This window comes from Pinus tabuliformis, chromosome 4_2 (genome assembly GCF_031772625.1).
Source record: "Pinus tabuliformis cultivar Carrire ecotype Pingquan chromosome 4_2, CPIR1, whole genome shotgun sequence".
In the NCBI taxonomy this organism is placed as follows: domain Eukaryota; kingdom Viridiplantae; phylum Streptophyta; class Pinopsida; order Pinales; family Pinaceae; genus Pinus; species Pinus tabuliformis.
This window is the reverse complement of record NC_142304.1, coordinates 816,963,112-817,035,200: the sequence shown is the minus strand read 5'-3', so window position 1 is coordinate 817,035,200 and position 72,089 is coordinate 816,963,112. Positions and strand designations below refer to the sequence as shown.

Here is a 72,089-nt window from a genome sequence, read left to right as displayed (position 1 = left end):
CAGAGGATGTTTGGAAGCTTAGTTCTATGGAAGTAGTCAATGGATACTTGGTTGGTGCACTTGAGCAAAATGCGACGGAGGACAAGCTTGAAGGGAATCAAGCTGAGCCATGATCAAATTGCTTAGAAGAGCCAAGCAAGGAAGTGAAGTACCTTAGGAGGAATGTCAAGTTGGAGCACAAGCCAATTGACACTTCTGAGGCCAAATTCTTGAAGAAGGTTGCTGATGTGAGACACAAGATAAAGCAGACAGAAGGAGGTGATGCCTTGAAGCTGAGTTTTGTGCAGGTGACCATGAAAGGCAAGAGATTTGCAACTTTGGTGGATACAGGGGCTACTCATAGCTTCTTAAGCAGGAAATCAGCAAAGTCTTTTGGGAAGAAAACAAAGATGGAGAGGGAATGGAGTGCTTTCAAAGCAGTCAACTCTACCATGAAAGTTGTTACTGGTGTGATGGAGAACATTCAGGTGAGAGTGGGCTCGTGGTTTGGAAGTTTGGACTTGAGGATCGTGGACATGGATGATCATTCTATGATGTTGGAGCAATATTTCATGAGGCTTGCACAAGCCATACCAATGGTGGACCGGGACATTCTCTTGATCACAGCTGGAGGAAGAACTATGTTGGTTCCGATGAATAGAAGGAGTTGCTTGGGGTATAGACCAAGGATGAATTCTATGACTTTGTATCCCAAAGAGCCGATGTGAAGCATGAGGATGTGGAGCAAAGAGGACTTGGGAATATGACTCAAACAACGAAGGAAGGGACGTTGTTTGACTTCGTTGCAAGAGCGAGGAAGAAGGAAGGAAGTGAGAGGACAATCTCACGAATCAGGGAGCACTTGACAGAGACATCTTTTATAGATGATCTTCACAATGGAGTTGCAAATGAAGCGAGTCTGAGTACTACTTTAGAAGCAGTGGTTGGAGAAGATTATGCAGGTAGAGATCTGGCTGGCATAGTGGACTTTTGCAGGTATGCTATGGGCATATGACTTTCAGTTGACAAAGGACAAGCTAGGTGATCTTGGGTGTACATGTGAGGAGATTGAAGCTGTGCACAGATACTTGAGGACACAACATCAATCTGATACATGGGTGGATGAGAGTCAGGGAGGAAACTCCCTGGCCCTCCTTTCTCTATAGACAACCTTGGAGAAGGTTTGGTGTAGGGACCTTGTTTGAGAGGGGCTACACCAACTTAACAAGGGGCCTTGGAGGAGGCTTCTTTATGACAGATTTGCAGACTTGAATGCGGATGATCAGATGTTGGGATGGAGTCTACATGGGTTGGACATCATGGACAACTAGAGTCGTGGACATCAGGTTGGAGACATGGAGCATGAGTATGCAAGGACATGATGCAAGAGCATGGATAGAGGTGTCATTCATGGACATTCTATGGAGTGCCAAGGCAGAGATGTTGTGCAGATGCTGATGTGACATGGAGGTGTTTTTTATGATCCGATGGAGAGGTTGTACACTCCTTGTAAAAAAAGACCATGGACCGAACATGTTGCAGATGAAATGGAGATTCCATGGACCTGAGCATGCGACTTAGACAGATTCTTGATGAGTCCGAGATGTAGCAGAAGTCAGGGAAACACTGATGGTGGCATAAGGATGTGCATTCTTGTGGTTTGAGCATATGGTTGGATTAGCTACCCAACTAATTCGAGTCATGAGGGGTACCAGTGTGCAGAGGTATGTTGGCATCAGGATGAGGCAATGTCGGCACATGATGGAAGTGTGTTGGCATCTGACGAAAGACTACAGGATGAAGACAAGACATGATGGAGATGTGGTTCTACATATGTTGCAGGGATGTTTGCAGTATGTGGAGGAGTTGATATCATGGATAAGACAGTTCGGATATGAAAATATTGATCTTTGTGGATGTCTACCAGGATGGCAAGTTCTCGAGGACAACAACGACTTCAGGTGGAGGAGGATGTAAGGACCTGCGATTCTTACCAAGACCACTGTGAGGTGCGAAGGTTGGAGTGCGACTTGGTGTGCGCACGAACTACATGAAACAGCAGAGCGACACTTGAAATAACATGGATAAAGTGTTGAGCGAGCAGTTTATATGATGAACAGCGTGGGCGTTCATGGAGTAAGTCGACGGTGATGAAAGTTGGTTGAGGACGTTGGCGGATGAAGCTGACCGTATGAAGAACCAAGGAGAAGGGCGTCGGTGGAAATATAACGCAAGTCAACCATGGAGTTGGTTAACCATGCATGGAGCGTATATATTATGTGCGTGGATGGATCATTTGAACCATCGATCTTCACACAACAAACTCGGTCATTCATCAAGGATACAAGAAAGGTGCGAAAAGAAAAGTGAAGTCGCAGCAAAGAGTGTTGGAGCTCTATGCGACCAAACTTGGGCGACGCCGCACGAGAACATCGCATAAAAGTGTATCGGGTGGAAGGCGTGGGCAAGGAGTGCCCATCGTTCGGTGAAGGAGGGCGTAGTGAAGGCACCGAGACTTGACACGGGTGTCTCGGGTGGCTCAGGTGAGTGCCCGCTCGTCGTGCGAGGATAAATGGTGGAGACTTGGTGGAGTCGCCCGCCAGTGCGAAGTTGGTGAACGGTCGAACGTTGGTGAAGTCGGTTGTGCAAAGAGGGTGTCTTAGTGACTTGGTGGAGTCACCCATCCGTCGTGCACGAAAACAAGGTTCAGTTTTGAAGTGCGGAAGGCAGCTCGTGTGAAGGCGCACCCGCCTAACTTGGGAAAAGGATCTTGGTTATCACACGGTGGTGTGATGAAGTTGTAATTTTGGCTAAGTATGAAACTTGGTGTTTCCAAGTATACTTGTAAAGCTTTGTAATATTGAAACATTGTATAATATACTATTCGGGCAAACTCATTGTTCAGGGAGTTGCCCCTCCCTTTATACTGTGCAATTGTGTTCTCTTGTATAATCGTTGTTGATAATGAATGTGTATGGGTGTTCATTGGTATAAAGGAAACATTAATAAAACTTGGTTGCGAAACACAAACTAAGTAAAATAAGTGGTTAGGCGTAGTCCACGAACATAAGTATTGGTGAAAAAAAAAGTGTTCGGTGGTGCCACACCTCACCAATAGCAGTTGAAAGACTACCGTCATCTCCGGCTTCGTGACAGTTGGTATCAAAACTAGTTTGAAGACTTGGAGAAGTATTGCAGGAAGCTGGGTGAAGCAGATGTGTAAACACTTGACAGTGGGTGTTTGAGCAGGGTTGCTTGTGACGGGTAATTGCAGGTGAAGGAAGCTCGTTTCACATACAAGTGGAACAAGCGCTGGTTCATGTCTTGCAAGGAACTTGGAGAAGGCTAAAAGGAAAATATGGTGGATGAACCTACGACAGGGGAATCTAGCCATAATGTAAGTGAAGTATTCCGGTACAAAGTGTTGAAACAAATGAGAAGATGGAGTTCTGACTGGGTTTCGATGAAGGCTAAGAATATGAAGATTCGGGAAAGTTGTTTGAAGCCAAGGAAGGAACTTGAAGAACTCAAGTTTCAATGCAGAAGTAAGATATATGATGAACTCAAGGAACTTGATGAGGAGATCTGACAAAGTGGTCTTGGTCTTCAAGAGCTCTTGGATGAAAGACCCCGGTTAAGGAAGAAAAGAGCTATGGAGGAAGCCGAAATCAAGCAAATTGAGGAGAAGATAAAGAAGAAGCTTCTTGGTAAGAAGGTTGTTGTAATTGAGCAGGAAGAGCTCGACTACATTGACAGGCTGGGAACTCACTACCGAGACAATCCAGAGGATGTTCGGAAGCTTAGTTCTATGGAAGTAGTCAATGGATACTTGGTTGGTGCACTTGAGCAGAATGCGATGGAGGACAAGCTTGAAGGGAATCAAGCTGAGCCAGGATCGAATTGCTTAGAAGAGCCAAGCAAGGAAGTGAAGTACCTTAGGAGGAATGTCAAGTTGGAGCACAAGCCAATTGACACTTCTGAGGCCGAATTCTTGAAGAAGGTTGCTGATGTGAGACACAAGATAAAGCAGACAGAAGGAGGTGATGCCTTAAAGCTGAGTTTTATGCAGGTGACTGTGAAGGGCAAGAGATTTGCAGCTTTGGTGGATACGGGGGCTACTCATAGCTTCTTAAGCAGGAAAGCAGCGAAGTCTTTTGGGAAGAAAGCAAAGATGAAGAGGGAATGGAGTGCTTTCAAAGCAATAAACTTTACCATGAAAGCTGTTACTGGTGTGATGGAGAACACTCAGGTGAGAGTGGACTTGTGGTTTGGAAGGTTGGAGTTGAGGATCGTGGACATGGATGATCATTCTATGATGTTGGAGCAAGATTTCATGAGGCCCTCACAAGCCATACCAATGGTGTACCGGGACATTCTCTTGATCACAGTTGGAGGAAGAACTATATTGGTTCTGATGAATAGGAGGAGTTGCTTGGGTGTAGACCAAGGATGAATTCTATGACTTTGTATCCCAAAGAGCCGAATGTGAATCATGAGGATGTGGAGCAAAGAGGACTTGGGAGTATGACTCAAACAACGAAGGAAGGGAAGCTGATTGACTTTGTTGCAAGAGCGAGGAAGAAGGAAGGAAGTGAGAGGACAATCTCACGAATCAGGGAGCACTTGACAAAGACATCTTCTACTGATGATCTTCACAATGGAGTTGCAAATGAAGGGAGTCCGAGTACTACTTTAGAAGCAGTGGTTGGAGAAGATTATGCAAGTAGAGACCCAGCTGGCATAGTGGACTTTTGCAGATATGCTATGGCCATATATGACATTCAGTTGATGAAGGACAAACTAGGTGAGCTTGGGTGTACATGTGAGGAGATTGACGTTGTGCACAGAGACTTTAGGACACAACATCAATCTGATACATGGGTGGATGAGAGTCATGGAGGAAACTCCCTGGCCCTCCTTTCTCTATAGACAACCTTGGAGAAGGGTTGGTGTAGGGACCTTGTTTGGGAGGGGCTACACCAACTTAACAAGGGGCCTTGGAGGACGCTTCTTTATGACAGATTTGCAGACTTGGATGCGGATGATCAGATGTTGAGATGGATTTTACATGGATTGGACATCATGGACAACTGGAGTCATGGACATCAGGTTGGAGACATGGAGCATGAGTATGCAGGGACATGATGCAAGAGCATGGATAAAGGTGTCATTCATGGACATTCTATGGAGTGCCAAGGCAGAGATGTGTTGCAGATGTTGATGTGATATGGAGGTGTTTTGTATGATCCGATTGAGAGGTTGTACATTCCTTGTACAACAAGACCATGGACCGAACATGTTGCAGATGAGATGGAGATTCCATGGACCTGAGCATGGGAATTGGACAGATTCTTGATGAGTCTGAGATGTAGCAGAAGTCAAGGAAAGACTAATGGTGGCATAAGGATGTGCATTCTTGTGGTTTGAGTGTATGGTTGGATTAGCTATGCAACTAATTCGAGTCATGAGGGGTACCAGTGGGCAGAGGTATGTTGGCATCAAGACGAGGCAATGTCGGCATGTGATGGAAGTGTGTTGGCATCTGACGAAAGACTACAGGATGAGGACGAGACATGATGAAGATGTGGTTCTACATATGTTGCAGGGATGTTTGCAATATGTGGAGGAGTTGATATCATGGATAAGACTGTTCGGATATGAAAATCTTGATCTTGGTGGATGGCTACCAGGATGGCAGGTTGTCGAGGACAACAATGACTTCTGGTGGAGGAGGATGTAAGGACCTGCGGTTCTTACCAAGACCACCATGAGGTGTGAAGGTTGGAGTGCAACTTGGTGTGCGCACGAACTACATGAAACAGCAGAGCGACTCTTGAAATCACATGGATAAAGTGTTAGGCGAGCAGTTTATATGATGAACAACGTGGGCGTTCATGGAGTAAGTCGACGGTGACGAAAGTTGGTTGAGGACATTGGCGGATGACGCCGACCGTATGAAGAACCAAGGAGAAGGGCGTCGGTGGAAATATAACGCAGGTCGGCCATGGAGTTGGTTAACCATGCGTGGAGCGTATATATTATGTGCGTGGATGGATCATTTGAACCATCGATCTTCACACAACAAACTCGGTCATTCATCAAGGATACAAGAAAGGTGCGAAAAGAAAAGTGAAGCCGCAGCAAATAGTGGCACAGCTCTATGCGCCCAAACTTGGGCGAGGCCACACGAGAACATCACATAGAAGTGTATCGGGTGGAAGGCGTGAGCAAGGAGTGCCCGTCGTTCGGTGAAGGAGGGCGCAGTGAAGGCGCCGAGACTTGACATGGGTGTCTCAGGGGGGCTCGGGTGAGCGCCCGCTCGTTGTGCAAGGATAAACAATGGAGACTTGGTGGAGTCGCCCGCCGGTGCGAATTTGGTGAACAGTGGAATGTTGGTGAAGCCGGTTGTGCGAAGAGGGTGTCTTGGTGACTTGGGGGAGTCACCCGCCTGTCATGCACGAAAACAAGGTTCAGTTGTGAAGTGGGGAAGGCAGCTCGTGTGAGGGCGCGCCCGCCCGACTTGGGCAAAGGATCTTGGTTATCACACGGTGATGTGATGAAGTTGTAATTTTGGCTCAGTATGAAACTTAGTGTTTCTTAGTATACTTGTAAAGCTTTGTATTATTGAAAGACTGTATAATATATTATTCGCGCAGACTCATTGTTCAGGGAGTTGCCCCTCCCTTTATACTGTGCAATTGTGTTCTTTTGTATAATCGTTGTTGATAATGAATGTGTATGAGTGTTCATTGGTATAAAAAAAACATTAATAATACTTGGTTGCAAAACACAAACTAAGTAGGATAAGTGGTTAGGCGTAGTCCACGAACATAAGTATTGGTGAAAAGAAAGTGTTCGGTGGTGCCACACCTCGCCAAGAGTGGTTGAAAGACTACCATCATCTCTGGCGTCGTGACAGTTGGTATCAGAACTAGTTTGAAGACTTGGAGAAGTCTTGCAGGAAGGAAGCTGGGTGAAGCAGGTGTGTAAACACTTGACAGTTGGTGCTTGAGCAGGGTTGCTCGTGACAAGTACTTGCAGGTGAAGGAAGCTGGTTTCACATACAAGTGGAACAAGCACTGGTTCATGTCTTGCAGGGAACTTGGAGAAGGTTGAAAGGCAAAGATGGTGGATGAACCTACGACAGGTGAATCTAGCCATAATGCAGGTGAAGTCTTCCGGTACAAAGTGTTGGAACAGATGAGTAGATGGAGTTCTGATTGGGTTTCGATGAAGGTTAAGAATATGAAGATTCGGGAACGATGTTCGACGCTGAGAAAGGAACTTGAAGAACTCAAGTTTCAATGCAGAAGTACAATAGATGATGAACTCAAGGAACTTGATGAGGAGATTCGACAAAGTGGTCTTGGTCTTCAAGAGCTCTTGGATGAAAGACCCCGGTTAAGGAAGAAAAGAGCCATGGTGGAAGCCAAAATCAAGCAAATTGAAGAGAAGATAAAGAAGAAGCTTCTTGATAAGAAGCTTGTTGTAATTGAGCAAGAAGAGCTCGACTATATTGACAGGCTGGGAACTCACTACCGAGACAATCCAGAGGATGTTCGAAAACTTAGTTCTATGGAAGTAGTCAATGGAGACTTGGTTGGTGCACTTGAGCAGATTGTGATGGAGGACAAGCTTGAAGGGAATCAAGTTGAGCCAGGATCGAATTGCTTAGAAGAGCCAAGCAAGGAAGTGAAGTACCTTAGGAGGAATGTCAAGTTGGAGCACAAGCCAATTGAAACTTCTGAGGCTAAATTCTTGAAAAAGGTCGCTGATGTGAGACACAAGATAAAGCAGACAGAAGGAGGTGATGCCTTGAAGCTGAGTTTTGTGTAGGTGACCGTGAAGAGCAAGAGATTTGCAGCTTTGGTGGATACGGGGGCTACTCATAGATTCTTAAGCAAGGAAGCAGCAAAGTCTTTTGGGAAGAAAGCAAAGATGGAGAGGGAATGGAGTGCTTTCAAAGCAATCAACTCTACCATGAAAGTTGTTACTGGTGTGATGGAGAACACTCAGGTGAGAGTGGGCTCGTGGTTTGGAAGGTTGGAGTTGAGGATCATGGACATGGATGATCATTCTATGACGCTGGGGCAAGATTTCATGAGGCTTGCACAAGCCATACCAATGGTGGACCGAAACATTCTCTTGATCATAGCTGGAGGAAGAACTATGTTGGTTTCGATGAATAGGAGTTGCTTGGGGTATAGACCAAGGATGAATTCTATGACTTGGTATCCCAAAGATCCGAATGAGGATGTGGAGCAAAGAGGACTTGGGAGTATGACTCAAACAACGAAGGAAGGGAAGTTGATTGACTTCGTTGCAAGAGTGAGTAAGAAGCAAGGAAGTGAGAGTACAATCTCACGAATCAGGGAGCACTTGACAAAGACATCTTCCACTGATGATCTTCACAATGGAGTTGCAAATGAAGGGATTCCAAGTACTACTTTAGAAGCAGTGGTTGGCATAGTAGACTTTTGCAGGTATGTTATGGGCATATATGAATTTTAGTTGATAAAGGACAAGCTAGGTGAGCTTGGGTGTACATGTGAGGAGATTGACGCTGTGCACAGATACTTGAGGACACAACATCAATCTATTACATGGGTGGATGAGAGTCAGAGAGAAAATTTCCTGGCCCTCCTTTCTCTATAGACAACCTTGGAGAAGGGTTGGTGTAGGTACCTTGTTTGGGAGGAGCTACACCAACTTAACAAGGGGCCTTGGAGGAGGCTTCTTTATGACAGATTTGCAGACTTGGATGCGGATGATCAAATGTTGGGATGGAGTCTACATGGGTTGGACATCATGGACAACTAGATTCATGGACATCAGGTTGGAGACATGGAGCATGAGTATGCAGGGACATGATGCAAGAGCATGGATAGACGTGTCATTCATGGACATTCTATGGAGTGCCAAGGCAGAGATGTTGTGCAGATGCTGATGTGACTGGAGGTGTTTTGTATGATCCGATGGAGAGGTTGTACTCTCCTTGTACAACAAGACCATGGATCGAACATGATGCAGATGAGATGGAGATTCCATGGCCCTGAGCATGGGAATTGGACAGATTCTTGATGAGTCCGAGATGTAGCAAAAGTCAGGGAAACACTGATGGTGGCATAAGGATGTGCATTCTTGTGGTTTGAGCATATGGTTGGATTAGCTACCCAACTAGTTCGAGTCATGAGGGGTACCAGTGTGTAGAGGTATGTTGGCATCAGGGCGAGGCAATGTCGGCGCATGATGGAAGTGTGTTGGCATCTGACGAAAAACTACAAGATGAGGACGAGACATGATGGAGATGTGGTTCTACATATGTTGCAAGGATGTTTGTAGTATGTGGAGGAGTTGATATCATGGATAAGATTGTTCGGATATGAAAATCTTGATCTTGGTGGATGGCTACCAGGATGGCAGGTTGTCGAGGACGACAACGACTTCAAGGGGAGGAGGATGTAAGGACCTGCAGTTCTTACCAAGACCACCGTGAGGTGTGAAGGTTGGAGTGCAACTTGGTGTGCGCACGAACTACATGAAACAGCAGAGCGACACTTGAAATAACATGGATAAAGTGTTGAGCGAGCAGTTTATATGATGAACAGCATGGGCGTTCATGGAGTAAGTCGACGGTGATGAAAGTTGGTTGAGGACGTTGGCGGATGAAGCCGACCTTATGAAGAACCAAGGAGAAGGGCGTCAATGGAAATATAACGCAGGTCGGCCATGGAGTTGGTTAACCATGCATGGAGCATATATATTATGTGCATGGATGGATCATTTGAACCATTGATCTTCACACAACAAACTCGGTCATTCATCAAGGATACAAGAAAGGTGTGAAAAGAAAAGTGAAGCCGCAGCAAAGAGTGGCGCAACTCTATGCGCCAAAACTTGGGCGAGGCCACACGAGAACATCGCATAAAAGTGTATCGGGTGGAAGGTGTGGGCAAGGAGTGCTCGTCATTCGGTAAAGGAGGGCGCAGTGAAGGCACCGAGACTTGACACGGGTATCTCAGGGGGCTCGGGTGAGCGCTCGCTCGTCGTGCAAGGACAAATGGTGGAAACTTGGTGGAGTCACCCACTGGTGCGAAGTTGGTGGACAATGGAACGTTGATGAAGCCTGTTGTGCAAAGAGGGTGTCTTGGTGACTTGGTGGAGTCACCCACCCATCGTGCACGAAAACAAGGTTCAGTTGTGAAGTGCGAAAGGCAGCTCCTCTGAAGGCGCGCCCGCCGACCCGACTTGGGCAAAGGATCTTGGTTATCACGCGATGGTGTGATGAAGTTGTAATTTTGGCTAAATATGAAACTTTGTGTTTCCAAGTATACTTGTAAAGCTTTGTAATATTGAAACACTGTATAATATATTATTCGGGCAAACTCATTGTTCAAGGAGTTTCCCCTCCCTTTATACTGTGCAATTGTGTTCTCTTGTATAATTGTTGTTGATAATGAATGTGTATGGGTGTTCATTGGTATAAAGGAAACATTTATAATACTTGGTTGCGTAACACAAACTAAATAGGATAAGTGGTTAGGTGTAGTCCACGAACATAAATATTAGTGAAAAGAAAGTGTTCGGTGGTGCCGCACCTCGCCAAGAGCGGTTGAAAGACTACTGTTGTCTCCGACGTCGTGACAAGTATAGTTGCAAAAAGGGCAAACTCAAGAGTCTAGTGACGTGGGTCACTTGAAGGCACATCGGGAAAATTTTGGGACAACTTGAAAATAGGGGGCTTACAAATTAATGGTACCACTACAACCAATGCGCCGTCTTGAATCTTATGGGCTAGGTCTCTTGCAAGCCTCTCGAGATGGCCCCCAATGGATTTTCACTCCCAGCTGATCAACACTGTGGTGGCCAAATTCTAGAAAGCTTGATATTGTCAAATACCTTGCAAAAATCTAGAAAGCTTGATACTGCGATAACGTGAGACATGGTATCGAGCATACACTAGCCCTGGTCAAATTTTGAGCGAGCTTAAGAATGGTATGGTTGGAAATAAGGCAAACTCGAGAGTCTAGTGACTTGGGTCACTTGAAGCCGCGTCTGGAAAATTTTGGGACTCCTTAAAAATTGGGAGCTTACAAATGAATGGTAGCACTACAACTAGCGCGTTGTCTTGAATCTTATGGGCTAGGGCTCTTGCAAGCATCCCAAAATGCCCCCCAATGGATTTTTACTCCCAGCGAATCAATACTCCAGTGGCCAAATTCTAGAAAGCTTAATACTGCCAAATTCTAGAAAGCTTGTTCGATCTAAGACTTTTGTGATCTATATTGTAAATAAATGTCTTTCAAAATAATCACATCATTAGGATATTGAAAAATGGAGCAAAGGTGTTGTAACTTTTTTTGTCATAGGAATATGGGACTCTTATCTTTTCTTCCAAAAAAAATTGTGTCTAGGGCTTTGACAAAACTCTCTATCAATACTCCTCTATTCTCTACAATATCCATCCTTGTGTCCATAGTTATAACATGCTTAGCAATAACCATAGAATGTGTCTGCATGACTAGGTGTACAAGGTAATGATCTTCTAAAGGTGCCCAGTCATTGAGAATATCCAAAGCTTTGTTGCTCTCCACTTTTGGATGCTCTTCTATGATTTGGCATCTTGAATGCATCATCTTGACTTGTTTAGGTTGGTCTTCCAACTTTCATTGTTGGTTTATTTATGCAAGACTTTGACGTTGGGCTTCTCTTCATTTTTTGCACGAGGCTTCTTTTCTTCTTTGACATGTGACTTATGTTCATCTTTGGCATGAGGCTTCTCTCCATATTCGTCATGTGACTTCTCTTCATCTTTGAATTATTCATCCTTGCAACATGAGGACTCACGAACATATCCAAGCCATGTCATGATAAGTGATGATCTTTGGCAATTGAAAATATCATCAAGGACCTGCGAGCTCCTCAATCTTTGATTCAGTGTGTCCAATTCTACTCTCAAGGTGAAAATTTCTTATTCAAGGGTTTTATAATCCTCTTCCTTCTACTTCATTTTACGTCTTAAGACTTCCTTAGTGCTTTTGGCCTCTAGTTCCCTCTTCAAGGAGGTGATCCAACTTGTTCAATTTATTTGGCTTTTCTTTTTCCATGAGCTGGTTTGTCAAGGTGTTTTCCCTGTTGTTTGCCTCTTGGAGCATGCTTTTGAGGATCAACTTCCTTATTTGCTTCATCAAGTTCACAATCATTTTTTGGCATTTGTTGGTTTTTAATTTGATCCTAAAGTTGGTTGATTTTAACTACGAAACATCTCCAGTGATCGTATATCTTTGTCTTCTCAGCATATAGCTCTCTATGTTCTCGACTAAGAATATTATAATTTCCTTTGATCGTATCCCTGTCCCATCCCAATTTTTGAAGTTTCTCTTTGAGGGAATTAACATCTTCGAGATCAACAACAATCTTATCTTCAACTACAGTGTCCACCAATCAATATTGAATGTCACAAATCTGCCATCAAGTGGTTAAGCTTCAAACAAAGAAATTGCTCTGAAACCAATTGTTGGAAATACTAAGAGGGGTATGTAACTTTTATACAATTAGTTAATTTTTCCTTTTAAACATTCAAAGCATCAAACAAACTTTAAGCATCACCACATCAATACACAGGAGATATTGCTCAACAAGCATTGTTATGTATGGTTTACATACAAATTTACCAGTTGAACAAGAAGTACAAGACTCCCCAAAGGTTTTACCAACAACGCTAGAAGGAAGAAAATGCACCCTGAATTAGTTTGGGCTCCCGTACCAAGGACAATGACCCAACCCCAGCAACACTTTGTTCCACAAGTTGCACTTCACTACTACACTCTCACTGCCACTGTTGCTACTGTCACATATGTTGTCACTGCTACCACTGTACACTATCAATGTTGAAATTGTCACTTCATCTGTCCACTGCCATTAATGTTATTGTCACTTCTACTACCACTATTGTTGTTACTATTATCCACTGCAACTGCTGCCCCAATCCTTTTCTCTATTATCACTGCCTACTTCCCTTATTTCTACTCCTTGTTGTTGCTGCCACTATGACTAGACTTCACTACTACCCTTAAGATACATGGACCCTATTAGAAGAGGGTATCCATACCGTCAAAGCTTATTTACGCTAGCAAAAACATTATCAAGTTATTGCCATATCATATCATTATCAAACAAGTGTCATAGTCGCAAATCAAAAACTTTATGATTCGAATCATCCACAGTATTATGTACATCTTGTCGACGTTTCAAAATCCAAAGGGGATCCATCTTCGTAACAAAAATTGATTGACATATTGATCCTGTCAATCAATTTTTGTTGAAAAAGATGGATCACCTTTGAAATTCGAAATGTCAACAAAATGTACATAATACTGTGAATGATCTGAATCATAATTTTCCAAAAAACCATAGAAACTTAAAATTTAAAGCAAAATAAATGATAACTTGATATAAATATAACACTCGTAACTCTAACAACCTTCAATGATATTCAACAATAAACTAATTTCTTAAACAAGTTGGCCACCTTGTGTTTCACTTATAATTTGTAAAGTCAATTGCATCATTTCATGAGGCGTTTCCAAAGTATATATACCCGAACTATGATGATAACACATCTACCCTTGAACTGCATGAACTTGCTAAAGTAGCTATGAAACAAGGGTTGGCATCAAAACTACGAGGAGTCCTTTAAGCACACCATTGACAATAACACAAGTATTTATGAAATCTCAATCTGTTACTTTCAATACAAAGACAAAAAATGAAAGCAGTTGTTGGAGGATCCGGTATCGACTTCTGCTACATTGACGTCGTCAATACTATGGCTCAAAGTGTGTGGAAGTCCCCATACAAACCCATAACCCATAACAACAACCAATCCTTGCATACTCACTTCAATCAATGGTTTGAAGATCATTAATGGAGATAACATGAACGTCTACGAACTAAAAAGCGTCCTCAACAGTGGTCTGTCGTCTACTTGCAGCAAAAGTCATTCTCTTCTCCGTATGTTCCACAACGAGGGCTATTGAGGCAAAAATCAAAATTGTGTTCCAATTGTAGACGATGAACCGCTCACAACCTCTTACACAAATGAATCAAATTCATGTGACATGTTCCTTCTAGAGCAATGGTCCTTTGTTATTTTCCTTGTGGGGCTTCAAACAAGCAATGCTAATCACTCCACGTGAAACACACCACAAAAAACGATTCTGTCACACCTACTCACATGTATGAACAAACAAACAAAAAATTTCACAAATACACAATCCCTCCCTTATGGGAGTTAACCACAGAGCCACTAGCTTTAATATCAAATTGAAAAACAAATTGCACACCAAAATTACACTGCATTTGGTTAAACATCACATATAAATACAAAAATTGGTTCGAAATAAGAATTTTATCTTGACCATACAATCAACTATTTGAAAAAAATATATATTTACCAAACATTTAAGTAGGAGCTATATTAGTTGGACTAAATCTCTTAAATCTAACTAATTAACAATCACACAACAATTACATTTATAATGATGAATGTTTCTACAACTTCCATCAAGTTTCTTAAATCACTGTAAATGTGTATTTTCGAAATGATGAATTTTCTCTACAACTTCCCTTCCATGTAAGGTCGTCTCTAGGTTCAAAATTATGTGATTCATAATCTATAGAAATAAAAATCTTCCAAATTAATCAAACCAACAACTTTTCGAGTAAACATTTTGAACTAACCAATATTGTTGACCATCAAAAACATATATAAAAAATCTCATATAACCAATAAATTAAATATTGTAGTGTGCACCAAACCAAAATATTAAAAAAAATGATTCATCATCAAAACATGTAAATAAAGAATCCCATATAACCAAGAGATTAAATATTGCAATAGCGCACCCAACCAAAATGTTACAAGAAAATAAAAAACCAAAACAATTAAGCATTTTTACAATGTTTCAAAAAGACCAGATCAAATCTCTTCTTCAATACTTGCAAACATGTGCTTTCAAAATGATGAACTCTCTGCAACTTTCATTCTATGTAGAATTATTATATCTGAGATTAAGCTTCTATGATTAATAATGTTTAAAAATAATAATTTTTTTAGATTATGGATCATCATCAAGATATAAATAAATAAATAAATCTTATTTAAGAAAAAGATTAAAGACAGATCTAATCTAATCGAAGACAGATCTAATCTAGCAATTTTGGAACATCGTAGAGATGCATCAATGGTTCCGAATTTTGACCATCTAACGTGAGATGCACCAATGGTAATTTGTCGTAGATATGCATCAATAGTTCCAAATTTTGACCATCTCCAACGTGAGATATAATGGTTCCGAATTTCCCTATTTCATTCAAATTCTCCATTCATGTCTCGATGATGACATGAATCAATGGTTCCGAATCCCCCCACCCCCTTTTCAAATTCTCCATCCAGGCCTCGATTATGAACAACAACAGAGTCTTTTGACTAACTGAAGCTTTAACAGTATTTTGACTAACTGAAACTTTAACAGAATTTTCTATAAAAGAGACTTCGTAAATCCAGATTTAAATACCAACCTACATCATTTTTTAAGTAAAGATTTGCAAAGTATCTTTTCAGTGCTTAGTAGACTTATATTTAAGCTAAGATTTACCAAGTGTAAATCCAGACTTAGTATATTATTAAGTATACCAACCTGCATTTATTAAGTATATTTACAATCCATCTTTCCAGATTTACAATGTCTTTTCAGTACTTAGTAGATCTAGAACTCAAAATTTACCAAGTGTCTTTTCAATACTTAGTAGATCTAGATTTACCAAGTGTTTTTTCAGTACTTAGTAGATCCAGAGTTAATATGGATCTATAATCTATCTTAATTCAAGATTTACCATGTGTCTTTTCAATACATAGTACATCCAAACTTAGTTAATCCAGAGTTGGTATATTTACAATCTATCTTAACTCAGAGTTGGTATATTTACAATCTATCTTAACACAAAATTTACCGTGTCTTTTCAATACTTACTTATAGCCAGACTAGACTTGATAGATCCAGAGTTAATACTAGACTTGATAGATCCAGAGTTAATATAATTCTAGGCTAGTTTCATCTCCCTTTATCTCACCTTTAAATAAGCTACTCCTTAATAGATCCAGAGTTAATATAATTCTAGGCTAGTTTCATCTCCCTTTACTGACATTTAAATAAGCTACTCCACATAAATACCAGAGTCAATATCATGAATAATACAAAAAATTTCGACATTTTTAAATTTTTCGACATTTTTATTTTTATTTTTATTATTACTTTAATGAAAAGTAAAGTTTTTTTCATTACATTTGAGCTGGGGCGTAAGAGAAGCATTTCTATAAGTTATTTTTATTCATTATATTACAAAACATTTCTAGCATATTGCACTGGGGCGTGAGAGAACCTATGAAACATTTCCAGTATAATGGGACATTTCTAGTATATTGCACTAGGGCGTGAGAGCGTGAGAGAACCTATGAAACATTTCCAATATATTGGGACATTTTCTGGTATATTGCGCTGAGGCAGGAGAGCACCTATGAGCACCGATAAGTAAAAACATGGATCTACCAAACATAGAGAAATAGTAGATTGCGCTGGGTCATAGAGAAATAGTAGATTGCGCTGGGTCGGGAGAGCACCTATGAGCACCGACAGGTAAAAAGGATGGATCTACCAAACATTAAAAAATAAATTTAATAAAGATGGATCTACCAAACATAAAGAAATAAATTTAATAATCAAGGTTCATAACAACGCACAAAAACATTAAAAATTTTTAGCATATTTAGCTGGGGGCTCATAGGTAAAAAGATGGATCTACCAAACATAGAGAAATAAGTTTAATAAACAAGGTTCATAACAACACACAAAAACATTATAAGTTTAATAAACAAGGTTCATAACAACACACAAACATTAAATTACAAAACATTTCTAGTATATTTTGCTGGGGCGGGAGAGCACCAATAGATAAAAACATGGATCTACCAAGGTTCGTAACAACACACAAAAACATTAAATTACATAAAGCATTATATAACCAAGGTTAATAATACAAAGAGGCACAAAAATTCTCTTCAAGGGTTGGGATTGCACTTTGTTCTGCAGCTACATACAGAGCTCTGCAACCTCAATTGCAGTAAGCTTCATACGGAGCTTGCACTGAGCTCTGTAACTTTAATTGCTGTGAGCTTCATACACAGAATGCACGGAGCTCCGCAACTTAAATTGCAGTGAGAATCATATAGAGATTCCACTGTTCTCCGCAAGCCTTGCGACACGTAGTCTGGAAATTTTAAATTCCATCTCTACTTCTGTATATGCGTTACTGAATTAAATTACATCCCACCACCAACAGAAGCATATACATTATCCAGTTAAAATACCATCCATGACTGCAACGTTTAAATTACTGAATTAAATTACATCAGTAAGTTCATTTTAAAATAATTACATCCCATCCCTTAAGGCAGTATTTATATTTTTGAATCAAATCACATCTCTAATTGAAACTTTTAACCTGTGAAGAGACAATTTAGAGATCAAATAGAGATCAAAATTCCTTCCCTAACTGCAGCATATCCAAATATTGAATTGAAGCGAAACATGGAAACACTAAATAGTAAATTTTGCTACTCTAGTAGATTCTTCTAAACTATAACCTCAGCAGCATATCCAATATTGAGTTGAGGCAAAACATGCAAACACTAAAGAAAATTTTGCAAATTTAGTAGATTCTTCTAAAATACAACCTCAGCTTTATCCATATCTACTACTCCCCTACAATAATCTCTTGCAGGGCATATCCATTATTGAATTGAAGCGAAGTATGCAAACACTGAATTTCGTGACTCCAATAGATTCTTCATAAAATATAACCTCTAATAGATCCTTCATAAAATATGACCTCAGCTTATTCGTATCTCCAACTACCCTACAACAATCTCTTGCACGTTATATTCATTATTGAATTGAAGGCTGAAGCGAATATGCAAACACTATTTCTTTACTCTAGCATATGTATTATTGAAGCAAAATATAAAATCACTGTTTTACTAATTGGTTAAAATCTTCATAAATACTTCTCCCCTACGACATTAACTTACAGTAGTTGAAAGAAAATGAATGCAATTAATCAAAATATTCAGTAACTTCCCTCAACAAAGCCAATGAACAACCAAACTATTGACAGGATACGATCGCCAATATAAAAGTTAATTAACCCCTCCCCGAGATACGAAAACCAATACAAATATTGACCATCTCTCAGCAACTCTCATCAGCAATCTCTTGAGGGCATATGAAAGCCATCTCTCAGTAACTCTCATCAGCAATCTCTTGAGGGCATATGAAAGCCAATGAACATCCAAAATATTGACAGGATAAGCAAGCCAATGAATGCATAAACATAGTAACTTTAGAGCCTAACATAAATTTCACCAAAGATTATTGGCATATATAGCCTCCAGAAAAATAGCACAACATTTTCAACTACATTCACTTGACACATAATAGCAGATTGATTTGCATAACAGATAACATAGTCCTTATATTAAATGAAAGAGCATAGCACTACCGACGGATAGTGCTTCGACTGACCAACAAACAAAGTGGAAATAATAACCTGAAACTAAACACACAAACAGCACATAGACATAGAAACATAAACAGTACTTATTCACGACAAGCAGGACGACAACTGAACGTCACCAGACCATCATTGACACATAAGAGCCCATCCACCTAAAAGCCGCCACGGAGACGGAGAACCAGGTGAAGGGTCGACTCCTTCTGAATATTATAATCAGCCAGAGTACGACCATCTTCTAACTGCTTACCGGCAAAGATCAACCTCTGCTGGTCAGGCGGAATTCCCTCCTTGTCCTGGATCTTAGCCTTCACATTATCAATGGTGTCCGAGCTTTCCACTTCCAGGGTAATTGTTTTACCTGTAAGGGTTTTTACAAAGATCTGCATCCCTCCTCTTAGACGAAGCACCAGATGCAGGGTTGACTCCTTCTGAATGTTGTAGTCAGCCAAGGTCCTACCATCCTCCAGCTGCTTACCAGCGAAGATAAGCCTCTGCTGGTCTGGCGGAATGCCTTCCTTGTCCTGGATCTTGGCCTTAACGTTATCGATGGTGTCCGAGCTCTCAACTTCCAAAGTAATCGTCTTACCAGTTAGGGTTTTGACAAAGATCTGCATGCCACCCCTCAGACGGAGGACCAGGTGCAAGGTAGATTCTTTCTGGATGTTGTAATCGGCCAGGGTTCTCCCGTCCTCGAGCTGCTTTCCGGCAAAGATTAAACGCTGCTGGTCAGGGGGAATGCCCTCTTTGTCCTGGATCTTGGCCTTGACATTATCAATGGTATCCGAGCTCTCAACTTCCAAAGTGATCGTCTTTCCAGTGAGGGTTTTAACAAAAATCTGCATACCACCCCTCAAACGGAGGACGAGATGCAGCGTTGATTCCTTCTGAATATTGTAGTCTGCCAGGGTTCGGCCGTCTTCGAGCTGCTTTCCAGCAAATATCAGACGCTGCTGGTCAGGCGGGATTCCTTCCTTGTCCTGGATCTTGGCTTTTACATTGTCAATGGTATCCGAGCTCTCAACTTCCAACGTTATCGTCTTACCGGTCAGGGTTTTGACGAAGATCTGCATGCCACCCCTCAGACGGAGGACAAGATGCAGCGTGGACTCCTTCTGGATATTGTAATCGGCAAGGGTTCGGCCATCTTCCAGCTGCTTTCCAGCAAATATCAGACGCTGTTGGTCAGGGGGAATGCCTTCCTTATCCTGGATTTTTGCCTTTACATTGTCAATGGTGTCAGAGCTCTCGACTTCAAGAGTGATGGTCTTGCCGGTAAGAGTTTTGACAAAGATCTGCATCTTGAAAGCGTAATAACACTACTAAAGACCTGCAAATCAACAATTACAATATTTCAAGTCTTGAACAGATATCAATGAGCCTATTACAGGCTCGAGTTAACAAGAAATACGGAGACGAAAGAATTACAAAAAGCAAATATCAGACATAAAGATAAATTTCAGACATATAAAAAAAATGAAGTGCCTAAATTATCAGAAATTTGGCTAATCGTAAAATTTCTGCAAAAGCAACGGCAATATGTCATTCACAGGGGATTAAAAAAAGAGAAAAACCCCTTTGACAAGCGAGACATGCGCAAAAAGAAAGGGCCCGATAGAAGTGCACACAAACCCTTATAAAGATTTTTTACATCGTAACCTAATCAAAATACAGGGCCGAGACGAAGGCACAGAAACCCTCCCAAATATCGCAATCTCATCAAAATAAAAGGCCAAGACGAGCACAGAAACCCTCACAAAGCCCATATACAGAAAACATATCGCAACCTAACAAAATAAGGCACTGGGGAAAGGGCCATGATTGCAAAACGAAGAGCCTGTTAGTATTCTTTAGAAATAAATACAAAAACTAAAGTTTCCATACCTGTTTCAGAAAAAATAGATGAACTTATCAGAGTTCGCAAACGCCAGAGAAGATATGAGGAATCAAGCAGAGTGGATTGTATTTATAGAAGAGATGGGATTGAAAAACAGTGGGTTGTATTCACAAAAGAAAGGCGGATTTGGAAAACGGTGGGCTGTATTTTTATTATTATTATTTTAAATGGATGGAGTGGCTTCATGTTTGCGATGGGATAATTCGATAGATTTATTTGTGGCTAAGGGTTTTCAATAAAAAACGGTTGGTTGCTATTTTTTATTTTTTAAATTGATGGAGGAGGTGTCATGCTTCGGATCGGATAATTTGATAGATTTATTTGTGGGTAAGGGTTTTCAATCAAAATATTAATGTATTTGGATAAAATATTTATATTACTTTTAAATAATATAGTAGTTATATTTATGTTAAGATGTTAATAAAGTATGAATAAAAGTTTTAATTTTACTTCTTTTAAATATATTTTTTATTAATTTGATTTAAAAATCGTTAAAAATTAATTTGATCACGGGAGACGTTTGAGATTGAGGACCACATATCTTGCACTTCAGCTTATCCTAGACTTTTCTCCTAGCTGCAGGGGTATAATGTTGAAGTTATTGTGACATGGATAAGGTTTTATAGGCATGCTTTTTGTTTTATGCTTGATGGATGGTTGTATTTTTTCAAAATAATGTATTATTTTTATGGTTGTGTTTTTTCAAAATAGTGTATTTTTTAAGTGTAGTTATAAAATGTAATTTTCATAAAAAATAATGAAAATTAATATTTTTTTGAGTTAAGATTTTTGTGATCCATAATAATTTTAATAGTATTTTTTGGAAAAAATCACATAAGAATATTCTCATCATTTCGAACCAGTTAGTATGGTTCATGTTCAGTACAAGATGAAGAACTAAGGGCCGAAATAAGTCAAAACTTTGACTTAAAAAAATTAAAAAGATAAAGGAATATAATTAAATAATTTAAAATATATATATATATATATATAATATGTTGATTTAATAAAATAATTAATTTTTATTAAAACTTATTTTAACACCTTATCACCCAAATATTATTATATATAATAGTCTAAAAATATTAATGTTAATGGTTTAAACCTATTCATATCCCCAAATATTAATTAATATAAAAATAATTATAGAGGTTATAAAGTAAATAAGAGGGGATTAACCAATAATAATATTATAAAAATATAAATAATATTAAAAAATAAAATTAATGTTGTTTAGGGGAATAACTAAAGATTAGTAATAATATTAAATAGTAATAAAATAGAGATACTTAAAAAAAATTAAACTATTAATATAAATATTTTAGAATATTATATATAATAATATTCATTAATTAGGCGTTAAAATAAGTTTTAATAAAAATTAATTATTTTATTAAGTCAACATATTATAATATTATTTTATAAAAAAAATATTTAATTATATTCCCTCAAAGCCCTGATTTATTTCGGCCCTTAGTCAAACTAGTTTTGTCACTTGCTAACAGCGAGTTAGCCGCTCTCTACCTCTATTTATTTCATTACTCGCTAAAGCGAGTTAGTTGCTCTCTACCTCTATTTATTTTATTACCCGGATCTGGTACCTCATCTTGTCCTGAAGATGAACCACAATGGCTGGTCCGAAACGCGTCGACGAGAATATCTCTTATGTGATTTTTTTCCGAAAGATGCTGCTAAAAGAAAATTAAGATGTTTTTGGGAAAAAATTGATAAAAATTTATCATTTCATTAAAAAAATTAAAATAAAATATTTAAACACTCTTATCAAATAATAATTAAAATTCACTTAGCCCGAAGGATTTGCTCAATTGGTGAAGTCTTCATAGTTAAAGCACCTTTGTTATCGAGAGATCGCGGATTCAATTCTATTGACACCCTAAGGGTCGGGTGTCGTAGTTGAGCCAACAGGAAGTGATCCCTTTGGGTAAGGGTCGGGTGTCGTAGTTGAGCCAACAGGAAGTGATCCCTTTGGGTGGATCCGACGGGAAATGATCCCTTCAGGTGGATCTACCTAGTACCATAGCATATCACTAATCTCTTAAATTCATGGAGCACATGAAGAAGAAAAAAAAAAATCACTTAAATTAATATCAAAAATTAATTGTAAAATTGGATTTTGTTTTTATTAATTATTTGCTTTTATGGTAAATTTGTTTGTGGTGATTGTTTAATTGTGAGTAGTAATAATTCAACTGGATTTTATATATGTTAGTTATTAAATATGTAGGTATAGGGGTGTTAAGTGCAAGGTTGTTTTTTTATTTCATCATGGGAAGTGTAGAAAATACTTTCAAATGGTGATGGCGTAAAGTTATAAGCAATTAGGTAAAGGTATTTGTTTTATTTCAAGGGTTTAGGGAAGCGCAGAAAATACTTTCAAATGGTGATCAGGTAAAGTTACAAGCAATTAGGTAAAGGTATGTGTTATATTACAAAGGGTTGAGGGTTATGGATGATAAACATATCAAAAATGTAATTGTTATATTAAACCAATGCTCAAAGCCTCCCTTGCAAGCAATGATACTCTAATAAAAATAACCAAATGAATTAAGAAAGAAGTTGCTTAGTTCAAAAGTGTTGAGTTCTACCACGTCCTCCAAATGCTTAACCATCGCACTCATTGCATTGTCAATATGGCCACCCTTATGGAATGTGGCATTGAGGTTAAAAAGGAGGAGGGTATTTTTCCCTATCCCTTGAGTTCCATTTCAGTCATCATTATGCAGAGCTCTTACATGCCAAGTATTTGGCACAATATCCTCCCTGAGGTGGTCGATTATCAAAGTCTATGACAAAGGTGCATTCACTCTGTAGTCGCCTTTGTTGGAAACTTAACTAAACTAAGAGGGGGGTGAATCAATTTAGTACATTCATAGACATTAAATTTTGATTTCGTTTCAATGATTAACTCAACTATTGAATAAGCAACATACAACTTATGAACAACAAATTTAATATATAACCAACATTTAATAAGTAAACCACAATATAACAACTTTCATGAAAGCATAAAATCAGCACGCATAAACATCACATGTGGACACCAGATATAAGTGGAAACCCATAAAGGGATAAAAACCACGACTTTGATATTGTTGTGATGCAAAGGCAAACTCCAACTCCCTTTATACATCTGATTTATGTAGACTCCAACTTACAGGAGGTTGCTATCTGTAATGTCCTACTTGATCCTATCATGCCAATTTTGATTAGCATTTAATTAACCTAAAAATATTGACGTATAATTATTAAGTAATATTAGTACATACCTACACTTGTGAAGTTGTAATTTTATTTTACTCATATGACTTTTATTATTTGTTATTATTCAATTCCCAAGGTGTGTTCTCAAATTTACTTTTGGATAAGATATGGTCTTCTCCAATTTATTTTTAAATTAAATACACATATTTCAATTCTCAAGGTGTCTTCTCAAATTTATTTTGGGATAAGATATGGAAAGGAAAGTCAATATCATTAAATTAAAAGGATTGGGGTATTCATGGCATTGATGGTAGGTCGTTGAGGTAGATGAAAGGAAAAGACATAAAGGGAAGGAGGATGAGAAGAGAAGGGGGAGATCCTTGTTCTTTATTTTGGCATTGGAAGATTTTATTTTGGGAGGAGGAATGTGGAGAAGGAGAAGGGAGAGAATGGAGAGAAAAATGAGAGAACTCAAACTTGGATCTATTGGAGAGTGTTGGTTTTAACTTGGACACACTATAGCTGGTTGGACTTGGACTCGGAGGGTTTGCGAACTTGTGGAGGTTATCTGAACTAGGAAATCATTCCTAGTTGGGTGGGAGGTAAATTCAGTGGAATAGCCAAGAGGAGCATCCCAACAGAGTCAGGAGCATCTCAACTAAGCCATTGGAATATGTATTATTCCATTTGTTGTTTTATTTATGTAAGTTGTTGTAAAATGGATTTTTTTACATGTTTAATATGTTGTTGATCAATTTTTACTTGTATGATTTTATCAATTAAATGTAGAGTTATAAACATGTTATTTTCTTCTTATTGTAATTAAAATGAATGATAAATTTTGTTTAGTTAGAAGATCTAGGTTAAGTCTTCACATATGGTATCAGAGCCTAGATTGAAATATGGACCCAAAAAAAAACCCACCCACCTGCTCATAAGAAATTCACCTTGCAATCCAAAAAAAATGAATTCATGTGGTTATAAGAAATTCACCCTACATTAAAAAAAATGAATTAACTGTATATTCAAGATATATGATTACGATATCTAGTATATTATGATGCGTGAGGTTCTTTTATTAGATCTGAGAGATTGGGTGTCTTTTAGTCTTGTTTGAGAAACTGTCATAACGAAAGCTTTCAAGTTCTTTTCTTGGACCTCAAAAATGGGGTGCCTTTTAGTGTTGTTTGAGAGACTATCATACAGAAATATGTCCATCTGGTAAATCATTTAGAGTATTCTTTCTATGGACGGAGGAGAACAATAAATTTATAATATATGCTTTGTAAAGTTCAGATTGTCGCCAAATTCATAAAACTAACAGTTGACAACCCAACATATCATTTAGAGTATTCTCTCTATGGAGGGAGGAAAACAATAAATTTATAATATATGGTTTGAAAAGTTTAGATTTTCGCCAAATTCATAAAACTAACAGCTGACAACATGGATAAGTTGGGCCATAGTCACCCAGTGAGCTAGTTTTAGCTTGGCTGGGAATTTTCGAAAAGTGCATGAGTAGGAGAATGATAGTCTAATAATTAGTGCATCAAATTTGTAAATCACCAAGGTGCACAAGGCATGGTGTTTGTTGGACATCAATCCACTAGAATAGCAACTTACAATGATATCAATGTGGCATTGATTTGCCTTTCTTCTTCCTCAATATATTGTGATTCTTTCAGTTTAACAAGGAATTTGTAATCATTGTTGGTTTATTGATTTATTGTTGTCATTTCACCACCATTGTCCAACAGACTAAATGCTGGAATGGAACGATGCAATTTGCTATATGTTTTTCCCTTTAGTTTTTTTGTTTCCTCATTTTAGATTTTTGAGATTACTGCTACTCTTATCTGTTGTTGACATTTAGCCATTCTATTTATCACTATCGAATTCAATTTTATGTTGGCATTCTACTCAGTTAAATCCTCCATTTCCATCTATAATATATAGACAACATTGCATTGCAGACATGCTCCAGCAACATGTACAATTAGAAAAGTTATTGCACCTAATCACCCTATTGTTATGTGTGCCAGACTTTGACAAATAACCATATGTTTATCAAGCAGTGACATACTTTGACAAATAACCCTATGTATATCAGACAGTGACATACCCATATCCTCACTTTTAAGTGTGCCATGTTAACAAAAGTATTAGAAATTATTTACTTAAAAAATAACAACCTATCGTTTTTTTTACTTCTGAACTTCCTTTTCTAGGAACACTATTTATTGCAGCAACACATTTTTCCTTGAATTAATTACCTAAGTGATATGTTGATATTATGAAGTATTCCCTGCTCTATTGTACAAAGGTGAAAATTTACTGGAAGAAAATTACATTTTTCCATGCTTGTTTAGTGGAGGGAAAGTGTATTAATGATCCTACCGGAGTAGATATTTAAAAAAAAAATGTTGGGAAAGAAAGGAGTGAGTGCATAATTACTTGAGACAACTACAAAAAATTGACCAATTTTATAGATAGTTCAATGTTAAAATTACAAGCCAACATGCTCTTGGTGAATCTTTTCATGACAAATTTTATGCAGTCAATTTATCATAAATGCAAGTGCTCCTTTGTTTTTATTGAAAATTTGATTGATGCATATTTGCATATTTTCAACACTTTAAGGATTGATAAGCATTCCTCATCATCCTGTATTTATTACCCATCTAAGCCAAATCCAAATAGCTCTTATTACATACCACATACATATTTATTTTTATATCTTTCTTTCTTTTTTTTCGTGAGATACACATTCACGTTTTGGGAAATTTACGAGGACTACCATCGAGGGTAAATAGGATTATGCATAAGCTTGAGGCTTTGTCAATACAGGCCTCAAGGTTGTTGCAATAGTATACTTATTAAAAGCATTACTCAACACTTTAATTTACAATAAAATTTATATATACAAGTGTAGAAGCTACCTCCAACACTAGCAAATAGTAAATATTAAAAACAAAAAAATGAAGAGCTTATATTTATATAAAAAAAATGCTATCCTCATTTTACCTTTTATTCAATATAGACCCTAATGTTTCCTCGCTCAAGAAAATAGAATACATTTTTAAGTAAAATTCATCCCAAAGGGATAGACAAATGTAAAACCAACCCATAAAAATAAATAAATAATTAAAAGGAACAAGAGAGTCAAGTAATATTCACATATTTTCACAAACATTTCTCATCTTATTGAAAATTTTGTGCAAACTAAACCAAATTTTGCTTATGAAACAAACTAGAATAAAAAAAAAATGAATTTCACATATTTGCCTAAACATTTTTCATCTTAGTGAAAAATTTGTAAGAACTACACCAAATTCTGTGTGTGAAACAAACTAGAATAAAAAAAAAATGAATGTTCACATACTTGCCCAAACATTTATCATCTCGATGAAAATTTGTAAGAACTACACCAAATTTTACTTATGAAACAAACTAGAATAAAAAAATTGAATTTCAGATATTTGCCCAAACATTTCTCATCTTATTGAAAAAATTGTAAGAACTACATCAAATTCTGCTTGAAACAAACTAGAATAAAAAAAATTGAATGTTCACATATTTGCCTAGACATTTATCATCTTGTTGAAAAAATTGTAAGAACTACACCAAATTCTACTTGTGAAGCAAACTAGGACAAACGTATAAAAGTTCACCCTGAATAGGAATGAATCTGTCTGCCATAAATGCAATATTGGATTACTTAATCCAATTATTAGAATAAAGAAATTGCACCTTTGGCAGAAGTTTAATATTATATTATTGCACTAGATGAAATCTATAGTTTCGGTCTGTTTCTCAAAATTTCACACACTGTGTTCTTCCCCATAATCCACTAAGTAGAAAAGCTCTCAAACCCTGCAAAAACACAGGCAAAGAAAGTTAGTGTTAAAGAATTGCATAGAATTGTATCACACTATAAATCGTAATCGAGCTTAGATGTCACATGAAAAATTGAAAGGTGAACCTTCAATTTGGTGCTTTCGCTAGGATTGTTTTGCATGCATCTCCTCCTTCCTTTGGTGCTCAGGTGGAGCTTCTCATTTCGAGTGTTAATGCTTTGAATGTTGATGGCTTGGCAACTTGTATCTCTTTCATTCTCCCTCTGCCAAAATTTACCCTGCATATCCACCATTTTTTTAACCGAAGTAGAAATTTCTGAGCTATAAACGCCCAAAATAAGGCACCAAAACTGAGTAGAAATTTCAAAGTTGTAAATGCGCAAAATAAGGCACTAGAACTAGGTGTTAGAGTCTTATATTGTTAGGATTCATAATTTTGAATTGGCTAAGGTTAAGTCTTGTAATATTGTACATACCTTTGTTTTCTGCAAATGTTTTCCATATTAAAATTAAAAAATGTAAGGAGGGTGTGTCCTAAAAGAAATATCAAAGGACAAGAAAAATAAGAAAAGATCAAAAAATACAAAAAATGAAAAAAACATGAACCCCAAACAAAAGACAGATCATGAAAGTGTGCAAGTCCAAGTGCCACTACGTTTTACGTTACTGTCTTAAATAATGGTTGTGTGCAGCTTATTATACATGCCACAACCCATGATAGTCAAACTGCTTAATCTTGACTATTTCATGCTTTGAATGTCATGTTTATAGTTAGAGAATAAAAATCTGACCAAATAGTTTAATCTTGGCAGATCATTAGATAGGTAGAGAAATAAAAGGAGCTCATCAGTTTAATCTAAGCCCTTGGAAGATATAAGGTTAGAAGTAGATAGTTTGTTTCATAAAAGAATAAAGGAAAGAAAAGGGTTTGCTAGCTTAAGTGCACCCACCAAAGTGAAGAAAAAATGTTAGGGTAGATAAAAGGGTAAGTAACGAAAGGATGCAGAAATACAAGTCATTTGGAGCATAACCACTACTATCATGCTTAATTATGTGTTTCAAGTGTGCAGGAGCAGTTATCAATGAAAAAAGCATGCTCATAAGCTGATTTTCCTGACTCCCCCTTCATTGCATTTCACCCCCTCTATATACTCACTAATTTCCCTTTTACCTCTTCATGGCTTATGAAAACCCCTTCGCCCTCATTTTTACTCATACCCCTTAGTTTCACACATTTCCCTAGTCAAATACTCCTAAAGCCCATTCCCCTAAGTGTGAAACCAATTTCCCCCTTTTAAAATCATGTTTTCCTTTAAATAATTACCCAAAACCCCTCTAAACTCTTTATCCTAACTCTAAAAACCCCACACTTCACTAACTCCGCCACTTAACCATTTCCCCTACTAAACTCGAGTTTAACCCGCTACCCCCAAAACTCCACAGTTTAATTAAATCTGCGATTAAGCATGGGTTAATTACTCTAAACAGTGATTAAAACCCATGGGTCCCGCTAACCTCCACCCAATCACTCGACCGCGCAACTTTCCCACGTGATGGTCCTCTAATCATCCACCCCTAGATCTAACAGCCATTGCCCATATTGCGCTCGCGCGATGTCCAACCTTTAACGACCCGAGAGCATGCGATATGGGCGGTTTTTCTTGGGGCCCATTTGCCTACGTGTTAGCCTTTGGCATAGATTGTGTTCCCCCGGCAAGATACCGCCCGACCCCCATAAGCAGTGCGATGGCCTCCAAAACCACCTCCTCGCCAAAATGAAAACCAACACTGTTCATAAAACATTCATTCCCCACCATTTTTCCAACCAGTCGCGGTTAAAAGCCTTCCGACCCCCATTTTCACCTTTTTTCGCTCAAATCGCATTGTTGAACCTCTGAGTCACCTGCGCATTACGAACTCTTGCGACCATCTGTCAACCATCAGAGCCTTCCGACGCCACCACTACACACCATCCTAGCTACCAAAGCCCTCTGCAAACCCCAATTCAAAACCAGTCGCAGCCCCGACTGTAAATACCAGGTATTTAAGCATAAAACCAAAATTGTCCTCTCTCTAATGAAAGAGCATTAAATTCTTAAAATAACTGAAAGAGTTTGATTAATTTCAATTTAAATTGAGAGTCTCCCATTCCCAAAGTACCGAAACCCTAACCTGCAACAAGCTCGTACCCTACCCTAGTTATTCAGTTACTCAAATTTCACTCCCAAAGCCAAATAAAGCCCAATTTCCACATTTTATCACAAAAATGGCTGCCCCAACCTCTCTAGATGTCAGACCAGTGACAACCCCTCACTTAGACATTGACCACCTAGCCCTGGCAGACAGGGATTTTCAAATCAAAGACACAGTCACCCAAGACAACCTTCTGAGAATCCATTGTTGGGCCAAGGATAGATTCTTGAACAAAGAAGATGATATCCACCTTTGGGACTCAAATCTACCCAATTATACATTCCCAAAAGCCCATCCATTCCCAGACATTGTACATTTCTACCATGCATGTTACATACCTAGCCAAAGGGCTATAATTGCCCCAAACCAGGACTTCTTGTTTTCAATTACCGCTGAGTGTATTAACCAGATGCTTCAAAACCAGCCCAGCCAAAATTTGACTTGTTTGTCCATTGCACAACTGTTGGACCTATACACCACATTGGACCCAGCTAAGATCAAACAAATTTTTCAAAATTTCATCATTAAGGAGCGCAGACTCCTAAAGACATTCCACCCTATGTTTTTTTTATTTTCTCAAAGAGTGGCAAGAGAATAATCACCATGATCTCAAGCATCCTAGGACTCACATCAAATGAGTTTGTGGATGAAATAATCATGGCCTTCTTGTCCATATTCACTCCAGGCCAGCCTCTTGCCATTTTGTATGATTATGCCCAGTTCATTGCAGACAAAATGCATGAACAATTCACTAGATTTTCCACTGAAAGAGTCTTCAAATACTCTTTAGTGTTGTTTCATATGTTCCTGTATTATCAAACAGACAAGTTTAGAGTCAAGATTCAGAAAACAGATATCAGGGGAAAGGAAAGATCAGTTATCTACTGGACACCCTTGGTCCAGAGGTATAACACCACATTCACATGCAAAGACTTCATAGATTGTTTTGTGCACCCTGTCATGAACATGCTGACTTCTAGCACTCAACCTAGAATCAGTACTGAGATCAAGAGAGTATTGCAACTGGAAAAGAATAGCAGAGTAGGAGACTGGTACCTCTACCAGAATCATACTGAAATTAGGATCTATGGCTGTGAGTTTCCCCCTTACAAATTGCCTAAGTAACTCCAAATGAGAATATTTTCCCTAGAATACTTCAGGCAAATTATAGGTGCAGATGAGTCCAACTTCCTAGCTGCTAGGAAGAAGACACAATTTAAGATCAATAACAAAATAGGCCCTTTCATCTGCAACACCAGAGAGGTTGGGCCTGAAGCTGATAAGATACTCCAACAATTCAAATTCAAGAATAGTTTCATTTGGCATTATGAACCTCATGGGGTTATAAACAAACTTAAGCAAAAGGTCAAGCTGGGACCTTACATCCACTACCCAAGACCTGACATAGAACAGTATGCTAATCAGTCAAAATGGGTAGAGAACACATTGATAGATATGGATAGCACAATGGTGGATGTGGAGAACACCATGATTGACTTTGAGAAACAATTTAACCAACGCTATTTCTTGTCGGTCCCAGAGTTGGAAGAGCCGATGAATATCCCTCCCATCATTCAGACTCCTGTCAATGAGGAGAAGAATCCCAAAAGAAATAGGGAGGAAGCATCAACCTCTACTATGGACACCACTAATCAGCAGTGCCAACTAAGAAAAAGGCCCAAAATGACCCCTGTGTTTGAACAGGAAGAAAACATTGCATCAGCAGAAATGATTGATACTAATGTAATGGGGCAAAGGAGTAGACAAACAATTGAGACTGTTGCATCAACAAAAGCACAACAATCCTCTTCTTTAAACACCCAAATTATACAGAGACAAAAGAGTGTGGAGGTGTCTTCCTTTGTCAGGTCAGCTGACAAGGAAGCAAATATCAAGGAAAGATTCAAGGAGATTAAAATGATGAATGAAAAGCTCAAGGCAGACACTTATGCCAAGTACATGCAGATGACACCACCGAATCAAAGTAGATTGATGTCAGCGTTTGACATCAAAGAAGGTAAAATGCAGGTATCTTTCCTACAGCCTACTGTACAGCGGCCTAAAACCACAACAAATTACAAGAAGACCAACTTTGAGGTCTTAGCCAAGGATGTGCATCCCATAGATCAAATAGAATTTCACACGCAGGCTAGAGAGATGATCTACTCCACCCTCATAGCAAAAGCAATGGTAGCATTCAAGCTCAAGGACTCATTAGACAATGTGACAACCCAGTACAAACTAGAAAAAGCATCTTCCAGTGCCAAAGACACAAGGATCAAATCCTTAGAAGACTTGATCATTGTGCTGGGCCATGACCCAAAGGACATCAAGGCTATTGAACACTTAATTAAAAATAAAAATGAAGACATCGCAGCCCTTAAGAAATAGCTTAAGTTGCCTCAGCCACAATACCCTCAAACAAAATAAGTCCTAAAAATCCAAACAAATCATGAAGAAATGATGGACTTGGTGCTGCAACTCAATGACCAGTTGAAGGAAATGGAAAAGGAACTAGATAGCTTGATCCAGCGCAAACAAGTTGGTCTAGACAGTGTTCCTCCAACTGTCATTCCTACAATGACCACAGTTGTGCCTGTCCAATGGCCACTGCACTACCAGCAGCAATAGCAACTACATCAGCAATGACATCAACAGCAACAGGTACCACAGGTGATGAAGCAAACAGGTTGGTCAAGGCAATGGAGGAAATGTCCATTCAGACCAATGAAATGAACAAGTTAAAAGAGAAACTTACCAGCCTGGAGACAGATGGCAAGTTAGCCCAGATTATGCATAAGGAAGAACAACAAAAGGCTACCAGAATGAATGAGAGAGGGAAAAGCCTGGAGAAAGAGTTGACACTGAGTGAGCCTTTGGGAAAGGCCAAACAATTATTATGGGCCAATATCATTGACTCTGTCAATGATATTTGGCCATCTATCTAGGTCATTTTTTAGCAGATAGACTTAATCAAACAAGCTAAGAAATCCATCCAGAATGTCAAAGAAGAACTTGGAGAAATGCCAGAGGAAGCAATAAGAATTATCCAATTCCTCAACTCCAAGAACAAATATGAGCTACAAGAACTTGACATACCTGATATGACAAGTACCATTTTGGAAGTCAAGACGGTCTTAACTAAGAGAAATTTAATGTTAAATTTAGAAGATAAGTGTCAAACCATGCAACTAGCCATTGACAGGTTTATGACCAAGTTTGAAATTTTGAGAGAAAAGGGACTACCTAGTCCCTTAGTCATAAATGATAAATTGATGACACAAGAAGACTACAACAAGAAAATTAGGGAAGTGGCCAAAGAATAGGAAAATACCTCATCAATGACCGGTATACCAACTGGCAGAGTATTATACCAGACTTTTGAAAATATGTTTTACCTTCAGCATGAGGTGAAACACTTATTTATCAATAAGCCTACTTTTGCAAAATATACAAAGGCTGATGAAATATATAGGAAAATACTCAACATCCAGTTACTAAATAAAGAAACATGGAAAAAACTGAATGATTTACTGTAGTAAAAACACAGTAAATTATAGGTGTACAGTAAAAAGTAAATGAGCATGGTAAAAGGATGAAGACAGGTCAGCACAGTCAAAGTGTATCAAGTGAAAGAGTATCAGAAGGATGAAGACAGGTCAGCACAGTCAAAGTGTATCAAGTGAAAGAGTATCAGATGAAAGATGAAAGTCAAACAGACTATCCAACATGAAAGCCAAATAGCCTGTCAGCATAAAGGGCTAAAAATCAAAGCATAACAGCGAGCAAAACCAAAATAAAAGGGATAGTATCAAACAATTCAATAGTTGTCTCTAACTTCTTGCAAGAAGATATTTTCCTTTCCTAGATTAATTCTCAAATTAGTTTGAGATATTTTGTAATAAACTTTTTGTATAAATACTTCAAAATTCTAAGTATTATGGTGCATTATTTTACATTTGTAGAGTTATTGTGATTTTGAACCTAAGGGTGATTGTACTATTTTTCAAGTCGACAGACTGGAGAAAGTAATAAAACCATTTCGCTATAGGATTCAGGAGATGAGCCATTTGTAGTGAAGTACTTTCTTTGTGTTATTGTGTCACCTTTCTTTTGTGTTTTCATAATCTTAAATGTGTTCTAAAATCTAAATGAATTACCTGGAAATATCATACAGAATTTGTTTAATTACACTTTGTTTTGCACAGTAATTTATTTACATGTTTTCTTCTGATACCCGGATTTGAGAACCCTTAATTGCTCTCCCATCCCAGTTGACTTCTTCTATTCCTTCCAAATCTAGCCTAGGTAACCCTTAATTGCTCCCTGGATCCGATTTAAAGCCATTCACCATTAGCCTCTGAGATCTACAGTAACTCATCTATCTTGCCCTGTAGACCCTGTTTTTAGAACCCAATCTAGTCTTGTTTGTCCTCAACACGTGCTCTCAAAATCATCTTGCTCATCCTACAACCCCAACAAGGATTCATCTTCCTGCTCATCATCGAGGCGCTCAAGGTCATCCGCATCTTGGTTGGTTGACTAGCGGGACCTTTCTTCTTCTCTCTTCTCTTGAAGAACAATGGCTAAGGTATTGGTTACATGATTTTGGTAGTATGCTTCTAGGAGGAGAGCATTATTGGGGTTCTCTTTATATTCACATTTCATCTTATGAAGCTTCACTTTTTAGTCATATAAGCAGGAGAAAAATTCATTAGCATTATATTCCCTCACTACCTCCCTGCATGACTTAGTATATTCATCCATTCTTTCTTGCGTAACTTGGAGGCTTGCGGGATCCAATTATTCATCATCAGAGGAGGAGGTATTCCCTTTCACATTGTTATTGACAAGGTTATCCAAAATCTTCACCGCACAAGTTAGGTGAGCAAGGTCAAGGAGACGACTAGGATTCTCTTCATAAGAACACCTTACTATGTCGAGCTGTACTTCTTGTGACCTATAAAACATGATCACGAGTTCCATACCCATGCTCTCCAACATATTTTGAAAAGTTTTTGCATATTCCACCGCTTTATTTTGGAGTTCTTGAATTTCTTGGTTATTGAGTTTTTCAATTATAGGACCAAAAGATATCCATTTTCTATGATTTTGCATGTTAAGATTATAATGGAATCGTCAGGGTGAATTAAATTGCCTTGATAGATGTTTGCTTCACCCTACAAGCATTAACTTTAAAGTTCAATGAAGAACTAGAGCTTCGTTCTTCCAATGGAGTCGCCAATAATGATATGTCGATATGTCGTATGGGGAACAAAACAAATATCTCATGTCCCCAAAGAATTAGGGCTTCGTTCTTCCAGTGGAGTCACCAATAATGATATGTTGATATGTCGTATGAAGAACAAAACACACATTTTGTGTCCCCGGCCATGATGCCAAAATGTTACCACTCAAACTAGCAAGGGACCTAAGGAGAAACCCTAAAGGAAAAATGTTAGGCCAAGGGCAACAAAAGGAGTCTTAAGCCCATTTTCACCTCAGTTAAGGCTCCCTTCTATGTACAGACTTTCATCAATGGGAGGAGACCCGATATGTATGGAGTCACCAATGTGTAATAAGCCAATGGATATAAGTGACCCAGGCCCTTTCCGAGAAGGTTTTGAAGAATGGGACTTGCTTTCTTTCTAAGCAAGGTACTATTTGCTTCTAGGGAAAGTAGGAGGATTTTGCGGGTTAAGTGTATGAGGATAGACTTTGAAAGGAGTTTCCCACACCCTAAATCCTTGTTTAGGTTGGTATCCCATATGATTCTTAAATAGTATTCCCTTGAAGAAATGGAACCACACGGGACCAAGTGGACCCAGTCTAGGGTATGAGGAAAGTATGGGATAATCAATGAATTTTTTACCCTAGACAAGGTGGGAAAGATCAAAGAAAGTATTTGACTCAATGATGTCGTTTGACCCTGGGAGGTGTTAGCCTTGGGGATCGTAGGGCAAGTTTTGGTCCTAGAGCTAGGGCTTAGCTTTTCTCCCAACTCCACCATCGAAATGTCTTCAAATCTGGAGGAGGCCTAGAAGAGAGGCCAACGCACGAGACCCTACGAGATCGAACTTTTTAAATGTCTGACTTGTCGGGAAATTGATGCCCTAGACACCCCAATGTAGCTAGACTTGGGAAAGGTGAAGAATATAGGAGTTTTGGTTACCACTCCTGGTAGATCAGTGCCTTAATACTTGAGATAATGGAGTCTATGTTGAGTATGTGTAATATTTCTTGGTTTCTAGTCAAGGAGGCCTCAAAAGTACTTCACAAACCCTCTAGGTCAAGTGAAAGAAATCTTGTAGCTTTTATACTTCAAATGCATAAGAAGAACGGCTTGTCAAGGTCAAAATTTACCTCTAGGAAATTTCTCTCAGACTATAAGGATCAATGCATGGAGATAACATTATGATAGAGACAATCCAACAATATTAAGCAACGATTTGCATGCAACAAGCAGCCTTAAAACAACAAAAAGCCCATCTAGCATATATGACAAAAGTAATAAAGAATAGCATCAAAATTTTGTACTTACAATGCAGTAGATTATATCCAACCATTCACAAATGACAATAACGAAGCGCCAACAAAAGATAAACCAATAACCATACATCAAAATTCATCCATAAATGCTCTAATTCATCCTCCAACAAAAAGTGTGAAATTCTCTAAAGAAGAGAGAGATCCAATCAAAAGTGATGATGAGAAATGATCTCAGCTCTCTTGTATGTATACACATCTAAGGAGTTCGAATTAGCGTCCTTGGCCTACATAAGCCCCAAAAATAAAATAATGTGTTAATAATATAACTTTTGGTGACAAGCCCACCAATCTAGCTCATGAATAAAAAAATAAGCCTCTCAAAAGATCAAATAATAATATATGCATGTCGCAGGTCCCTCTAAGAGGCCTAATGAGGTCCATGGATGCCACAATGAAGAATATGGACCTCAAAAGCAGTGGACAAGGGATTGGCCCCTAGTAATAACTTGTGGTGCTCCAAATGATTGTGGGGTCACACAAGAATCATCATGGGTCTTCAAACAAATCGAAGATGCTTGTAGGTTGCCCTCAAGGGCTAGGATGATAAAGTAGGAGATGCCCCATCATCGTATAAGTCCCAGATCATCTGCCAAATGTATGGTGTAGATATGGAGCCAGCTAAGCATGACAAATCAGGTGCATCCTCCTCGTCCAATAAGTGAACCACAAGCAATCTCTGAATAGTTGTAGGGATCCATGGAGTGTACTCTACTGTTGTGGAGGCCCATGGCTCTCAACGCTCACCCTACATGTGCCAATTCAGCCCTCTAGAGGGTTAGGACCCCGTATAGGAAAATCAAACCCCAAATGTAAACCATCTGCAATCTTGCATATAAGATCCAATGCGTCCCCTATGCTTTCAGTACAACAAGTCATTAGAGAAATCGAGCAAATGAGCCTAACTAATCATGGACACAGGTAGGGACTTCATAATGGCCCACCCTTCCATAACGGGCTTCGGGATGTGCCAATGTCTCCTAAACTCCCAACGGGGTTAACCAAGTATCCTATTAGATGGTTTCTTCTTCTAAAGGGGATAATATAGTCAAGGTACATCTGTCAAAAGGTAGTGGCATGTGGTAGATAGGTGAATGAGCTAGTGAATGACAAGGGGCAACCTTGGGTCACAAGCTGGGGCACAAGGGTAGCTAATAAGATGGAAGCCCACACTTGAGTTTATAAGGGGTAGGAGGGAGAAATCGTGGTACATGAGGTGCCCTGGTCTTGATTTTTCCACCCTTCTTTATATGTCATTTTGTTTTTTTATGATTTTCTTTTATTAACTGCTCGGGGCTCAAGGGATTAGAGCATGATGTATAAGATATAGAAGTGAATTCCCCCCTTCAAGGTGGGGCAGTTCATCACCTACCAGGGGTTGGGACAATCATGGATTCCTATATGATGACGAAGGCTCATAGAACCTGTTGGAACCAAGGTGATGGCCATGATGATGGGGTAGAGATCATGTATTAGCTTTTGCCCACGTGTTAAATGCTTTTTCCCTGCCATCTTTTGTAATTTGTCGTACTTTTCCTATTGAATGTAGCCATATATGCTTTTAACTTTTTTTTTAGCTGCATCAACCTCCAGGCTTCATTCTAGGCCATGACCCAAGGCGTGGGCAAGGGAAAGGAGAGAGCTGACCCTATGTGGACTCGATGGAGGAATGTAGACACAAGTGAGAGAAATGATGGATGGGGTAATAATGAGTGGAAAGAGGGTAATATAAGCAAATAAGGGAGCGGGACCACCCAACCAAAATTAGGGTTGCTGTGAAATGCCATCCATGAAACTAAATGGTCAGTAAAAGAGATCCCACGGGACTAGAATGCAAAGTTAACTCCTAAAGGGGTCTAGGGGACAGAAGCACAGACTTAGCCCATTCTTTTCGCCAAATCCCCCCATTAATCCATGCCCAGAAGTGTCCATGATAAACAAACTACAAAACTCAATTTCAAAATGGCAAGGCATACCTTTATATTTGGGAGGCCCGCCTTCAAACATACGATCATGGAAGATGGGCAAGGGACCACATGGCTGGCTCAGGTGGTGAAGAAATGGCACACTAAACAACATTTTCAAGGAAAACAGAGAGACCGGAAAAGTGCAAGATCAGTTTACCAATCTATTTTTGGCTCCTCGTGGAGATATTTGAAACAAAGTATTATGATAGTCAAACGAAGATTATATGCCAAAGTTATGACCCCGAGAAGTTGGAGGTTTAAATTACTCATTTATACAAACACTTTGTGTACATAATACTTGTAGGTTATAAATACCTATATGTTCATTAACTCAATAATCTCACCATAGAATCATCGAGAAGGTCATATGCCCTCTCCACATAGTTGCAATACCACTTATTAGTCCATACATGCATTCACTGATCAATCACTAAACAGTTCATGACAAGAGCCATAGAAGATACACATCATATGAACAACATATAATCAGAAAATAATCAGCGTATAGACCATGGAAACCCAATGAGAATATCACCAACATAATGCCAACAATTATACATGAATAATCATAGAAGAATAGCTCTTATTAACATATGAGAATGTCAATCAAGTTAGGGACTTCCACGTACCACCCTACCATAGATTCCGCTGAACCTAATATATCTTTCAGCCAATCACCTGTGCGCCATATTCCAAGCGTGAATGTGGGATCTCATGAAATAAACCAAACAAAACCAAACCAAGGTTTCTAGAGGCCAAACCACCTCAACCTCCAACTAGTGAATCCACTTCATGACCGGACATCACTAATATCAACAGATCGGTCTCTACCCAAGTTGTTCAAGGCTCCAGAGCATTTGTTCCAACCTGGCTCCAAGACTAGTAACTCAACCCATAGTTGTCACGGGGCTCCAAAGTGTTTTGTCCAACCAAGGCTCCAAGACTAATAGCTCAACCCAACAAAGGCTCTATAGCGTTTATCCAACTAAGGCTTCCAAGAATAGTAACTCAACCCAAGTTGTTCCAAGACTTCCAGAACGTTTCTCCAACCAAGGCTCCAAGAACTAATAGCTCAACCCACAGCCATAAGGAACATGAACACCAATCAGAAACAAAAAAAGAAAATCCACAACACCAAGGCTATCCAGGAAATAGCAAAGCTAGGCAAAACCATTGTCAATCTAGCCAATCCTCCATGCCAATGATAGATCATAACCAAATAACCACATGCATGCCAAAACTAGCAAGTAAATCATACATGCAACTCGATCCCTACAAAGAAATCCAACTGTAGTTGTTGATCCCACTGTCCCCTTGCGCTGTCTTGCTTTCCTTTGCCTTCCAATGTGCTCCAAGAAACTTGTGCAATAATGTGAGAGAGAGAGCTCTAAGCTAAAACTGACAAAAAACTATGAATTGATTCTCAGAAGCCTTTTTATCATCAAGACATCTGTTTTCTTCATTTTTCCTTAATTTTCCTTCAATTTCTTCCTAATGCAATTTTGTGACCTTTCACCTTCTTTTTCTCCTATTTTTCATTATTTCATAAATAAAACGCGAACAAATGTCTCTTTGCCTTTGCCATTGTCTTTGTCAATTTCAATAGTCATTAATTAGTCACAAGAGATCCCCATCACTATGGTTTTGCCCAACATTCAGCTTAGATTACGTGTCCCATGACCTTGGTCTTTTTTTTGCCTTTATTAAATTTATTACATGGATTGTTAACCGAGGTTGTTACGCTTTCCGGTAGCAGCCGGTAAACTTAATAGAGAGTAGTAGCTTCCTTCCAATCAAAGTTGGAGAATTTGTGGATGTTGTAGCCTCTTGCGAGTAGGAGTCTGTGTACTGGTACGAATTTACGTCAGTACAAGATGTAATAGACTTTCTTCATAATAAGAAAAAAGATAGAGACGACAGTAATGGTGGCTTTCTCCCACATTGAGTTTTCACCTAAAATCTCAATGTCCCCATGTGTCTTATGTGGATATGTTGATAGTAGCGGTGGCTTTCATCCCACATTGAGTTTTCACCTAAAATCTCAATGTCCACATCAGTGGCTGGGCCAAAGAGACAGGTTAGAGAGAGTAAACCACCTGAGCGGTTTTGAAGTTACATGGCATTGATAACAAGCATTGTTGACTCTGAGCCTTCTAGTTATGAGGAGGCAGCTAGCCAGCAGGTCTAGAGAGAGGCCATGATGGAGGAGTATTCTTCTATTATGAAGAACAATGTTTGGGAGGTAGTGCCAACGCTGAACGTAAATCAATTGTTACTTCCAGATGGATCTACAAGATAAAGCATGCTACAGATGGCAGCATCGACAAGTTCAAAGCTCTATTTGTGTCAAGAGGGTTCTCACAGGTAGAGAGAGTTGACTATGAGGAGACCTTCGCTCCCATAGCTCGGTATGCATCTATTCGCTCCATTATATTAATTGCAGCAGAGATGGGTTGGAGATCCACCAGATGGATGTGAAGGCCGCATTTCTCAATGGCTTCATTTACGAGGAGGTTTATATTGAGCAGCGGCAGGGCTTTGAGGTGCATGGGAAGGAGTCCCATGTATGCAAATTGAAAAAGGCACTCTATGGCCTGAAGCAAGCTCCTAGAGCTTGGCACTCGAAGATTGATACATACTTGCAGCAGTTGGGTTTCACAAAGAGTGACGTTGATCCAAACCTATACTTCATTGTGGTGCGTGAGAAGCGTCTCATTCTGGTGTTGTATGTTGATGACTTGATCATCATTGGTGCAGAGAGACTCATTGAGGGTTGCAAGAGAGATCTTGCTTTAGAGTTTAAGATGAAGGATATCGGCTTGATGCATTATTTTCTGAGATTGGAGGTATGGCAGGAGGAGGGGTATTTCTTCCTGGGACAAGGGAAGTACATTGTGGATATTCTTAGCAAATTTCACATGGAGGACTGCAAACCCATGTCTACACCTATGATCACTAACTGGAAGAAGCTTCACGCTTCTGATTCCAAGTTGGTGGATCCTACTCTATACAGACAATTGATTGGTTGTTTTATGTATTTGGTCAACACTCGACCAAATATATTTTTGCAGTTAACATTGTGAGTCAGTTCATGTGTGAGCCCAGGAGAGTGCACTGGGTAGCTGCAAAACACATTCTTCATTACTTGCAAGGGACAATGGATTTTGGTCTGGATTATAGACAAGGTGGTGGAGTGACACTGGCAGGGTACACGGATTCAGATTGGGCAGGTTGTGCTTCAGATAGGAAGAGTACTTCCGAGTGTTGTTTTGGGTTGGTTTCGTCAGTTGTGTCGTGGATCAGCCGGAAACAACAGTCAGTTGCATTGAATTCAACTGAGACAGAGTATATGGTTGCCAGTTTGGCTAGTTGCGAGGCCATATGGTTTCGTAAGATGTTGTTTGGTCTATTTGGTCAAGCATTGAGACCTTCACTAATTCACTGTCATAATCAGAGTTGCATAAAACTCACAGAGAATCCAGTTTTTCATGACAGGTTAAAGCATATTGAGATCAAGTATCACTTCATTACAAACTATGTCCAAAAGGGAGATGTGAAGTTTTGAGTACATTTCTACAAATCAGCAGGTAGCGGACATTTTCACCAAAGCCTTACCACCGGGCAAGCATGTATACTTCTGAGACAAGATAGGAGTGGTGAGGAACACTTTCCTCGATAGAGGGAGTGTTAAAATTTGGGTACAAGAGGACAAGTGGTTCTCTAAAGCTTTGATCTTTGCCTAGGGAAACGTGTCCAAATTTATTTTTTTACTTTTCTCCTAAAGTGACTTTATTAGTGGTAAAGTCAATTTAATTTAAAAGTGACTTTATAAGTGGTAAAATTACATTTTAATTTAAAAGTGACTTTATAAGTGGTAAAGTTATAATCTACTTTAAATGTGACTTTATTAAAGTGAATGAAGAATTAGAAAGTGAAAATGTAACTATGGAAATAAAAGGCTAAGTGAGTCTTTATTTAAGTAGGTGAGTTAAAAAATAAAAATGAGAATTAAATGCACATTTATTCTCATCCCTAGATCTAAATGAATCTCAGTGATTAGATCTTAGGGTAACCCAAAAGGTCATTTAGAGAATAAAAGGAGAAAGATGAAGAAAATATCAATTCATTCTTTCATGAGCATTTGAGAGAAAGAGAAGAGAGAGCAAGGATAAAGAGAGAGTCTGGGCAGCAGCGTTTATTGACACGCATCCCAAAAAAACTGTACAGCAGGAAAAAAAGGCATAGAAATCGAGGAAGAGAGAGCAAGTTTTGGGAACATTTTTCGAGGCTGGCCGTACAACATTTAATGTTGTTTTATTGCTGTAAAAAATTTTGTTTTGGTTGTTTGCTGATTGGCACGATTTTCGAGGTGCAGTTCAAGCACGGAAATCGAGATAAGTTGTAATGTGTGGTTGCTAGAATTTTTACTGTGTATTTCAATTTCTCTGTAAAATCATTTTTAGAAATAAAGAAGAGCTCTCAAACTGCTTTTCCCCAAGAGTTGTAGGGGGTTTTTCCAAGGTCACATTGACCAAAAATCACTGTGTTATTTTCTATGTGTGGCTATCATAATTTTGCTGTGTTTTATTTCTGCGATTTCAACAGTTGTGAAATCTCTAAATTTGTGTTTTCAGAAAAATATTATCATTTCTAGATTTTAGAATTTTTATAATGCTTGAATTTAAAACTAAATACATGGAGTGCTAAGGAAAACTAATAACCGGAGTGGAGGTTGAAATTTCTTCACATAGATCCATCTTAAACACATCTAACATGAGCCGAGAGGGATCAATTTTTTTCAAGTGCAAACTTATTTTAGAGTGCAAAAAACAATGTGTAATTTTTCATTATTTAAATTGTATTTTTGAATTCTATAGAGATTACATAACTTCAAATTGTAAGTCCAAAAAATCTATATATATATAAAATGTTAAAAGCTTCTACTAATATGCCAATGTCTGAATTAAACTTTGGTAACCATTTTTCAGGATGGGCTAGTAATTGACTCAAAGGTGCAGGCATTGCGACAGCTCCTGGATTGGTCCATGGCATTGGTTGAGGTTGTGCCATTATTGCGCTAACGGTGGAAGACGGTGAGGAGACAATTGAAAGTGATTGGGTAGAGGATGTTGGAGCACCTGTACCCTTTTGGACTATGATTTGGAGTTGTGAAATAGATGGATGACTTTGCAATGGTTTAGATGGAATGGATGATGATGAGTAAAGAATCTCACTGTCATACTCTAAAGGTGTCTTCCTAGCTCTTTTTCGACTTGGCAAAGGAAATTCAATTAGTGAAATACCAAGCTTTTCACTTTGTGCTCTAGTAAGAGGCTGGAATGGAATATATTGCGAAGTCACACTGCCTTGTAATAACTCAGACTGTTCTTGGGATATATCAAAAACCCTTGGAGTTTATGAATCAAGGACTGTACTTTAGGGGGTTCAAGAGAAGAATTGTCAGGCATGTTTAAGTTTTCAGCAGTGGGTGTTGTATTTTCCTTTCCAACTTCTCTCTTAAAAATAGGAGATTTATAATGCGAAGGAGAAATTGGAGGAGATGGTGAGGGAGTTTTACTCTTAAAATAGCCTATGGATTTGGATTCGCTCGCCATAGAGTTGGAAACTACTAACGTTTTAGATGATGATGGAGGATTAGAGGATGATGGTTGATTTTGGGTAAGCACAACTGGAGTTTTCTTCATGGGAGCTTTGCCTTTAGTAATAGAGATTGAATTTTTCTTCTTTGGATTTGTTTGAACAGGGTCTACTGCATTTTTACTTTTGGTATTTACGGGAGAGCTTCTTGTTCACTTTCATTATCAGAGTTGCGCAAGATAAAGTCCCATATTCCATGACATTCAACTGTTTCATCTTCTTCCGTTTCCTTCGATGTGAGTACGAATAAAATATGAATTAATAGACACATACTAAAATATATATATTAATAACAAAAACTCATTTTAATGATCTAGCCGACATTACTTTTCTATTTAAAGAATATTTTATGAGGGACATATCAACTCTAAATTGAGCATAGAAATACTTGCACATCATCTTAATGAGCCTATTACTATTGTCATTATAGCCCTTATTGTTATTATAGACCTAACATGCCCCTCCCCTTCAAAAAAGTGTTGTCCTCAACGCTTGAGTAGTTCTAGATGCTTCTGTATAAAATTCTCATCCTTTCCTCTGGAATCTTCAGCAAGTAAGTTTTTCCACTTAACAAGATACTCCGAAATTGATCAATTTCGCAAATGTCAAGTTCTTGTTTCTATGACTACTTCAGGTTTCAATATGATTTTTTCTTCCTTGTCAAGTTCTGGCAATATTGTTTGAACTGAGAGCTTGTCACCAATAACCTTCTTTAAACATGAAACATGGAAAACTAGGTGCACTCGGGAAGCTGTAGGAAGCTCCAATTTGTATGCCATAGTACCAATCTTTTGCAACACCTTGTACGGACCATAATACTTTGGTGATAATTTATTATCCTTTTTAGCTCGCTTAAGGGATATTTGTTTATATAATTGTAGCTGTAGAACTACCCACTCACCTATATCAAAACTTCTTTCGCTGCGATGTTGATCTCCTTGTTGTTCGTTCTATTATGTGCCAAAGTTAGGTTATCCTTTAAGAGTTGGAGAACTTGTTGATGCTCGATGTGATCTTCCACTACTTAAACCTTAAAAAAATTTCTTAGATATGATGTAATGGACGATGGGTGATATCCATAAAGTGCCATAAATGGGGTCATTTTTGATGCAGTATGGAAGTGTTATACCACCATTTAGTGAAAGGCAACCATTTGACCCATTGTGTCTGTTTATCAGATACAAAGCAACAAAGATATCATTCCAAACATTTGTTTACTATCTCAGTTTGCCCATCAGATTGAGGATGATAAGATGAGCTATGAGCTAACTGAATACCAAGACAAAAAAATAATTATGTTCAAAAATTTCTAGTGAAAATGGGATATCTGTCGCTTATAATAATCTTTGGATTTTCATGTAGTTTTTGAATTGTTTCCATAAATGCAGTGGACACTGGATTAGCTTTGAATGGATGAGATAATGCATAAAAGTGTGCATACTTGGTAAGTCTATCAACTACCACCATGATGACACTCTTTTCTTTGAACTTGGGTAAACCTATGATAAAATCCATTAAAACCTCCTCCCAACGTTGACTTGGAATGAATAAAGGTTGCAATAGACCCAGGGTCTTAATTGTTTCAACTTTATTTTGTTGGAAAACCAAACATTGCGCCACAAACTTTTGAATATCAGATTTAAGGCCATCCAAAAAAAAAACATTCTTAAACTTGTGGTAAATTTTTAAAAATACTGAGTGCAGACATGCAATTCCATAAGAATCTTTTGATTGAGTTGGGAATTCTGACATGGGTATAAGCGATCTTTGTACCATAACAAGACATTTTTCCAGCTAAATGTATCAGATGTACTGGGATCTTGTTGTAACTTTTGAATGAGTGCCCACACTTCTTCGTCATTCTTCCATTCATCCCTTGCTTCGTTTATTCAATCTGGTTGAATAATAGAAATGGCACAAAGTAATGCATCCACATCCTCATCATTTCTTGAGAGTGCATCTGCCACAACATTTTGCTTCCTTTTTTTGTATATGATTTCAAAGTCATAACCCAACATCTCTATGACCCATATTTGTTGCTCTTCTGAAGATAATCTTTGTTCTAAAAAATATTTAACACTGTCATAATCTGTTTTTACCTTGAAGTGTCTTCCCATTAGGTAGGGTCGTCATTTCTTAAGTGCATGTAGTATTGTCAACATTTCCTTCTCATAAATAACTTTGTGTAAATACTTTCCTTTGATTGGACGACTTCCAAAAACAATGGGTCTTTCTTCTTACATTAAAATAAAACCAATTCTATTTCTCGAGGCATCACGTTCCGCAATAAAGGTTTTTGTGAAGTCCGACGTAGCTAAGACCGATGCTTGGCACATTGCCTTTTTAAGATGTTCAAAGGCCTTTGTTGCTTCTAGAGCCCATACAAATGCATTTTTCTTCAATAATGTTGTTAGAGGTGCTATTATTCTCCCATAATTCTTAACAAACTTGCGATAATACCCTGTCAACCCGAGAAATCCTCGCAAATGCTTTATGGATGTGGGGATTTCCATTTCTTAATGGCTTTAATTTTGCTAAGGTTTACCTTAACACCTTCAAGAGATACAATATGGTCCAGATATTCCACCTTTTGTATTCCAAAGAAACATTTGGAGCTTTTTGCATATAATTGTTTCTCCCCCAATAGTTTAAACACCCTATCAGCATGTTGAACATGATCCTTCCAAAACTTGTTATAGATTAGTATATCATCAAAAATACTAACACAAATTTTCTAAGGAAGGGTTTGAAAATGGGATTCATCAAACCTTGAAATGTAGAAGGTGCATTGGTAAGGCCAAAAGACATGACCAAAAATTCATAATGACCTTCATGAATTCTAAATGTTGTTTTCGAAATGTCTTTAGTCTAATTTGATGATACCCTGAACAAAGATCCAACTTGGTGAAGTAAATTGATCCATGCAATTCATCCAATAGTTCATCAATGACAAGAATGGGAAATTTGTTTTAATAGTGAACTTGTTGAGCTCCCTATAATCCGGAAACATGCACCATGATCCATTCTTCTTGTGCACCAATACTACTAGAACAGAAAAATAAATTTGACTACGTTGAATTATACCAACCTCTAACATTTCTGCAACCATACGTTCAATTTCACTCTTTTGGGCATAGGGATATCAATATGGCCTGATGTTTGGAGGAACACTCCCTGGAACCAAATGAATACCATGATCATGATTACAAATAGGTGTAAGACCTTTGGGAGTCTCAAATACCTTGGAATGATTGTCCAAGACTTTTTGAAGATCTAGAGAAATAGATGATTTCAATGCAGAAACCTCTAGTGAACATAATTGTGCAATTATGTCTCGTTGATCTTTTTTTAGAAGCTGTCATTCCATTAGCGTTGATTATCTTTCCTGGTTTTCCTACAATACCTCTTAATTCGACTTTCTTTCTTTCCGAAGAAAATTTCACGAAAAGTTCTTGAAAATTAAAAGTTATTGTATCCAAGAATTGTAGCCATTGGACTCCTAGTACAACATCAACACCACCCATTGGAATGGAAAGCATTGGGCTATTCAATACATATTCTCCTATGGATAGCTTGATATTATGCCACTTTCCAAAGCAATTTATGGTCCCTCCACTTGCAACCATCACTTGACACTCTGATGCTGGATATAAGAAACAATTCAATTCCTTGGCTATCTTACAAAGAATAAAATTATGGGTATTACCCGAATCAATTACAACTATGACCTTTTTCTTCTTGATATGTCCTTCTATTTTGATAACTTGAGGAATGATAATTCTTGCCAATGCATTAGAAGATATGGTAGAATTTATTTCTTCTTTCTTTAAGGTTTGTTCATGGTGTGTATCCTCTTCTTTTGATGTTTTTTTATTCATTTTATTCTTCCTCTTCACAATCTATGTAAAATAATTTATTCTGAGCGCACTTATGACCTTTAGTGTATTTGTTATCACAACTGTAACAAGACATTTTTGCTCTTATTTCTTCCAATTGTTGGGGTGTCAACCTTGTAAGTTGTGTAAGGCTAGGAGAAACAACACTTCCATCCTTATAGTTGTGAGTGGTAAGCTTCCTTGTTGCCATAATTTTTTTATTTTCCATTTTTCTTGCCAACCTGAATGCGTTTTACAATGAATCAAGTTCTCAAAGGCGAACCTCATGTTGGATGTTATTCTTTAAAGTCCCTATGAACACATCAATCATATGCTCCTCTATAATATCTTTTACCCTTATATTCAATTTTTGGAAGTCATTAATGTGCTCCATTATTGAGCCTTTTTGTTTGAGGTTTATCAATTGGCTAAAAAAAAGTGTTGTTTTTTGTATTCTCATAATGTGTTATCATTTCTTCCGTAAAAATTGTCCAAGTGACAATTTGTTTACAAAAGCAAAGTCCTTGATACCATACAAACTGATTTGATTCCAATATAAAGTTGCAATGCGTACCTTTTGTGTGTTTTGCACATTATGGAGATCGAAAAATTGCTCCATCTGTAGTATCCATGTTGCGGGATCTTTGCCATCAAACTTTCTCATATCGATCTTTGGAACATGGTGGGTCTTCAATCCAACGTTAAAGTCTATGAAATCATGATTACTTCAAATCTTCCATGTTGTCTTTCAGTTTTACTTCTATACCATCCCTCTTAAGCATCCATGCCATTCATTTTATTAGTTTCCATGTCATCCCTCTTAACTTGCACGCCATTCATATTAGCTTCCATGCTATCTATCTTAAGCTTCCACGTCTTTCTTTAAACCATCAATCTTAGCTTTTGTTACCTTTTGTGAGAGTAAAATTTGTTGCACTTACTTTTATAATTTTGATATATCACGTTACATTTTTTCCTATTCTTCATGAGTCATGCTAGAGCTTTCAGATTGCTTACTAGGTGCTTCAATTTTCTTTCTCCAGGGCATCAATTAATGATAATTATTCTTCACTATGCCATTTGAACTTCAAACTAATTTTTCAACCCAAACTTATGCAAAATTTAAAAAAAACTGCACACATTTTTTCACTTTGTAAAAGTTTGATATTGAATCTGTGATATCTTTGTAATTGTGGATCTCCAACGTCTGAAATTTCTTTCTACAGTAGCCCTTTGAATCCTCTTTCCCAAAATTGGATTTTCCAAAAAATAGTTATGTCCAATCCCCAACGTCTAAAATTTCTTTCTACAGTAGCCCTTTGAATCCTCTTTCCCAAAATTGGATTTTCCAAAAAATAGTTATGTCTAATCCCCTAAGATGATCTGATTATATAATTTTTCAGTAGAGAGAATTTGTACAACGTGCCACATGTCACTGTTTCAAACTTCGGATCTAAAAAATATACACAAAAAACTACAGTTTGTCCTCTTTCTGTAACTTCTTACGAAATTTCAATTTGATGCTCAAAGAGAAAGTTATGCTAATTTTCCCAAGGTCACATGTTTGAAATGTAATTCGGGACTCTACAAAAACCTTAACTTGCTCAGATCATATCTCCGAAAATATAGCAAAACAATATTTGAAATTTGGACCCAAGGTTCAAAACAATTTGGGCTTAAATGGTTTTTTTTAGCTTCTGAGAACAAAAACAAAACATAAACAACACCAAAAAAAAAAAAATCACGATGCCCCGTTTGGAACAATGAAACCCTAGAATCCAAAGATCTGATATTAAATGTTATGAAACCAACTCACAAAAAAATAAAAAATAAAAATCAACGCTTTAGAAATCAGTCTTTTCAATGGAGCAACCTCCTTTACATTACACAAACGAACACTTCTTGGATGATACAAATGATCAAAACCTCATTTCTATATATAGGAGTTTAAAGAGTCACAATATAATCAAAAGCCAACATAACAATAATAATACGAAGCACAACAATAACAATAGTGGACTTCTATGGGGCACAATAATAACAATATGAAGATAATAGGGCACAACATAACAATACAAGGACAATAAGACACAACAATAACAATAAAAGCTACAATGACAATAGCAATGGGTGAATCACTAGTATTGTAGAATCAGCGTCTCCCTCTCGGCTCATACAAACTCTCCTCATAAATTTGCACCGTTACCTTCCTTGAGGCCAAATGACCTTTAAGAATGAATGGCATTGTAATGAACAAGGCCTTTAAGAATACCAAATGACCTTTAAGAATGAAAGGCAATGTAATGAACAAGGGTAAGAGATTTGCACCCAAAGCAAGAATGAAAGGCAATGTAATGAACAAGGGTAAGAGATTTGCACCCTCGCTTCTTTGGGCTAAATATCCTTTAAGAATGCCTCGCTTCTTTGGGCTAAATATCCTTTAAGAATGCCATATCCTTAAGAATGAATGGCATTGTGAAATTGTGTACGAGGGGTAGAATGAATAATGAATAAGGGTAAGAAATTTGCACCCTCAACTTCTTTAGGCCAAATGATCTTTAAGAATGAATGGCATTAGGGTAGAATGAACAATGAATAAGGATAAGAGATTTGCACCCTTAACTTCTGAATAGGTGTAATGTTGTCATTAGCAAAACTAAAACCAAACAAAAAGGAGGACACCATGCTCTATTTGAAAGGAAGATAAGGTGCCTCTCTTTTTCATTTTCTTTTGACCATTAAAGGTTCACACGCTTCCCGTAAATAAAAAGTTCATACACTTCCCACCAAACTAAAACCAAACCAAACCAAAGGAAGAAACCATGCTCTATTTGAAAGGAAGATAAAGTGCCTCTCTTTTTCCTCTTCTTTTCACCATTGAAGGTTCACACGCTTCCCACCATTGTGTCAAATATCATAAAAACTAAACTCACCTCTTGCATTGATCATTATTTTAAAAACTAAACTCACCTCTTTGCATTGATCATTAAATCATTATTTTAAAAACTAAACTCACCTCTTTGCATTGATCATTATTTGAAACAACTTGATCTACTTGGAGAATTCTTCAATTCTTCACGGGCCAATCTCCTACCCTTCTATAGACTACTTAGAAACAGTAAGACCAATGTCTCAAGGGCTATGGAATCTTAAGTACACATTCCTACTGAGAATTGAAGATGTGGATGTCATCTTGTTGTATGTGGAGAGGTTTCTCTATTATCATCTTCATCTTGATGTATGTGGAGAGGGGAGCTATAGCGTGGATAGGATTCTATCATCTTGATGTGTGTGTAGAGGAAATCCTATCCAATCTTGATGTATGTGCAGAGGGGGTTCTCCACGGACCAATCTCCCACCATTTCTGTAACTGACTTTTCCGTAAATGACAAAACAATGCCACCATTCCTATAAATGAAATCACTAAAAATAAAATCAATGAAAATAGATCAACGCCTAACAGAAATAGATCAATACCATTTCTGTAAGTGACTTCAATGCCACTATTTCTGTAAATGAAATAGATCAATGCCACCATTTCTGTAAATAAACAGATCAATGCCACGCTACACCTGTAAATGGCTTGAATCAATGCTTTTAAGAGCTGTCTGTAAATGACTTGGATCAATGCATTAAGAACTAAGAGCTGTCTGTAAATGACTTGAATCAATGCATTAAGAGCTATGTCCGTAAAAGACTTTGAACAATGGCTATGAATTCTCTATCAATCAAAAATCTAAGTGAGATATAAATGACACCGAAAAAAAATCTCAGTAATACACTACTTCTGTAAATAATTTTTCAATAATACACCATTTCTGTCGATGACATATGGCTTATAGATCAATGCTTTTAAGAGTTAACTGATTATCTAATCAGAAATCTCAGTGAGATGTAAATGACAACGTAAAAACTCAGTAATATCTAGGGTGACTAGGCCTGGTTAAGGATTGGTCCACAATAAATACACAGAATACAACGATGATTTAGATAAAGATCTAAAATCAAAAAATGGTACTGAGCTATAGAACCTTTATTGGAGTGATTTCTCTTCAATTACAGAGATTGCTCTGCAAGCTTCATTGATGTCAGGGCATCAATTTCAAAACCACACGTTTCAAATTTGGACAACTTAGCTAACTCCCTCAACCAACTGCATTACATGTCTTCAGAATCTTCACTTTCTCAAAAATTAGTATATATATAATTGGTAATATGAAAACGATGAATTTACTTAATCCATTATGTAAATTAAGGAAACACTGGTTTACTCTGCCCACTTGGTAGATGTGTCGTGCAGATTATTGACAAAGGAAGTTTCAAATTACAATAATAATTTCTAGGAATTTCATCCACATTTCACCACATAACTTGGAATTACATAACGGATAACAGAGTCTTTATATTAAACGAAATGGTCTTGCAGTGCCGGCCAGGACACCAGTATTGGCTTCAACTGACCGACGAAAAGAAAAATACAACATAAGAGAGTCTAAAACAGACAAACAACACTAACACATACCTACATAAACACAATTTATTCGTGAGAAATACGACAAACACTGAACATCACCCGAATTTATTATCCACAAATAACACCCAAACCTAAAAGCCACCACGGAGACGGAGCACCAGGTGAAGGGTCGATTCCTTCTGAATATTGTAATCGGCCAGAGTACGACCATCTTCCAGCTGCTTACCGGCAAAGATCAACCTCTGCTGGTCAGGTGGAATTCCCTCCTTGTCCTGGATCTTAGCCTTCACATTGTCAATGGTGTCCGAGCTTTCCACTTCCAGAGTAATGGTTTTACCTGTAAGGGTTTTCACAAAGATTTGCATGCCTCCTCTTAGACGAAGCACCAAATGCAGGGTCGATTCCTTTTGAATATTGTAATCAGCCAAGGTCCTGCCATCCTCCAGCTGCTTACCAGCGAAGATAAGCCTCTGCTGGTCAGGGGGAATTCCTTCCTTATCCTGGATCTTGGCCTTGACGTTGTCAATGGTGTCCGAGCTCTCAACTTCCAATGTAATTGTCTTTCCAGTTAGTGTTTTTACAAAGATTTGCATGCCACCCCTCAAACGGAGAACAAGGTGGAGGGTAGATTCTTTCTGGATGTTTTAATCGGCAAGGGTTCGGCCGTCCTCAAGCTGCTTTCCTGCGAAGATCAAACGTTGCTGATCGGGGGAATCCCTTCCTTGTCCTAGATCTTAGCTTTTACATTGTCAATGGTATCAGAGCTCTTGACCTTGAGAGTGATGGTCTTACCGTGAGAGTCTTGACAAAGATCTGCATCTTGAAATTGAAATATGACTAACGAATATACCTGCACATCATCACAAGCTAATTAAGCAGATACTTCAAGGAATAAATAATTCATGACCCAAATACAGACCAACGGACAGATTCTGCGAAAGAAGCACAAAAGAAGAGCGCAGCAGACACCCTAGCAGCCCATAGTTAACAAACTGAACACAAATATTAACAAGAAATCAAAAAGAAAGAGACACCCTAAAATACAATTGCAATAGAAATAAAATATGGCACCAGCAGTCCACGAATTAGAAGAAGAACCGTCAGTTCGAAGAATAAGAGGAAGAAAATAGGTGACATGTGACATGTCAATAGTAACGCACAAACCCTAACAGGTTACACATAGAGGACCTTATAATACGGAAAGCACATCACTGTGAATAATCACCTACCCTCAGAGCACGGTCCCAAAATTAAAATATTACTAAAGAACGCCACAAGAAAATGCTCAAAGAAGAAAGGGTTCCTGTGAGAACGAAAGAGGGAAACTATAACAAGGTTGGAGACAAAATATTAAAGGACAACGCAATAATCCGCAAAGGCCTGCTGAAACACATGACGCAATAAAACGCAAACACCTGCTGAAACCTTGACAGACAAGAGACTATTACAAACAGCGACTACCTACACATACGAAAATTAAAGATTCCAGAGAGACAGACCTATCAAGGGAAGAAAACACAGAAAAAAGCACGAAAGCCCTCGTAATGTCAGCCATAGTCAAGAGAAAAATAACCCAAATAAACATGCAAAACCCAAAAAGACCTGGCAAAAGATTCTTCCCCCACAGAAACCACCATTAACAATTTACAAAGAAAAAAAATGATAAAGTAAAGCCCTTCAAAACACCATACCTTTGAATGAGAAGCTCTCTGAAAATATCGCACTGATTATACAACGCAAGAGAAAAGATGTGAAGGAAGGCGTTCAAGGCGAGTATTTAATGGCGTTGGATGAGACCCTTCTCCCGCTACGCGACACGCAGACAGACGACCTGTCACCATCGGTGGTTGCGTACCAGCGGGGATAACAACGACATTTTCCAATAGAGAAACGACACGTGTATACTGTGCGCTGGCTGTGTCGGTGGGTTCTACAGGGTCATTCGGTCGCACATCCGTCACGCTTCTCGAGACGGAAGTAAAGCGCGTCTGTAGGATTCCAACTCCGCGTGGACCCCACAATATATTACTTTTTAATACAAAACCAGGGAGATAAAAGATTCTCATTCGAGGCATCTGCGATATGTAATTATGTCATTTAGGTAAAATAAATAAACTTTTTGTTTTTTAGTGTAAATAAAAGAAATAAATTGTTAGTTTGTGAATATTTTCATTCACTAGTTTAGTTTATGAGGTTTTGGATTGATGGTAAATGGGTGCACGCATATTTTGCGATAAGTTACTAGTTCAAATCTCGTAGGAGTTTACCTACCAAAAAATTTATTTTTATTTACATTATTTCTTTCTCTACACTTAAAGAATGTGATCGAGGGTAAAATTGGAAATGTTTTAACTTCTAAAACTTTTTAATCACTATTTGTTCACTTTGGTTTTCTTTTTGACTTAAAGAATGTAATCGAAAGTAAAGTTGGAAATGTTTTATCTTCAAAAACTTGTCAATCAATATTTGTTCACTTTGGTTTTCTTTTTGACTTTATAATACATAGATTTTTTACCTTATAATCCTGGGATTTTCTTGAAAATAAGTTTGGTAGATGGATTTCTCCATTGATAAATCTTATCAATCTTGTTGACTTGGTGAACATCTTTCCAACTATGGGCAATTTGTTCAAGTGGATCTTCTAGACTCCTTTGAGTGGATATATTTATACAATTTTGATATGATTTAGGGAGTAATGTAGTTATTTGATATCAATGTAGTTAGATTTTTTTCAATATTTAGGATTATAACGGTGGGTGGGAAGGTTGGTGGGAAAGGTAGTGGAGAGTTTGATAATTAAATAAAGAATTTTTTATGTATTTGATTTGGTGACATCTGATAAGGGGTTTTAAATATATATATAAGTGAATTTATTTTGATTCAATGGTTTTGTTTTTTTTAATAAAGGTGTTGTGATTTTGTTATTATGATAATTATATTAATTGGTATTGAATTATAAAGTTTTTAGAGATTGACTTACACTTATTACTAGTTTTATTGTTTGGTAATTTAAATTTTTATTATTTTTAAATTTATATTTATATTTATCATGAGTTTTATTTTTTAATAGATTATTGTTTTTATAATTATTAAGATGCTAAAAATATGTTTCACTTCTAGAGTTTGATTTAATTTTTGGAGTAAGATTTAAAAAAATAAGAAAATAATTTCTAATTTAAGGTATTAAGAGGCCAATCTCTATGATAACTAAGGAATTTATTACATCGAGTACTCACTTATGGCATATTTTAGTAATTTAATTCTCAATATATCTACTACATGATGTCCATCAAGGATAAACCAACCTCTCACTTTAGTTTAGAAGCTTATTCACCACAACTCCTCTAAATCGTGATTCTTGCATTGTAGATACTAATACAAGCCCTAACCTATTGAAGGGGCCCTTATTGGACACTCCAAAATCTCTATGTTGAGAGCCCAATATTAGCTTGCCTAAGTATTCTGACAACATAGATGGTCAACATATTGATGCTTGGAATTAGCCCATCGAGCTTGCTCAGACAGTGAATGCCCTGAACTAGAAAGTGTTTGCCAACCAATATAGGGACCCTGCCTAGGTTCGAAACTTGATTTACCTCTCTAGCGAGGCTTGTGGGTAGTCTCACTAGGCTCAGGTTTATGTGGTAGTGCCACTGACTCGATCTCAGGTCTCCTTAATGACAAGCAATAGGTTTACCGATTCTCCTAGCCAAGGTATTATATTTTTTATGAGCACACTAGCTTTTTTGTCACTAGTTCTCAAGTCAATGAATTCAAGCTTATATTGATCAATTCACTAAGATACAAGTACAATTATATCCAAGGCATGTTGTTTGTATAGAGTTTATTACTAATAAGTTTCCTTCTTTATGCTGTGAGGTTGAAATGTTTCATTATGCTAATCACAATCAAGGCTTTGATTAAACACTTACAACACAGAGCAGTTGGAGAAGTCCCTCATATTATCTCCTCGTTCTTCCTCCTCCTCTCCGTTCACATAGCTCATCTGATCCATCTCCTTCACCTACAATAAACTCTCGTTGTACTTAGTAGAGTGAGTAGGTGCATTGCTCTCCAAAATATTTATTGTATTACTTTATAGGAATACATGTAATTTTATCATGTTGTCTATTTATATTATCATGTATTGTATTGCTATAAGATAGATTTTGTTGGGCTTTGACTTGAGCTCAATGAGTAAAATTGCCCTCTTGTGATCCTTAAGATTTAGGGTGGTCATGGGTTCAATTCACCCAATGCACTTGTGAGTAACATTCATGCCATTGTTAGTGGCTTTCTACATTGTATAGTGTCATAGTGAAGGATCTCATGTGTGAAATGCACAAATGTAATGGACTCCCAAGTGGCTATTGAAAATTCATCTATGAAAATCCTTGATGAAGTAGATAAAACTTTAGAGAGGTCAAACTTCCAACATTATGAAAATCCTTGAGGAAGTAGATGAAACTTTAGAGAGGTCAAACTTCCAACATAAGAAAGAACAAGAAAAGGAAGAAAAGTAGAAGGATGTTAGTTTGTATTACCTATATTACAAAGGTTTGAGACATGTGGTATGCTTTCTCTATTTTTCTTTTTCCAACTAGATTGAAATTTGATCTATGTGAAAGCATATCTCACAAGAAAACATTGGATCATGAGCATTAAGGGATTAAATGTTTAAGAAGAGGTTAAGTGGGTTTTAGTCGCTGAGATTTGGGTTATATAATGTTATAATAAGTTGGAACAAATCAAGACGAATGACTTTAAGGAGGCCAAAGGCACTCCTTATTTGATTCATAGATAGCTTAAAGGATATGAATACTTCAATTGAAAACGTACTTGTCAGTGTTCATTTTTTAATTAATGAGGTTCTCGTTCTTTCATACTAATATTGGGTCTCTTTTCACCTCAACCTTCTTATGGTGCAAATGGTGATACTCATTTATTTGTTAGCAAATTCTCTATTTAATGAAGGCAAGAGGAAGATGCTTTAGAGCATGAAGCATTTAAATAAACTGCCTACCGAGTATATCGCACCCCTAGTGGATCAATTAACCATAAAGGGTCAATTTTGTGATATTGTCTATAATAGCCATAAAACCTAAATAACAATGTCATAAGATAAGTGTCTTTGAATGTTGTCGCACACATACACACCTACATAATATGTCTAATGGAGGAGGAGGGGAAGCTCAAGCAAGCTCACTCACCACATAACTAATCATTATATTGAGCTAACCTAATTAGTCTCGTTGCACCACATGTTCCACATGTTTTCACATTGGATGGTTCTTGCAAACAAGATAACCCAAAAGCTATGATTTCTATGGTTGTGTTTCTCAACATGTTTCATTATCTCAATTCCATGGGATGGAGATCAATCCATCTTGAGAAGTAGTAGTTGTGTCTAGATATGCAATACATCTTCAAGAAGTAAAACATGAGCTTGATTTCTCCTATTTTTCATGCTAATTGACCATAAAACCATTAATGATAATTAATTCATATATATCTTATTACTTCCTAAGATTGAAATTTAAATTTAAACCTTCAATATAGTAATCAATGGATAAATTCTATAGCACAACAATAACCACCTTAACCTTGATGTAAATACCTTACTAAATATAAATTATATTAATTTCCAAATCTACCTCACAAACTCTCCCAAATTTATACCACTCATACTATTTTTAAAATAAATACAAAATCGAATTTTAAATAAAGTTGTATTATAGATTTTTTCTCAATATAACTGTCTTATCCTTTCAACTTGCTATCTTTCACCCATAACATTTATATTAACATTTTTCTAAACAATTTGGATCTAAAACCACCACAAAATTGAAGATAAATATCTTTAACAAGTGTACTACTATTTTGATGATAACATACTACTTCAATCATGGCTCAACTACAAAGATAAACTCCCTTTCATAATATTTTTATTAAAAAAATTAATTAATTGGAACAATGACAGAATTAATTATAATAAATTTATTGTCAAAAATCTTCCATGATATTTTCAAAATAGACACAACTCTTGGTGTATATGCTTTGTTTGCACTCATATATCAATGTTAGGGTCTCAATCAAGTTGGCTTATTATAATAAAAAACCTCCACCTTAGCTCCTCTAATATCATGCCTCAAAATGTGAAAGTCTATGGAAAATAATTGATATTTAGGGATTTTAACAAATCTTTATTGGTTGTTTGTATTGGACTCTCCGATTTTGATTAGTTGTTGACCAGCACGTTGGTGCAACCACCAAGGAAAATGGAGTAGGTGGTTTGAGGAGCGGGTGGTTGAAACCATTTATATATACAAACGGGAAGAGTTGCCCCATTGAAAAAGGTTGCTTATTTCAATTGAAATTGTAAAGGGTATGAAAGATTCTTTACCACATGTTCTAATGTTTTTATTCGTTGAATATATAAACTTTATATATTCAATTTTGCACGATAACTTTATTATTATTTTTAATTGAATAATATATCCCTAACGTGAGAGAAGGGGATGTTGAAAGCAACATGGTTAGGTGGAAAGTGGGGTTAAAATTTTAAAATGTAATATTTAATTTATAAAATTTAATGGTTTTGGAAATTTAATTATCAAAGATGGTTATCAATATTTTTAAATTGTAATGGAAAAATAATTTATGATTAGTAATTTGTTTATTGAATTTTATTTTTAATGAAAATATTGTATTCCGATAGGAAGAGGTTTTTGTGAATGATTTAGAAATGTTTAATAATTTTTATTTGTGTGTAAATATTTATGTGTTTAGTCTTAATTAAAAGAAATTTTCATTAAGTTTGTGGGTTTTGGATAGACAGTGATTGGGTGCTCAGTTAAGGTACTCTTTAATGTGAAGTCACTGATTCAATTCTATGCCCCGATCAGGGTGATATATTGGACATATTGAAGATGTAGTCTTGCCAAGCTTACAAAACAAAACAAAAAATTATTAATGATTTTTCAAAAATTAAAAGTGATAAATAAAGTTAGGGGTAGTAGGAGGGAGAGGGATTCTTCTTAATCTTGAAGGAAACCTGGAAGTTAAGTATGCTTAGGGGCTTGGCTAGAGATCAAACAACCTTGCGGAGATGTATGCATTGTATTACGACCTCTAGATAGCTAAGAACCTGAAGGTTTCCTCAATAGTAATTATTGGTGACTCTCTCATTACTATCCAACACCTCCTCAAAGGCTCTAATTCGGAGAACAATCAAATCTCCCTCCTTCTTTGCAGAATCTAAGCCTTGTTGAAAGACTCCTCTTCTAAATCTTATTTCCATATTCTGAGAGGACAAAATAAGGGGCAGACTCGCAAGCCAATAGGGCTTGCCAGTCAGATGCAACGCAATGGGAGATTAATGGCTTAATTGGATGGTGTGTTATCCCATGAAGAGCATAAGAATGCACTTTGGATCCCTTTCTCCTAAAGGGACATATGGAATCAAGAGTATTGGACAAGGGATTCGTTCATTATGTCCTAACTGGTCTCATGTGTTTGTTGTGCTGGCATCCCTTTTAAATTCTTTCGATGATTACGATGCTTGTACAGTTTGTCACCAGTTACAAGAAAATGGTTTGTCACATTTGACCTACGAGGAAGTTGGTTCGATTAATCAGAGCATTCGCAGAGCTATTCAAATTGATTTATCTTCGTTAACTACTAAATGGGATAGTGATGCTTTAATCAGTGCATCTGATCATTGTTAGTTTATGTCAGTCCTGTCAGTCACTAGTGATCAAATGTCCTCTTTCAAAGTTTTTTGATAGGGTCCTAGGTCGAATTTTTATGGTTTCAAAAGAATTTCAAATAAAAATTGGATCATTGGTTAGTATGTCTAGGTATGTTACTACGCCCTCCATTTCATGGTCGAATGCCATTTTAGTCGTGTCATCACTCATTGTGATGAGTCATCAGTAAATGTCTTGATCACCATCTCGGTTTCATCTCATGGTCGGTTTCTTATTCCATTAGATGTCATCAATAGGTCAAGCCATCAAAATGGTCAAAAGAGTCATAACATCACTTATGGTTAATCATTATGGGAATAGTAATTAAGGGAAATAATGTGTTCAAGGAGATTTCAGCTTGTTTCAACATCCTCATTCATACTCCATATACCCCCTCAAACTTTCCTCATAAATCCCCTCATTCCATCTAAAACCCCTTTTTCCTTGAGAAAATCCTTAAATCCTAAGTCAAAACCCATTTTTCCCTTGGAAACACTCATATATCATATTAATTCTCAAACTCTAGCCAAAATTCCATTTGTATTAACTCTAGCCGAAAGTCCATTTGTTTTAACTCTAACCGCACCCATTTAACTATATTGAAATCTCTTTAAAGGTCTAGCTCGCAATCAGAGCATATTACATAAACAATGAAATAACGCTCCTCATCCATTCCCAATTGCGATTGCGATATCCCGTAATCGGTCCCATCCCGCAATAACTCCTGCTCGTCGATTAACCCCACAGCGATTAAGTCCCAGCCCCCGGCAATCACATCAACTTTGAGTTCCTCCCCCACAAGGTCTTCCTCCCAGTTGCGATTGCGATGTGGAAAGCCCCAGACGAATGCGATTTTTTATATATTGCGGGTCTCGAATTTTCAAGTCTGTCCCAACGGTAAAACATGAAAAATCATTGTAAAAGTCCCTCCTCCGCATTGCGATTGCGATGTGGAAAGCCCCAGACAAATGCAATTTTTTATATATTGCGGCTCTCAAATTTTCAAGTCTGTCCCATCGGTAAAACATGAAAAATCAATGCAAAATTCCCTCCTTCACATTGCGATTGTGATGTGGAAAGTCCTGGCCATATGCGATATATTATAAAATGGTTCTTGATAAAGTATCGGGTCCGACCCATCAGCAAAACACTATGGAACATGGTTTAGAGCCCCTCTCCCTATTGCGATTGCAATATATAATCGGCCTGGATCAACAACCCAGATCTCATCAGCCTGGATCAGACAATTCAGATCAACGGCTCATATTTCTTCCCGATAGTCAATATCAGTTCAGTTTTTCACACCCTCAGCCGCGATTTTTCGCTGTCTTTTATGTAATTTCTCAACTGAAAGACCACAGCCTCCATTCACAGAGCACCAGATCACTCATTTCACCATCGCTCGAAGGACAATGAAGACCTTTTCAGCACGATTTAAGCAGCAAAAGGAGCCAGCATTGCACATTCATTACAACAGCTTTCAGAATAGAATGCAGAAAAAATGGAACAACAACACGGTTCATCAGTCAGTAGGATTAACAGAAGTGTTTATTCGAGGCCTCAGTTACACCAGAATGCCCATAACAGCACCAAAGCTCAGCCAAATGATATTTTTAGTAGTTTTGATCCATTTTTATGAATTTTTGTAACAAATCTTGAAATCTGTTTCAAGATATTTTTCTGTAAACCATTGTATAAATACTTCAGATTTCAAAGTATTAGGGGTTGGACATCAGTGAGTGAAAGGCTTGGAGCTTGTATTCATCATCTTTCTAGGAAATCAAAGGCCAGTTGCAGCTATTATCTAGGAATTATTGTGGTATGAATTTGTGATAATGTTTTTCTTCTGTTAACAGCTTATATGAATGATAATTTCATCTCCTTTCCATATCTATGCTCTTCAGTGATTTTCCTAAGAGGTTTTAAACAGAATTCTTAAATTTAAGCTTTGTTTTGTTAGGAATTTCATGTTTATGTTACCTATCTTCTGATAAATGAATTCATGCTTGTCATGCTCATTTTGAACCTTAACTTTTCCACCCTACACAAAACCCCAAAGTATCACAAAAGCATACCCAACCTGCTCCTCTTTATCTCTTGCAATTGAAACTATTGAGACCTGACCTAGTTCCCTGATTTTGACTCCTAATCCAACAAAACCCTAAATTTAAAAACCCTAGAGCTGAACATACCTAGCCTAATATATTTTTTCCCTTTCCAATCATGTTTGGTGAGCTTTATAGAGAAACCCCTCTTTGGTTTAGCGGGGCTAGCTGTTGAACCCTAAGTGGTATGAGGTTACCTCCTTCGATCTCCTTTCTCAGCCTTGGGATATTGTGGAGGATAACAATCATAATATTAACTATCATTCGTTTTATCATTTTCCCACCAGCATATTTGATGATAATTGTTTCACATCGATTAATCATTATGGTTTATCTCACCATTCATATACTTGTCAAGCAACTGAGGCATTTCATCCTTCGTTGATGCTTATGTTAGGTCCTCACTACCTTGACAAGTCTTCTGAATGTGATCAAATCTATTTTCCCTCACAATATTCTCATCATGATCCTGTGCTTTTAATTGAAGATTCATTATTTCAAAATTTTCAAGATTTTCAAGAGGATTGTTTTGAATTTCATGATTCAATCAACGAATGGTTGGAGCAATATTACTTGGAAAGATATGTTGCAAACAAAAGGTTTCATCCTTTTCTCATGTTTGTTAAGCAAGATGACATAGAACAAGATGCATTTGCAATAAGTCTTCGAGGTTTGTCTGATTATGGTTTCCATCAAAAAGGTAAGAATGCAAACTGGTTAGAAGTAGTGGGTGTGACACATATTTCTGCTCATAACGAAGACCTTTTTGTTTTGCAAGTTCTTCAAGCTTTTATCTTCTCTCTTGTACATTAATTTGTATCAATTTTAATCGATCATATATTTTTTATTGTATGTTGGGAACAACTATGGTGGCTTCATTGGAAATTCCATTATACGTGACTCCAACCTTCTAACTATTAGGATAGGAGTAGGATAGTTGCATTCTAGTTTCCCCTCTCTTGCACTCATTCTATTCTTGTTCCATTTAGTCTTTCTTGTCTTTTCTTACTTTTGTCTTGCATCATGTTCAATTTAGTATCCTTTTGTTTGTGCTTTTGTTTTGCTTTCTCAGTGTGTCGTTTCTTTTCCTTTTGTTATGTCGGTAAGACTTTACATGAAGAGTGTCCTATTTCGGCTTGAAAGACAGTTTGGAAAAATAAAGAAGGACTTTGTGACACTGCAACATTTGGCTAACACTCTGTCCTTCTTCCTTGTCTTAGTTACACCTTTTGGTCAATGATGTTCCAACAGAAAATGTGATCCATGTGTAAATAAAGCCTTGTGTTGAACCATGATCCCCATGTTTATTCTAGAAACCTCAAGCCTACACTTAGGTCCTTATGTTTCGCTGTTTTCAGGCTGATCAAATCAAGTAGAGAAGGACAAGAGGAAAATCTCATTTCAAAGGTCTTATATGTGCTTCTCTGAAGGGACAACCTCTTCCGCTCTTAATAAGTCGAGATCCCTCTTGCACCCATAAAATGAATAATTGCCTATGCACAGTCCTATTTAAATATATAAATAAAGGCGAAAGAAGAGAAAGACTTCTTGTGCAGAGAGGTGAAGCAAGCAAATCCATCGGGGTACTATCTAGGATCGTTGGCAGCGAAGCAATGTTTGTGTTCCTATAGTGACTATGTTGGGGTATTGTTGAGGCCTATTGGAAGCAGAACAACACTAGACATGAAAAAATATGCTCTGAAAATCTAAAGCTCATGAACTTTATTACCCTATCTTGATTTGAAACATTGTGTGATTGCTTATCTTATGCTTGTGTTTAACCAAGTAAAGGAATGAAGGGGATTATGTTTATGCACAGGGTAAGTGGGGAAGCCATGGTAATTTGAACCATGAATCAATACTCCCTGAAGAACTAGACCCTGCATGAAAGAATTAACCAAGGCAGAGAAGCTGGAATTCAATTAGTGTGTCGTCAAGTCACAACGAACACCCTCCAAAATTTTACCTACACTTGAATTTTGGAGCCTACTTGGATCTTGTGATCGATTGTTCCATGGTCACTTCTTGATCAATCAAAGTCACTTTCTCAGACATGCTCAGTTTGAAACGAGTTCATGAACATATTCTTTTACACAAGCATAACACAGTCCATCAAGACAATGTTTATCCAATGTTCAATCGATGTCGACAGTCAATTCGCACTGTTATTGGCGGTCCCTCACTTTTGACTACATTTGTACTTCCATTTTGGTGAGTTTTCCAAACTGTCACTTTTGCGCACCTTCTCTTTCGTAAGTGTCATTTTCATGTTTTCGATTGTCTCTTTTTCTTGCTTTCACTTTAATTACTATCGTTTTCATGTTATATTCACAATGACATGTGTTGCTTTCACTGTTGTTCGTGTATCACAAGTGTCGTTCCCCCTTTTCTCTTCATATAGTAAATGTTGTATTTTCGCATGTTAGTTGTCACACAATGTGTATAAGCTTGTTTTGGTGGTTTCAAGGGGTCATATTTGTGTAAATGAGTTGATATAACCATGTAAACATATGGCATTCCCATTGCTTTAAGCAATGTCGCACAAGTGTCGTCACGGTCGTTGCAAGGTATATCTTTAGTGTCACACTTATTGTAAGTCATCGCAAAGTTGTCGCACTGAGGGAAGTATGTTGTTCATGTGTCCTGGATGATCTATGTTATTGTGTCATCAAGTGTTCTAAGTGTGTGATCACAGTCAAGTCATATCACTGTTCACATCGGTTTCATTGATCCCATACTTAGCCAAATTCCAAAATTTTCCCAACAACTTAGCCTCATTCGGCTCTCCTCAACTGCGCATTGCATAGTTCCAACTCTCAAGCTGCAACCCTGCCCCTTAAAATTGCGCAATGAGTAGTTTTTTCCTCCCAGGACTATGCACTGGGCGATTCTAGTGCTAAATCTAGAACCTTGGCCTCCAAAATTGCACAATTCAGCCCTCCATCCTAGCCCCAACTGCGCATTGCACAATCTCTAAGCTCAAGCCCATCCCTTGAGCTCCTGAACTGTGTAATTGTACAATCACCAGGTCTGCTCTACCTCTCAGAACTACGCAATTGGTTGAAACAGTGCAAAACCCCTTAGCGCGGCTCACTGAGTTCCAAAACTGCGCAATCTCCCTGCCTAGTCCAGCCTGAACTGCACATTATGCAATCTCAAGGCTCAAGCTTCACCCCTAACTACCTGAGTTGTGCAATTGTGTAGTCACTGAGCTTGTCCGTCATCCTACGACTCGGTTTCGGCTCAGTCAGTGGATCATCATGCAACATCTTAGACTAGGGATTTATTAGACTAATGTCATATTTTCATGAGTGGATTTCAGATGCAGGTACTCTATTATGCTATGGCAATATGGTGGAGAAGGAGATGGAGAAGGAGGACATGCTAGAAGACACCCAAGGAGTTGAGAAGATAAGATGATCATCAACAAGAAGACGAAGGAACACTGGACTATAATAGAAGATGAAAGATCAAGACCACATGGAAGACTCCTTATCTTCAAGTTGTAAGAAGGAGGAAGAATAAGAACATGCACCATATTTTCAAGAATACACAAATAAAGCAGCAACAAAGAATGGTTTGACATTACCATGTCATCATGCAGTCCATGTCATTAGTGTCATGTCATGTCATGTCATGAGTCACCATGTGCCACATTATTTTGTGGAATATGTAACTCAATATTGGAGAAATATAATGTAAAGTGGAAGTCCAAGATTCATTCATGTAATGTGAAAAGTCATGTAGGAAGTCAAAAGGTCAAAAGAAGTTGAATAATCATGAGGGTAGCCCAAGAGTCACAAGGGAAGTGAAAGATCACCCCATTTGTTATATATACACCTTCATGGTACAAGCAAAAGAAATTTTCACCTTGGATTCTCCCAGAAGGCATACGAGAGACAAATTTTGTACTTTTGGGGAGTAAGTCATGGCTCCAACGCTCCACTATTGGAGCTAGTGATGTTGGTAGTATTCATGTATCTTGGGACTTTTACTTAATACTTGAAGCCTAATGGCCAACACATTTTCATGTATGGGTAGTGAATATTTGTAAGAATATTATGTGAATGTTTATGATTCATGCTTGCTTTCACCTATACTAAAGTAATTGAACTATTTCGGTTATTTTAGTGCTTATCTTGTTGAAAATGTGTTGTAATGGTTGTAACAATCGTCACATCTATGTTGACTATTCTTATTTATGTTAGGCGGTTATGTTTTTCTTGTGTGTGCCTCTACTAGTTTGGTATTATTACCTCTCTCTTAGAGGCTCACCTTTCCTCCCTCTATAATAAAAGAAGCTTGATACACCTTGTAATACCCTCCTCCCACATTTACCCAAGTTAACCAGTCCATCGGGGTAAACATGTGACGAAGAGTTACTATGATATGATTCAACCTCCTAGATCACCTTAAGGAAGTGGAATCGACACAAGAAAACCTTATTGACCTTCCTCAGGAGCTACAAGACCCACAAAAGCTAAACCACCCCTCCAGGTGCCCAAGCCCTGAGTCAAATTGCCTTTTCACTAAAAAAACCCCCTAGTCGCTCCCATGAAATGGGCATGCATGCGACTGGGACCCTCCATTTGCTCCCACAATGCATGCAAGGGAGAGACTACAATGTTTTTCAGCTAGTTCTATGCCAGAGACTGTGAGATTTAAGCCACTTTTTCAGGGTTAGTCTCCAACCATTACCTGAAACTTGATGAGACTTTCTAAGACAATAAATGACACCAAGACAAAGCCTCTAACAAAAAAAATGATTAAGGACTTGACCTAACCAAGCCCAACCATAACAGTAATTTCGTCAAACATGTCACAAATATGCATTTTATAGGTCATAACAACATATCTGAGCATAGGGGTCTCATACTTATTTGAGAATCACTAAGAAAGATTGATGCCTTATCACATTAGTTGCATTGTCATCTATTAGGTCCCATATTCGTTGTTCGTTCATTTACAAATCAAAACATGATGAGAGCCATACATCATCGTTTTCATAAAGCATGCTTATAACCGGCAAATAACCAGAGATATATCAATGAGGAAATAACCATTAAAGACACATAACATCAAGTACATTTACTCATGAATATGCCAAGGGAAGAAGCTCTTATTAACATATGCAAAATTCAACCAGGTTTGGGACTTCCACATACTACCTGACCATAGACTAAGTTGAACCGAATCTCTCTTTCATCCAGTCACCCATGTGCCATATTCCAAGCATGAATGTGGGATTTCATGGAATAAACCAACATAAACCAAACCAAGGCTTCCAGAGGCCAAACCACCTCAACCTTCAACTGATGATTCCACATCACGGTTGGACATCACTAACCATCACCAGATCGGTCTCTACCCAAGTTGTCCAGGGCTCCAGAATTTTTTCTTCTAACACAGCTTCCAAGACTAGTAACTCAACCCATGGTTGTTGTCAGGCTCTAGAGCGTTTGTCCAACCAAGGCTCCAGGACTAGTAACTCAAACCACAACTGTTGTCGAGCTCCAGAGCGTTTGTCCAACCAAGGCTCTAGGACTAGTAACTCAACCCACCAAGGGATTTAGAGCGTTTGTCTAACTAAGGCTTCTGAGACTAGTAACTCAACCCAAGCTGTTATAGGGCTTCCAGAGTGTTTTTCCAACCAAGGGTTCCAGGACTAGTAACTCAACCCAAGCCATTACAGGGCTTCCAAAGCGTTTGTCCAACCAAGTCTCCAGGAACTAATAACTCATCCCACAACCAAAGGAATATGAGAACCAACCAGAAAGAAAAAGTAAAACCCACAACACCATGGCTATCTAGGAAATGGAAAGACAAGGAAAAACCACTGTCAATCCAGGTAATCTTCCATGCCAATGACAACTCATAATCAAGAAACCACATGCATGTACCATGCATGCCAAAACTAGCAAGGAAACCATACATGTAATTCTATACCCGCAAAGAAATCCAGTTGCAGTTGTTGATCCCCCTGTCCTCTTGCGCTTTCCTACTTTCATTTGCCTTCTTGCTCCAAATCCCAAGTATGCCACACTCCTCCAAGAGTGTTCCAAGAAACTCTAAGTGTCCAAGAGTATAAGAGAGAGAGAGAATAGAAGAGAGCTCCACCAAAACCTATCAAAAAGCTACCAACCGATCATCATAAGCCTTTTTTATCAAGAAGGCCTCTACTTTCTTCATTTTCCATTATTTTCCTTCAATTTCCTCCTCACATGCAACCTCTGACCTTTCACCTTCCTTTTCTTCCATTTTCCATTATTTTCATAAATAAATGCCAAATCATGTCTCTTTGGCATTCCAAAGCCCTTGCCATTGCCTTTGCCGATTTCCTTAGCCATAATAAACCAAATGAACACCCACTAGGATGTTTTTCCCACCATTCAACTTGGAATATATGTCCCATGTCCATAGTCTTATATTTTTTACATGAATTTTTAACCAGGTTTGTTACAAAACCCTCCCCCTTGGGGGAACACGGTTCTTGATGTTCAATGATACCTATAAACAGAAAGGCCGCTGAAAACAAAACATACTACCCATGGAACTTTATAACACAGGTCATTGCAGTATTTACAATGACCAATGCTAAAACATGACAAACATACCATTTACTTGAGCTTTATAACATAGCTCAGTATGTTATTTACAATAACAACCACATATATATTCATACACAATTGCTTCAACAAGCAAATAACCATACTGTCTATGGAGCTTTATAAACACAAATCGATATAGTATTTATAATAATATAAACATATACACATATGCACATTTGTTGCCTGCATCCGCAACAAGGGAATCCAAAGGCTCACACCTCCACCTTCAAAGAAATACCTGGATTCACCTCATTCTGGAATCCATTGCCAAAGTCAAAGTTGCATCCAATGTCCAGTGCTTTAATCATGTGCCACTTATCCTCTCAATGAACAATTACCGACTCATTCTTCTAAGGCACATTGCCAATGTGCATATGATTCCATCTGGTAATGCTAATGACCAAAACAAATCCATGCTCAACCTTCCCTTCTTTGCTACACAATCCCTCAGGAAATCCAGTCACCCCCTTTCGTGCAGTCACACACCTTCCAAGTTCTGCAGGCACCCCCTTCTCTGCTACACAGTCCCTCGAGAAATCCAATCACCCCCTTTCATGCAGTCACACACCTTTCAAGTTCCATGGGCATCCCCTTCTCTGCTACATAGTCCCTTGGGTGACCCCTCCCTTGGCAAGGCTTCCTCGAATCAGAAGGTCCAAAAACTAAGGCATATCCCTGCCTCAAAACCATTATATCGGTCATAACATGCTCATGGAAATAAATGGAGACTATTGGGTACCAATGTCCCACAATTTTCCTACTCTTGAAGTGCTTTACTAACGTATTGTTGCATGTTTCAATTCATTTTTGTTGCTGCTGCTAATTCTTGTAGTCGATTTCAACCATCCCACACTGCGAATTGCATGATTTCCTGTACCAAGCACATAATTTCCATTAGATTCAAAATAAATTGAAATAACTTCAAATCATACCTCATTGGTGGTTCATCAATAAAGTACACCTGCAATTCTATCTACTTCTTGTCACAAGAAGTCAAACTAGATGTTGACCAAATCATCATGTAGAAACGTATCACATCCAGTTAGCTCAAAACACAACCATGAGAGATCAACATCATGAATCGCATGAAGTCATCATACACCAAAATTATAAATCACATGTAACCATCATAAATTAGAATCATATATCACATGTATAATAAAATTGAAATAAAATATTGATACTTATCTTTTAATCAGTCCTTACTTCTGCTTTTATTCTTTTTGTACACACATCGGATCGCTTACCACACCTAGCAAGCACCAAATTCCTTTGCTTCTCTTCAATCATGTACACATACACACAATGTACATCACAACACATACATCCACACAACATACAACACCACACAATACATACAACCACACCCTACACACAACACAACACAGACACCTACACCCATTGTACAATACAACACCTACACCTACATCTGGTGTACAACACAATATATATACGCACATAGAGTACAACACAACAAATACACATGTCACGATACCACAATTGTACAATGCACATACATAATATCGCATGCCCGCAACACATCATGTACGACATGCACACAATACCACATGTACACCAATACCATATGTATGACATGTACATAGTATCACATGTACACAACACCACCTACACAACATGTGTACAACATCACATGTACACAACACCCCCTGCACAATGTGTACACAATGCCACATGTACACCGCATCACCTGTACAATGTGTACACAATACCACATGTACACAACACCACATGCACGACATGTACACCACACCACATGTACACGCCACCACATGCACGACATGTACACAACACCACATGCACACAACACCACATGTACAATCATGCACACAACACCATATGTACATAGTACTGTACTACATATACAACATGCACACAACACCATATATACATAGCACTACATATACAACATGCACATAGCACCATCTATACCTATCACTGCATATGCAATATGCACACAACACCATATATAAAATAGACACTCAACACCATAGGTACAATCACTAGATATACAATATGCACAATAGTAGCATTGCACATCAAAAACACATTGTCCCCACCAAATAACCTTGCTTCCAATGTCTCTCTGCCATCCATGCTTATCCTAACATACCGCGGATTACATTGTTTTCATTTTGCTAAGGTGTCTCTCGGAATTACATGTCCATAATGTAAACATAGGCATAGTATAAACACATAATATCAACTCATATCCACATGATACTTCATAAATTTTTCAAGGCTACTCTTCCCACTTGATTCTCCAAAAGACCAAGAACCTCTTCACGCCATTCACCTACATATGCAATCATTCCTCCACAAGAATGATCCCTAACAACCCTGTCAGACATTGACATAGATACATACATATATATAAACATTAGCATAAAACATGGCATGATCCTGTCATACAATGACATACATGCATACATATATTAATATAAACGTTAGCATTAAACCATCATGATTTTTGACGACCTTGTTACACAATGACATACATAAATACATGTATGCATATATAGACATCAACAAAATCATGATCACAACATAATCTTCAAATAACATAAGGTCAAGGTTAAGAGAACTCCCTTTATCCGTGCATAACACACACAACATTGAAAACAACAGTTCCTAACATAGCCAAGGTATGTGACACCTCAAGTCCATTTACCTTACCTTTCATGTTACATTTCTCATGATTGTCCTGCCACCATCCATTTATCCTAATGGACCCAACCAATGCAACTGATTGTCATACTCTTGCCTTCAATTTCCCTTTACACATGCAGCGAGCTTCATTTGAGTCTTACATTACCTGTCATGTACCACACAACTCTCGCCGACCTCCATTAAGTTCGTCCTTCCCAATCAATTCCCAAGACCCTCAAAACACAAGAGGTAAGAACAAGAAGAAAACAAGAAGAAAATCATGGAAAACCAACAACAATACAACACCACAAACAAAGTGGCATGGCCATGCACCAGTCATACAAAAAAATGTAAATCAAGCACAAACAAATCACAAAAGACCAGAAGCACAAGACTAAAAACAAACACCATGAATCAATCCCTATGGTTCTTAGTGCTTCCAAGGGAAAATTCAACCCGAGCCTTCTTCAAGATTTCATGGTAGTCTCTTTAGCAATGCAATTCCCTGCATCATACTACCATACATAGATAAATTGTCAATGTATAAAAAAATAACAATATACTAGCTATCTTACCTTGTTGTGCCAAGCATGTTGCCTTGTAGCTAAACAAATCCATGCCATCTCTCAAGGGACTCCAATTCCTTGACGGATCTAGCTATAA

The 72,089-nt window shown here is 37.8% G+C and overlaps 1 protein-coding gene across 2 annotated transcripts; it reads right to left on the bottom strand.

Annotated features, from left to right (window-relative positions):
- Positions 1–18,727: 18,727 nt before the first annotated feature.
- LOC149172182 (polyubiquitin) lies at positions 18,728–53,009 on the bottom strand. Of its 2 annotated transcripts, none has more exons than XM_089424225.1 (2): positions 52,583–53,009; positions 18,728–19,829 (listed from the first exon to the last, which is right to left on the bottom strand). In XM_089424225.1, the coding sequence occupies exons 1-2, from the start codon at positions 52,889–52,891 to the stop codon at positions 18,765–18,767; spliced, it is 1,374 nt and encodes a 457-aa protein (XP_089280351.1). In that variant the 5' UTR covers positions 52,892–53,009; the 3' UTR covers positions 18,728–18,764. The 2 variants fall into 2 exon arrangements, with proteins under 2 accessions (XP_089280351.1, XP_089280350.1); XM_089424224.1 differs by lacking the exon at positions 52,583–53,009 and adding an exon at positions 20,494–20,649 and having other exon boundaries at positions 18,728–19,939.
- Between the last annotated feature and the right edge of the window lie 19,080 nt (positions 53,010–72,089).

Excerpts from the sequence above, each read along its gene's own strand:
- LOC149172182 (XM_089424225.1), bottom strand. The coding sequence starts at position 52,891 with ATGCAAATCTTTGTAAAAACACTAACTGGAAAGACAATTACATTGGAA. Across the intron at positions 19,830-52,582 it reads ACACCATTGACAATGTGAAG|GCAAAAATCCAGGATAAGGA; the intron begins GCTAAGATCCAG and ends GACAATGTAAAG.